This window comes from Oryzias latipes, chromosome 15 (genome assembly GCF_053564925.1).
Source record: "Oryzias latipes strain Hd-rR chromosome 15, Olatipes_Hd-rR_3.1".
NCBI classification, from domain to species: Eukaryota; Metazoa; Chordata; class Actinopteri; order Beloniformes; family Adrianichthyidae; genus Oryzias; species Oryzias latipes.
Window position 1 is genome coordinate 16,678,806 of NC_136251.1, and position 63,638 is coordinate 16,742,443.

General features: G+C 37.5%; 2 protein-coding genes across 4 annotated transcripts; both read right to left on the reverse strand.

Annotated features, from left to right (window-relative positions):
• Window positions 1–17,414: 17,414 nt before the first annotated feature.
• Window positions 17,415–53,831, reverse strand: LOC101173808 (kinesin-like protein KIF20B). 3 transcript variants are annotated; one of them, XM_011484255.4, is made up of 35 exons: window positions 53,697–53,831; window positions 53,055–53,166; window positions 50,854–50,943; window positions 50,390–50,515; window positions 50,123–50,261; window positions 48,777–48,961; window positions 48,281–48,329; window positions 47,885–48,091; window positions 47,380–47,491; window positions 46,805–46,876; window positions 46,532–46,678; window positions 46,058–46,220; window positions 45,417–45,566; window positions 45,225–45,329; window positions 44,746–44,885; window positions 44,383–44,503; window positions 44,080–44,251; window positions 43,322–43,488; window positions 42,676–43,152; window positions 41,415–42,529; window positions 41,094–41,232; window positions 40,790–40,912; window positions 40,610–40,667; window positions 39,836–39,961; window positions 39,418–39,548; window positions 39,099–39,254; window positions 38,718–38,885; window positions 36,087–36,200; window positions 34,771–34,869; window positions 32,590–32,799; window positions 26,387–26,428; window positions 22,195–22,269; window positions 21,676–21,793; window positions 19,550–19,695; window positions 17,415–18,576 (listed from the first exon to the last, which is right to left on the reverse strand). In XM_011484255.4, the coding sequence occupies exons 2-35, from the start codon at window positions 53,157–53,159 to the stop codon at window positions 18,496–18,498; spliced, it is 5,628 nt and encodes a 1,875-aa protein (XP_011482557.1). In that variant the 5' UTR covers window positions 53,160–53,166; window positions 53,697–53,831; the 3' UTR covers window positions 17,415–18,495. The 3 variants fall into 3 exon arrangements, with proteins under 3 accessions (XP_011482557.1, XP_020565070.1, XP_078788537.1); XM_020709411.3 differs by lacking the exon at window positions 26,387–26,428; XM_078932411.1 differs by lacking the exon at window positions 26,387–26,428 and having other exon boundaries at window positions 53,556–53,706.
• A 495-nt stretch (window positions 53,832–54,326) lies between these two features.
• On the reverse strand, window positions 54,327–60,710 carry ankrd1a (ankyrin repeat domain 1a (cardiac muscle)). Its single transcript, XM_004077274.5, has 9 exons — window positions 60,471–60,710; window positions 59,250–59,414; window positions 58,105–58,233; window positions 57,864–57,971; window positions 57,504–57,602; window positions 57,336–57,434; window positions 57,057–57,155; window positions 56,874–56,972; window positions 54,327–55,492 (listed from the first exon to the last, which is right to left on the reverse strand). Exons 1-9 carry the CDS (start codon window positions 60,495–60,497, stop codon window positions 55,394–55,396), a joined length of 924 nt encoding a protein of 307 aa, XP_004077322.1. The 5' UTR covers window positions 60,498–60,710; the 3' UTR covers window positions 54,327–55,393.
• Between the last annotated feature and the right edge of the window lie 2,928 nt (window positions 60,711–63,638).

Here is a 63,638-nt window from a genome sequence, read left to right on the forward strand (position 1 = left end):
ATTATTGGATTTCTGTTTTTGTTAAACACCAAAATGTATCTGCTTTGTAACTATGAGACTGAATGTCTGAACTAAGGAAAACAAAAACGCCTCTTTTTGTTTTCATTTTTTTTAATTAATTGTACGAGTCACTGATGATCTGCTGAAAGCTGGATCGTACAGAACCTTAAAGAACATGTTTCCCTTATCTGAGAGAAAGTGAAACTTCACATTTTGAACAGCTGTTTCATGATAAAAGCTCATCTTTCAAGCATTTTCAACAGTGTGCAGGTCTAACTCATTTGACTTCACAAAGATGAGAACTATAGGCTATTATGTTTTTGTATGCAATTAAATTTCAGTTTACTTTGAAAGCATCAATTCATTATGAATGTTGCCTCTGGGTGTTGTAGAGAACAATGTCTAAATAATTGCGGTCCACCACAACCCCACTACATCAAAGAATTAAGAGAAAATTCAGAAAGATGCCTTACTAACAGTAAAAAGTTAAAGTTCCACTCCAGTCATATTTTGATCTATTTCAAAACCATTCCCAGTGGTCTTTCAATCATGAAAATGTTGTTTTAGGCAAAATTTAAAAAACTGTTGTTTTCTGGAACACAGTTTGTGCAGAGCTGCAGGAGTTCATCAGAAATTTTCCTCTGAGTTGTGGCCGACTGTTGGCATGGAAGTAAGACTCCACTGATATCCCATCATGCCTTTGTGTACACTCTTTCCCGCTGGCTTACAGCAAACTAGCATTAGCTGCACAATAAAAATGGCGAACAAAATCTGAGCAGTCCAGCAGTACAGTTTTAAGTCAGATGCTGGGTCAGATGAGGAAAATTGAGACATAGATGGATCTGTTTGTCTGCAAGTGGATGCATCAGAATGGAGTGGAGCAGCCTTTTCACTTGTTGCATCACAATTGAGAGGTTTTTCAAACTCAATTTTTTCATCTGCTCCTTAATCCTCCTAATTTGAATAAATAACTACTCTGAAATGCAGTTTCAATCTAAATTTCCACCATCATGAGAAAAATACTACATGAGCATGTGAAAAACACCAAAAACACCATTTTTTATTGAAGATGGTCTTAAACAGTTGTACAAGTATTGAGTCAAACCTAATTTAAAGCCTCAAAATATGAGGATCTTTGGACTGCTGAAGCAGAAACCGAAACAAAGTTCCTTCACACTCTTGTTTCAAAAGATCCATACTAACAAATGAGCCTGAACGTCACCTCATTTGCACTCTCTTTGGCGGGACTAATGAGACGACTGGAAACAGGTGAGAAAAAGCATTTCGAACCACAAAATGTATAGATGGATGCATTGTGTTTGTCATTACCCAGTACTGTTTCTCCCAGTGCCATGGGTATAAAGATCGGAACTGAAGCCAATTAACATGGAAGTAATATGGTAAAGCAACAGTGCAGTCAAAACTATTCTTGACTTTTTTCAACCTCAGAGGTCAGAGGGAGTCACTGCATATTCGTTCAAATGCCAGGCAGATCTGATACGTGAATGGAAAGAGTTTTTATGAGAAGTCATCTGAACTACGACTCTTGTGAACTAATAACAAAAACATTGTTCTTCGTAAGAAAGCCTATTTCTGTTTTGCAGGATATCTTCTGAACAATCTATTAGAGAAACGTAGACTCGCAGCTCTTCAAAAGCTTTGTTTTTAACAAAGTTTTGTCTGCTTTTTGTGTAGTCCATGTAACATGAAAGTAGCTGCAGGAGGAGCATCATTAAGATTCCGATTCCCTTGGTTTGGTTCTTTGGTTCAGACAAAAGTTACCTTCTTGACAAGGTCAAAATGAAAATGCTAAACTTCTGGAGTCAGATGTCTGTGGTGTCCGCATTTGCAGGAACCAGATAAGACGCAGGTTGCTTGGATGATGATGAGCCAGACATTCAGATCACAGCATTACAAATACAAAGATATTGTTGTACTTAAACTTTTAACACAGAGTCAACTGCAAATGTTTTCCTTTGAGACAAATTCCAAAAAATTTAGAATAAAAATAATTATCTGTACAATCAGATTTCCATTTTATCAAAGTGAGATGTCCTCTGTAGAGGACAAACTCGTGTGCAGCCAGCTGTTGGATGACTGCACAGGGAGCATCTACAAAGTGCATAGGCGGAAGGAGCAGCATCTCTGCCATATCTCATGTTTAATAAAGCAGGAATCACTGGAGTTAATTTTACATCAGATGTATATTGAATGAAGTCAAGTATCTGGTTTCTGTGGAAAGCTTTCATCAAAATACTTCATGATACATCTTAGAGAAATGTGTTAGTTCAATCTTTATGGCGATGATGTGAATTGAGAAGAGGAGCAGCTGCCTATGTCATGGTGCCTCTGTCAGTTCTCCTCCCCCTCCCCTCTCTGCTCTGCTCCTGACTCTACTAGCTGTGACTAGTCTGGTCTTTGGACTCATGTCTGGTTCCTATGTTTTGGTTCCTCACTGATTTTGTTCTCCTGCCTCAGGACTTCAAGCCACGAGTGTCACCTGAGTCAGATGTTCCCACGAGCAGCCGCTACGTTCCTGAAACTCCTGAGAAAACTAAATCCACGTCAAGATCTCCAGCCACGCCGTGCATCCTGAAAACAGCTGAACTCCAGTCACGCCACGAATCCTGAACTCGTCAAGATCTCCAGCTACGCCTAGAATCCAAACAACGCCAGAGCCTCCAGCCACGCCACGACTCCTTACCACGACAGGTCAAAATAAATCGTATTACTTACCCACTCACTTACCTGTGTCTTCCTTCCGGGTTCCAGCATCTGGGTCTGCCACGTCCACTAGTCATGACAGCCTACAAACATAACCGAGCACCAAATACATGAGAATCGGAGGTGCTTTAAGGAGTCGATCTTAGAGTCTTTTGAACATATTTTTGCAGCTCTCCACTACTTACAAATCAACAAGTTTTGCATCTTCTGAGCAATCCACTTACTTCAATGTATATTTTATTTTGCTCCATACCACAGAAGGGCAAATGAAGGTGCTTTCATATCCTCTCTTAAAGACCAACTCCCGAAAAAAAAATTTTTTTTTCATGTTTTTGTAGCATTTTTCTCGTTAAGGAAGACATGTATGAAGAAAATTAGTATTGAAACTGCATTTCTGGGTATTTCTTTATTCACTTTGTGAATCATGAGCTCACGAAAAAAATGCAGTTTCATGCAGTGACGCGGGTGCTATAGTCACCAGACCACAAGCTTCTTAGCTGCTCCGCATCATTCTGATGCATCCACTTTTAGAAAAATATATCCATCCATCCATCTTCATTTTCCTTATCTGAGCCGGCATCTGGTTAAAACTGTAGAGTTGGACAGCTCCAATATTGCTCGCCATTAATGTTGCACCGGCAATGCTAGATTGGAGTTGTCAGGGGCTGTAAATAGCAGAAGAAAGTGTAAACAAGGGAATTATGGAAGTGAAAAAAGGAGGACAGGTTTAGGCTGGGTGGGCCACAAGCTCCCTCCTTGAGGGTCTCAGCAAAGGGGGGTTGCACCACCCCAACAGTCCTCCCCACAACTCAGAGGTGAATTTCTGATGAACTACTGCTGCTCTGCAAAAACTATGTTCTAGAAAACAACACAGGCATTTTGATTTTTTTTTAAAACTGCATTATCATTATTAAAAGACAACTGGGAACAATTTTAAAATGGATCAAAAGAGGATTGGAGTGGGACTTTAAAGAGCAAATGCTCCAGCTGACTGGAGGAACAGCTCTTCCCCATCACAATTCAAGCTGCCCAAAGGATTCTGGGCCTCACCAAACGGCTGTATATGAAGACGAACAGTCTTATTACTGTCACAGAGTCCCAGCTCTGCCACAACTTGCCTACTGTTCTGAAGCAATGAAATCCATCTCCCCCTGAGGCAAAGCAAAACTATCAATCACCATCACCACTAAACACTTTGATCTGGCAGTTCCAAAACGGCTTTTGATTACACTGAAGATATTCCACTTTGGTGGGGACAGAAATAATGACTGTATGTCTGTGATTTCTGCTGTCATTGCAACTAATCCTGCTGTCAAACTCATATAAACTCACAAGCATGCACAATGTTCAAAGTGAAAAAGAAAGAAATTGTGTTTGACTGAAGTAAATAAAGCAGTAAGTCAGTTTAAGCAACTAAAACTGCCTCAGTTTTTTCTTTTACAGTTCACTGTAATTACTACAGTATAATTTAAAGTCCCACTCTGATCATGTGTTGATCTATTGTAAAAAACATTCCCAGTGGTCCTTTTATTATGATTAGGCCAGTTTTAGCCAAAATCTAAAAGTCTGTGTTGTTTTCTAGGACATAGTTTCTATAGGGCTGCAGTAGTTCATTATTAATTCACCTCTGAATTATGTGCTGGACCTTTGCGGTGGACCAACTCCACCCCCAATCTTGTTCCCCTCCCTGTTGCTGAGAGCTTGGAGCAGGGAGCTTGTGGCTCCACATCACAAATAAGCTCTTTTTTAAAAGGCTTTTTTTTTGCGTCTGCTTCTGATTCACTACAATTTGAATAAAGAAATACTCGGAAATTAAATTCTAAACTTAATATTCTACATATATCTTCTCCATCATCAGAAAAATGCCTCAAGAACAAGTTAAAAACATCAAAACACAATTATCACAGTAATAAAATAAAAACTAAATAAAATCTAACAATATGCAAAACTGGGAGAAAACAATGGAAGTCAGTGTTGCTATGGAAGAGGATTAGAGCCACGGAGAAAGAAAAATATATGGCATAGAAAATTCTGACTCTTCTTCTATATTTGGCAATTTGCTATCTGTTTTTTTTTTTTTGGCATCTTTTTTGCATTTTGGGCTCTTTATGACACACTATAAAATGTATCTTAAAGAAATTGAAAAATCTGTGTAAAATATGGAAAATTTAAACTATTAATTTAAATAAAAAATACAAATATTCAACATTATAGTGATGTTTTAAGGTGACAAATTAAACTTTGACATAAGGCACACTCAAAAACCTTGTTTGTTTTTTTTTAAATACCACAGTGCGCCTTATTATCCAGAGCATTTCTATTTTTACTTGTTGAACCGTTTTGAGAGGTAAACAACGCTCTGTCAAAATGTTTGGCTTGATGTTATTGTGAATCCTCTAACACGACTAACATGTAGCGGTCTCAGTCTGTGTTTTCTTTACGCATTACTGACAAGGTTGGGAGTTAGTGTAGTCACAGTAATATTCATTTTAGTGTTATCAGTTTTATCGTGTCGCCATCAAGGTTGGGAGTTACAGGTATTGTAAATATGCTAAGGCAGCAAACAAGGCTAACGTGCATAAAGTGTAACATGTTAAAAACAAATAAAATTAGTCTCAATTCAATTAATAAAGTCTGACTGACTGACAGACTTATCTCTGACTCTTTTGTCTCGCTAAATGCACCTTGTAGTTCAGTGCGCCTTATAACTTCAAAAATAGACCATTTATATTTGGTGCACTTTAAAATCTGCAAATGATATGGTAGGTTGGGGCTAAATACCAGGAAATGTTGATATTCATGCAATACTGTAAAAAAGGAATCAACCCAAACCTCAAATGTACATTTTTATATTATTAAGAGTAAACATTCCCTGCTAACTTTGAAAAAGGACACAACTTATCAAAAGCAAAGACTCAAGTTGTACTATTAGATAAAGTAGACTGCAATGCTCGCATTTTTTTGGAATAAAATAACGTTGAAAGCCACTTCCTCGTATTTATATGCACACACAGCGTGAGCAGGAAGGCAGAGCTGCTCAGACAGCACAAAAGGGCCAGCTGTGTGGGAAGAGACTGCTAAAATTGCATCATGGCAGCATTTCCATCATTCACAGAACACATGACTGCTCCTCTTTCCTCTCGTCTCCCTGAAAGACTTCCAGCACTGAACAAAAAAACTGCAGTTGCAAAAGAATATGCCCTTATCTGGGTTCTCACCTTTGATGCCACCCATGGTCACATGCTTTGAATGTGTAAATGTGATAACAGATAGCTCTGTAAGCTATCTGTCATCACATTTCTCCACCCTACTGCCTCCTTTTTTTTTAACCATTGTTCATATCAGCTGATTTCTCTCTCACATGGACAGCTTTGGTAGAAGTGGGTGGTCAAGGCTGCCCCCACCTATAGGAGAATTTTTCCTCCCTCTGGCATTTTGTAGTAAATCTGAGTTAGTTATTTTACAAAATGTCACCGCCTTTCAGAGTTCACACAATCACAACAAAAATGCATCATCACTGTATCAGCGTGCGCTCATGAGCTGCAGAGGGGTCCGGCCACAGCGTTCCGCCCTGTGGCTGTCGGCTCAAATCAACCTCTGCCCTGATGCCCAAACATTAAGGCAATACAAGGTCACACAAGGTGAGGCAAGCTGAGAAAAGCTAGTGTTTTCTCTACGTGCAGACCAAGCGTGGGCCGACAGCAGGGATACCTTGTGACTGTGACATACAGGAAAAGTCTAAGCTGTGATCAGAGTTGAATGGCCTTCACTCTCGCCAATGCTTGTAATCGCTCTTAGCCATGCCTCCTGGAGCAGGTGTTTGGCACCCCTGTAACAGAAGAAGCACTGAAAGGGTTGTGAAGCTGTCTATTTTTTCAAAATAATAAATAAAAAATTTCAACAAATGCAGCTTTTTCCATGCCAACATACATTTTCAGATTTTTTTTTAAAAGTAAAAAAGCCCTTTTAGTGTGTTGGCACAGATTTTCATCAGTATGTGGTTTTTGTCGCCAGCTTATGAAGTCCAAACCTTTTGAAGCTCAAGGGAGAGGATGGTTCATTGATTTATGCACCAAAGCTGTGGAGTCTTTCCCTCCATCTTCCCTCTCCATTAAAAACAAACATACAACATAAAACCCATTTTTACACTAAAGCCTTTGACCCATAAGATTGACCTGCTGTTGTTTATTGTTGGTTTTTAATTGTCCCTCTTGTAATTTTTTTCATGTTAATTTTTTAATACATGGCGTTGTGCTCAGTTGTGGTTGTGTTAATTGCATATTTGCTTAAATCTAACTAAAGACAACTAAAACTCTACTTTCAACACAGAGGCTGATGTGCCCATTTACGAAATTAATGTTTAAAAATGAGATTTCTATATAAGCTGCAATGGCCTGAGTGTAGCCTGCCTGGCATGCTTATTTTATCATCTTCTGTTTTTTTTAAACTATTCTTAAAGATATATTTTTTGTAAATTTTTAAAAACTAAGTTCATCATTTAAAAAAAAGAAGAAGAAAAGGTAAGATAGCCTATTTAACCCTGAAAGACTTGATCCTGAGGATTTGATTATGTTTATATTTGTTGTTTATTTGAGAGGGGACATTATCAGGCGTTCTAGAGAATCATTCATATATCGTGATAAAAATAAATCCGTTTTTTTTCCCCTGATCATTTTATGATTAGAAAATAAAATGAGCAGATGAGGTTTTAGGGATTCACCCTGAGGAACTTCCTTCACTTCCAACACTTAGCTTTTTGATGTTATCTTATTGCAACACACCTAAGATCTGCTGGAAAGCTCATTTTTACATACCAAACCTGATGTTCGCACATTTCAGGACATGATGATCGTCTGTTGGAGAATAGCCATCTAAAAAAATCTGTGTTTTCATGTGCATGATTAACCATTTCAAACATTTATTGTCTGTCACTACCCTTTATAAAATATTTTGAACTTCATGTTGTATCAAAGATTTTCATTTCAGCTCTTTACAAAGTAAAATGCGTTTCCTGACAGATTTGTTCAAATTTTGATGACATGTGTCTGAAAACAAATGAACTCGGATGACCTAAATTTGATTTTTTTGGGAAGTTGTCAGTGTTTGGGGTCCTCAGAGACAAAGTTCATTGTCAGGCTAACCTAACCAAACAAGCTCACACCCTGGCTCAGACTAGTTCGACCTGTTGCCCCCTGGGAGGCACTACAGAGGCATCAGAATTAAAACAAACAGACTCAAAAATAGCTTCTTTCCCAAGGCATTAACCATGTTCAACTCCAAAATGCTTAGATAAAATCTACCACGTCAAAGAAATGTTTCTATATGTGTATATGGATCTATGCATATGTATGTCTGCTTAGTAGTATTTATCCCGTGTAAACTCATCAACACTCCCCACCTCCATGCTGTTTTTGCACTTCTGACATGTTTATATCTGTACATATCCATCTTTATCCATCCATCCATCTGAGATTTGACTCACAGTAACCCTCCATGTACACATATTTTGACCAGAAACTAATACAATGAAACAAGTAAAATCTGCAAAATAACCAAACCTATTAAAAAGTAACCTCTAATTAATCATGAAGTGAAACCTTGCTTTCTTTAAGGTGAAGCTATTTTGTTTGCAACTTTATGTTCTACCTTTTAGATTGGGATGTCTCCCAGTCATTTGGACTATTTAGGTGTCAAATGGGGTAATATTAAAATGTTTTAAGCCAAGTACAAAAATATTATATTACTTTTCAGTCGTAGGTTGCATTACAAAAGCTTTAAAAAATGGTTATTATCATTCTATTTTTGTCCATTGTTTTTCTGTTATAACTGTGCTGAGCTACAAATGGAAACCTTTTAAAATAAATTAAAACTTAAACAGCAATAATCATTCATTTCTTTTTTAACAATGATTGGTTTTGAATACAAGATTGTGAAAATGTCAGGACTTTTTTATATTTTTCTTATGTGAATAGAATATGTTATTATGAATGTTATAATTCCACACAAAATTTCCTTAGGCTGATTTATTTACCATAAAACCAAAGTGACGTAATGAAAAAACAAACGAGTAAAAGCCCTACAGCGGACAAATTTTTGGTCCTCTGTGAATATTTCAATGTTCAATACATGACATTTTGTGCCACCCATTAACAGTACATGCAAACATCAATGTTGCTATAAGAGCTTAATTCTTCAAGTCCTGGAAAGACGTGTACTTTGAGCTGTGGAAGCGGTCCTTGTCTTGTCCTCAGCTATCTGGGGTTTTAATGAGGCCTCATTTGTTCTCTGGCTGCGTTTGACCTTCACAGAGCTATATTTAAATACCTTCTCCGCCGCCGCAGTTCAGGCGTCAGGTACATCAACAATAAAACAAGAGAAAGTAAATTGCTTAGTGTTTTTTTTCTTCTGTTTTGGAGATGATCAAATGTAGCTTTGCTCATGAAAAGAAACGCTTTTTCTTTTTTTACTTTTAGAAGAGGGTGAGGAATATCATCCAATGCAACACAATTACAGTTTCATGAATATTTATGAATCTTTGCAGTTCTACGTTAGCACGTGTGTGTGCATGTGGACCTTAAAAAAGGGATTCTTTTATAATCTCATTTAGCAGCACAGATTTGATATTCTAGGTGTGTGAGCTTGTTCCATAAGTGGAAATAGAGTTGATTTATGATCATCTTTATTGCAACCTTGTTTGGTTTGGTTACTCAGGGAGTTCCTGGAAAACTATCCAGCTCCTAATAAACAGGACATCTATACTTCTAATCGGTTGCCACAATCTTTTTTATCCTAATCCATCATGAACATCTGTCAGCTGTTGACCTCGTTTATTTTTAGGTAGGTGACTTTGCTTTCATGGACTTATGAAATATACATCAACACTATGATCGTCATCAGTGGATCTGTCAGTGTGCATTTGTATTGCCTGCTTGAAATTGATGTTCCCTTTAAAAGAAAAATCAGCAAATGACTTGAATCTTTCTTTTTTTTTTTGTGGAAAATTTCCTGCAATTCTCTAATAATGATCAACAATAAAGCGTTTACATCCTAATACATGGTTTAAGTTATTCTTGTAAAGGAATGTCATATTTCCCACCTTATAGACTTTCATGGTGATGCTCATCTTACTGCACTGTGGGAACGTAAAATATATCCAAGTATTTTTTTTTTTAAATTCCTTTATTTAACTATAATTGGAATGAGCAAATTTAAATAGAAGAAAAAAAAACAAACAGAAAAATTCCTGGAGTTTTCTGTAACCCTCTCACGTTTCTTCTATTTCTGTCTGTATGTAGACTTTGGTCCCACTTTTTGCACATCATCTTTTTTTTTTTTTGCATGTGTTAACATTGCTTTCCCCATTTTGATGAGCTAAACTTGTTTACTGACCTTTGACATGTTTCTTAAACTGGTCTAAAGTGTCTGCAAGCTTCCATCCTATCGAGGAAACTTAAGTGTCTGGATTTCTAAATTTGGATTGTGACTTTTGTTATCTCTTTGGCTCACTAAATACATTTTGAGCGTTATGAAGAAGAAGTTGCTAATTTAGAGATAAAAAAGTGTCTTTGGATTTTAATTTCAAGAAAGAATTTACTTTGGATCAGTACATTTTTACTGAAGATGTAATAATAAAAAAAAAAGATTGGAATCAAGGATTACTCTGAGTGACCAGCAGAATTTCTGGTGATGTTACAGACTTTTGGTGTCTGACTTAAAACTGGCATTGTTTTAAATCTTTTGGATGATCAGTAATGGGGTGCCATAGATGCTGTGCTGCACTCACAAGCGATAGTAAGGGATCAATATTGGACCCAACTTCACTGTTTCATCACACCAAAGCCTCCCAGCTGCAGTCTGAGCAAGAGATGTTCACCTTTCTGAGAGATTATATCAAAAGAATCCCGCATGCAGGGTGCTGTCAATGACTGATGCCAAGTCCAGCTAACTGTTAAGGTGCACCGTTTTTATTTTTAAAGTGAGTACTTAATTCCAAATTGTTATTATGAAATAAAAAGCTTATGGAAGATAGAGGAGAAGGTCTGTTCTGCCACAGTCTTGTTTCTCTTTGCAACAGTATTTTTGATCACAAGCACTCTATTTCTAAAGTTATCTCAGTCGTAGAAAACTCCACTGCACTTTTAAGCCATTTGTGTTCTACTGTACCTTGAATTAAAGAATCTTTGTAAACGCTGGCATTTACAGAAAATCTGTTCAAAAGTTTATCAGTGGATCACGTTATCCTAAAATCAGAATTCTAAGGATTCAGGGGAAAATTAAGGTATTTAATATTTTACCATTAAAGTCAAGTTTGTGCTAAAAACCATCTCTCTACTCAGGGAGACTTCAGTTAAAGTCTTTCAAGCCTTAGCTCAAGTCAAATTACCTTTATTTATGAGATTATTTCTATTTAAAAAGGTTTTACAGGAAAAAAAACAACTACGGTAACTAAAATATTTGACAAACTTAAAATATATATTTTTATTTAATTATTTGCAATTTTCTTCAAAGCCTGGGAGCCACATTGGAAGGATTAGAGTCTCATGTAGGTTTGGAGCACATGTGTCCAACTTCAAATTCAGTGTTAGTGCTGCTGCTTAGTTAAAAAATAGCCAACAAAGGCTCCAGGTGTTTTTTTTCTTCCTGTTCCTGTTTTGGAGTTGTCATTCTTTAGACTGGAAACAACCAACACATTTGTGGTGCCTTTCTCTGGCCTCTCAAAGGCTTGGAATCTGGTACCAATGAACCACACTCTTAAGTCTTAGTCACATGCACAAGTGTGGGAGTTGACCCGTACAGGTGATGCAGGGCTGCAGGTGCTGTTTTTGGGTTGTAGAGAGGAGTGGCTGCATCTTAAAGGGAGTGCAGGTGTGTCCCTTAAGGCTGGTGCAGCCCCCTTAAAGGACGTCATGAAAATGGTTAGCGCGGTAGGTGTAGTGTGAAGTGTTTGAAAGGATTATGACATACGAGTGATGCTGTGTCAGTCGTTAATAAGCTGTGCGTGCTTTACCTTTTACTGAGTGCGCGCAAATACTGCACGCATGAGGTGTGCCGGTAATTCATACGTCCCTGTAGAGGACTCCCTTAAGATGCCCACTCAAACTAGGCTTTGATTGCCTCATTTCTAATCGTCAGGTGCATCCAAAGAGGAAGCAAGAAGTGCTCACTTATTACATGAACAGTACTAACGGGCACCTTGCGAAGGATATGGCGGGATTCAAAAAAATTAAACATTCCTAAGATATTCCTGCAGCGGCCGTCTGGTGTTGAAAAATGGGTAAATCTGAGGAAATTTTAACAGCCCAGAAGGTGGAAATGTTCTTCAACCCCCCTGAACCTGGTGCACTGTGCAGGGAGCCCATCACTGCTGTTTAAGTTCAGGAACATTTTCGCTCTACAAGCTCACCGAGTGGTCTACAGCTTTGATATTTGCTGGGGGCCGCAATATCCACCCGTAAGAGCAGTTGTGACCTTGGCCTTAAATATCTCAAAAGAATGGCACAGAACACAACGGCATGTAGTGGAAATACAATAAACCAGAACAGTGTAGCACTTATTAGAATAGCTTTGCAGACTCACCAGTTACTAAGTAGACTAAATGAACTACAGCAAGTAAATAAACAATGGTTTTCGACAGGTAAAAAAATAAAAACAGTTTACAGATATCAAAATGGAGGAAGGATGAAGAAGAAGATGCCTTTGAAAGGTCTGTCTTTGATCAGTATGTCTATCTAATCGTAGCCCCTCTTCCTCCGTTGACAGAGCTCACCTCTCCTTTGCCATCACATTCACTGTACATCTCCATTTAGAAACTGGGATGTCAGCTGCTGCTGATCAAAGTCTCCTCTGCCTTGTCAGACCCTGACATCAGCTGTCTGCGGCCGCCGTGCCAAAACTATCAGTTTGCAGTTAAATTTGAAATGAGTGTACTTTAATGCGAGACTGTTGGCATAGAGCAGCTTGCTCTACAGTCCACGCATTAATTTCTGCTTGTATCTGCACACTTCTGATCTCCGACTTGGAATTTTGAAGAATTGCAGATTTTTTGTGTTGAAGGAAGCTTGAAGGAAAAAATTAGATTAAAATTAAAAGTTAATGCCACTTTTTTTTTCTTCCTTATTTATAACTCACAGAAACACAAATCTCAGCATTTCTATTGTTCTCTGTCCTCTAAGGAAGAGGGGAATAAAATGGCAAGAAAAAGGGAAGATAATTGTAAACCTGAGAGAGAGCAGAAGTAAGCACAATTTTTGACCCTGACCTAGTTGATGGATTTTGTGCTGCTTGTTTGTGAAACTGAATGAAAAAAAAAGAAGTCTCGTCTGGGAGCACACAACCACTTTTCCCACTGATAATCTGTTCCTCGCCATCTCACCGCCGCCTGGAAGTGTGTGAGTTTGCATCACTGTCTGTTTCTGGACAAACGGTCTGCACATCTCTGACGTCAGGCGGCCAACTTTTGGGGTGTTTGCGAGAGCAGCACCTCCTGTTGCTTTCAGCCTTTTCAGTTCCTACGCTCCAGCAGTTCGACTCCAAATGATTGATTCCGGCATCACTTTTCGCCGCCGTCGATCTAGAGCTGATCCTCTAAATCATTCCCAGAGCTGACAGGCACGAAGTCGAATGGTTGTCCAGTCTGCACACACTCAGTGGGAGTGAGAAGGGCAGCATCATTCAAGCAGTAATACATGTAATTAGCTAACTGTGAAGCTGCCCTCATTCTTTGAACTGTGTGAAAATTACAGCTCACTCTGAAAGCGGCTGCACAGCGAGGGGTGTTCAAAAGTGACCCCAGCCACCACACGCAGACAGGAGATGCTAATGTTCTGAGCCCATTCAAAGACCTGGAGCCTGAATAAAGCCTGAATATGACTGAACAAGCTCAGTGTCATTCTTAATTATTTCGGTTTGTGCCGAGGGCTTTTTTCCTGCATGTTGCTTTTCAGATTGAAGTTAAAGCTCCACTATGTGATAAAAAAAAAAAAAAAGTTTTTCTCACCACAAAATGGATGAAGAAGCAACATTATATCATTTTGGAAATCTACCTGTACTTTATTTTAAACAGAACTGCTAAATAAATGGTTGTTTTAAAAATAATTTATAATCGATATTTCAACAACAAAAAAAAGTGACTTGGATATAACTTCCTGAAATTCCAAATTAAAAAAAAAAGGTGTATATTCTGACTGAAAACAAATCTGGAACCTAAAAGTTCCCCTCCAATCATCTTTTGATATATAATTGAAGCATTTCTAGTAGTCTTTGAATTATGTTTATGCCGTTTTTAGTTGTTTTCCAGGACATCGTTTTTGCAGAGTGGCAGGAGTTCATTGGAAATTCACCTTTGAGTTGTGGATGAGACTGTTGGCGAGGGGTAAGGATACAGTCCCTGACAACCCCCACCTAACCTTACCGGTGCAACAAAAACGGCGAGCATTATTGGAGATATCCAACCGTCCAGTTTGGAGCCAGATTCCAGCTCAGACAAGGAAAACGAAGACGTAAATAAATCTGTTCTTCTACAAGTGGATGCATCAGCTTGGAGGGAGCTTGTGGCTTGCCATAGTAACTTATATACGCAGCAAGTTTTTCCAGTGGCATTGTCTCTTCTCCTCCCGATTCACAACTATATAAATACAATTTTAATCATAATTTTCTTTATATATATATATATATATATCCTTCATAATGAGAAAAATGCTACAGGAACATGTTACAAACACCAAAAACAAGATTTTCGTGAAAGATGGACTTTAAAGATGTTGTGAGAGCTCCAGTCTCCATGGTGACATTAATAATCCAGTACAGAATAAGATAGACTTTTTTTTAGGAAAAAAAATATTTTCAGTCACAGTGGCAGTTTGACCTGAAGTCTAAACATTAAGTCCGAATAGTAACAGAAAAAAGAAAAGAAAAAAAAAAACGATGTTAGCTTTGTTGTGGCTCATAGTGGTGTTGCAGTTTGTTTTCAAGGGCTTTGCCTTTAATCAAAGTGTCAGAGTGTGGAGGATTTAATGAATACAATTAAGATAAGTAAAGTAAAGAGTGGTCGTCTTTTGGCTGCTCTCTCTAGGGGTCTCCACAGCAGATTTCTGCCTACATCTAACCCTCTCCTCTGCATCCTCCTCACCCCACCCACCCTTGTGTCGTCCTCTCTCACATTCATGACCCTCCTCCGTGATCTTTCTCTGGGCTTCTTTAGCCAGCCCCACTATGGGATGCAGGTAGAATATAGTGCTTTAGGTTGTGTTTGGAGGTCATATCCCTCCAAGGCCTTAAAGAAACCATGCGACCAGATCAGTACCTCTAATGCTCTTCCTGACACTACAACGTGCATTTGGCAGAATTGGGAAAGATAACAGCAGGACATTGGTTTGTGCCCTGTCGAGGCTGCATTTGTTTTTTCTTTTTATGACTATTATTATCACTTTGTCTTTTTTTTGTTGTTTTTAAGAGGTTTTCTTTGTTTGTTAGTAATTTTAGTTCTTGATGATCTGTTCCTCTGATGTTTTCATTCCTGATTCAGCCATTCTGGTCACTCCCAAAGAGAACCTTGGCATCTTCAGCTCAGCCGCCCTTCTTTTTCTCAGAGCTGCCGCTCTCACCAGGCTGGTACATCTTTTTTACCTTCTTGTCACACTTGTGGAGTATGAGGGAGCTGCACCCGCGCTCCTCTCCTCTCCTTTTTTCAGCTCCGTCCTCTCACACAGGCATGTGCAGTTCCCAACACACACGCACACACAGGACGGAGCGGAAAAAAGGAGAGGAGAGGAGCGCGCGTGCAGCGACAGAGGGGGGTGTCAGAGCGGAGGGAGGAGTGTGTGTTCATATTGTGTGTGTTTAGAGGAAGGAGAACCGTAGTAAAGACAAAGTTTCTGGCAACACTGCTGCTAGCTTCTCTTGTAGCAATAACATGCTCCCTCCACAGCTCACTGTGACATTACTTTCTGTTAGGTAGTTAGCTGCTCAGCCCAGTAGAAATTTCAGAATAAAAGCACTTCAATTGCTGCTTTACTTCCGTTGTGAGTTAATGTGTTGTGAGGTAAGTTAATGTGTTGTGTTGTGACCCTTCTGGGCCATGAGTTAATGTGTTGTGTTGTGAGTTAATGTGTTGTGAGTTATTGTGTTGTGAGTTAATGTGTTGTGAGTTATTGTGTTGTGTTGAGTTATTGTGTTGTGAGTTATTGTGTTGTGAGCTATTGTGTTGTGTTGAGTTAATGTGTTGTGTGTAAAGTTAATGTGTTGTGTATAAAGTTAATGTGTTGTGTGTAAAGTTAATGTGTTGTGTATAAAGTTAATGTGTTGAGTGTAAAGTTAATGTGTTGTGTGTAAAGTTAGTGTGTTGTGTATAAAGTTAATGTGTTGTGACCCTTCTGGGCCACCGTAGAAACTTAGCGAATTAGTGAATACTTTCTGTCAGTACACCCAAAAAACAAAAAAGAAAACTCCAACAATATTTTTTTGTTGGCATTATCTATCAAAGACTGATACACAGACACACAAGTGCTGTGAAAAACATTTGAGATGGAGCAACTGCTTAAAAAAATAAAGGTATTTATTGTTATAGTTTTTATTTTTTTGCAGAAATGATTAAAATTGATATTTGAACACAATAAAAAGATTATAGTAGTATACTACTATAGTAGTACAGTAGATTATAGTAGAATAGTAGTATTTTTTTACAGGAAAACTACTTTTACATCCTTCCTTCACAGCAAGCTGAGTGTGTGTGCAGATCTTCAATTCACTCCATGGTTCATCTCTTTTTTTGATCTCCTTCCAAGTGCAGAAATATAAACCTTTCATCTGGCATACAAAATATTTAACATCTTACATAACACATAGACAGTCCAGCATCTGTCTATAAAAGGTGTACCGGTAGTTCTTTTATATGTCTTGCTGAAAATGTCAACATACAGACGTTTTAGGGAAAGTAAAAGATTTAAACAGAGTCGAAAGCAAAAATGTGATTTTTTTTATATTGAATATTTCTTTGAAGAGATGTAAAACAATGTATTTATTTATTTGCATAGCCCAAAATCACAACAACAAAATAAGGAAACGTCAGGACGCTAAAATTCTAAATGTAAAATTGACCCTAAACACAGATAGTTGAAGCAGTTTTACCCTCAGGGTTCAGAGGTGGTTTTCTTTTCCAAAATAAATGTTAAAAAAGCCTCACAAATGCTACTGTGATTCTGGAGCAAATAAAAGTACCATTAAATCTTTCTACATCTTTGAAAAACTAATTTCCAACACAATTTGCAAATCTGAATCAAAATTCAGAACATTTATTTCAACAATAAAAAAACATTGAAGGAAATGCAAACAGATTTTATCACCTTGCCTGCAATAAACACTCTTCCAATGTTTTCAGGCTCATTTCCCTCGCCTTTGTGCAGTCTTTTTATTCTGAAGTGTTTTAGCAGCAGAATCAAAATCCTGTTTTCATGCATTCACTGCATCCTGCAGTGGAGGCGTACACGCCTGGGGTCGTGTGATTGATGAACATCGTCCGTTTGTCACACAGAGAGCGAGGTGAAAGTAGAACAGAGGGTTTTGGAGACCTTACAGAAACAAAATGTTCCTGCTTTGAATAGAAGAATTCGAGGGAAAATTGGGAAAAGATAGAACTGCGGCAACTTCAAAGAATTTTGAAAAAAGAAATTTCAAATAAACACCAAGTGTCAGTATTTGCTATAAGGTGCATCTTTATTTGGCAATTGAACGTGCCAAAAAAAGTCAAAGAAATACAATAAGAAACATAAAAGAGCAAGAAATAAACCTTTTTTCTTACAAAAGGCTCAAAAGAACCATCCTTCATCTTGAACAGAACATGACATGAAAAGTACTGTGTTTGCTCAACATGTGCCAAAAAAAAAAAGAAAAGGAACCAAACGACTGAAACATAACAGAACTAGTAGAAATTCCATTCCGCTTCCTGTTTTTCTTAAATACATGGGGTTTCCCATCCCGCATCTGCGTTTAGGATGAGATAAAGTGCATGTGGAGTTGTGACATGCATGTTCAAGCAAAAAGCTTCATAAATTGCATCTGCGTCACTGGAAACATTTAGATTCTGATTTAAGAAACCTAGCAAACATATCAATAAAAGCTCCAATTATTAAACCGGAAAAAAAAAAACATCTGTGATAAGGAATCTGGGAATTTTTGCACTGTTCAGTCTTTGTGTCTTTCACAAACAAGTTTTAAATAGTTTGACACAAACACCAGGTTAAAAGGTGGAATGAAAGACACACAGAAGTGTTTACGACTTGCAGTCTGGAATGGAAATTATTTTTAAAGAACTTTGCAAAGTTTCTCAGAGGTTTGTTGAATTTACATTTAACGATGGGAATGTTTCCAGTAGGCCATAAGCAGCATGTTTAGGAAGTGTCAGTGAGAAGTATGTTGATCACATTATAAAGTATTTAATTATTTAGCAGTAGCAGTAATAAAAAAGACAAAAAAAAATGAGAGTAACTTTCATTAAATGTAAGAGACTGTTAAGTGAGTATGCTGATGACAAATGTAGGTTATATTAAGCAGGAGGAGGCGGCTTCTACGTGTTTATGAACCGTGACGATTCTCTCCATCACCACTTACAGTACAAATCAGCATAATACTCAAATATTACAAAAGTAATCTTTTTTTAACTAAATCAGATTTTACAGCAAAATATTACAATCTAAGATAAACTAGTGTTTTAAGTGAAGAACATTCTTAATACTTTATTTCTGTAGTAACTGAAATTAAAATTTGTGCAGAGTTTACTTATTTAGCCACTCTGGAGCGAAGGCGGCGCTTGATGATCTGATGGTCGCTCTCTTTGCTTTCCGGCTCTCTGCAGAGGATCTAAAACAGGAGAAGAAGAGGCTTTGAGCTCTGCAACAACTAAAGTGGTTGGGCAGAACTTTAACATACACTAACATTGTATATTTTTACAGTAATTAGATCCATTGTTTATTGAAAAAGAAATCTGCTGCACAGACAACTGTTGTGATTCATCTCCACTGATATAGAATGAGGCGTTTTCACTCCTCCAGAGAGCTGAGCGACTCTGTGGAGTCTGAACACAAAACCAATTTTCTTCTCAAGTCTCATATCGCCACTCCATAAGAGCTGATAAACTTACTGAACATCATGGGACTGAAACAGAAGACATGAATCTAAACAAATAAAACATCTCAAATTGTTTTTCTGAAGGATTTCTACTTGTTGGATCGGTTATAAGATGGATCAATTTAACAACACGAATGACACCAGATTAGAAAAGTGTTGTTTGATCAAACTGGGCTGCAGTAATACAGACTGAACAGAGTTGAATAAAGAGCCATCAGCAAGTGTGGAAATATCTATAAAAAAAGATCAAGTAGGCTTCTCACTACACCAATCCTCAGGTCAACTGTAAAGCACAGAGGTGGAGGATTAATAATTTGGGTTTTAGCCAAATGTCGGGTAGACACCGTAGACGAACTAAAAGACTGTTTTAATATTGCTCGTCTTTCCGGACATTAGAATAATTTTTTCTAAAGTTTTGGAATTGAACTTTTTCTGTCCTGATAGACTGTCAACGATAAATCAAAATTTGCCATCACAAAAAAAAAAAAAAAAAAATATATATATATATATATATATATCAATACAGCAAACTAGCTGAGTTTTGACTAGTCTTTTCAGTCAGAATTTGAGTCCTGAATATTTGCATTTTAAATCCAACTATCTAAACAAAAACATTTGCTCATTTTGTAATTTTTCTAATGGAATAAAAAAGTTTTGTCAACAGCACAGAAACTCTTCTTTTGAACAAAATGTGTGTGAAACTTACAGGGTGGGAAGGCATTTCCATGGGAGAGGAGATTTCAGGTCTGTAGAGTTTTTTTCGATTCTTTTTGGCTCTCAGAGCTAGTGAGGAAGAGGAGGCTGCTGAGTCTGCTTCAGTTCGACCGCTCACCAGACTCATCATTTTCTTGGCTGCAGAGAAAAGCAGGACTTCAGTGGAGGGTTGTAGATCACTTTAGAGATCCATAAAACACAAGTGCAGAGCTTTTCGGTACTTTTAGAACTCTTTTGATATATTTTGGTATAGTCACAACTGAAGAAAGCAGAATCCCACCAAAAGTTACTTTAGCCAGTTATTTACTGAAATGATCATTAAAACTCTTATGCAATGTAAAATTTAAAGCAGCAGTCATGCAGAAAATGTATTTTTGTATACAATGTAAGCAGTATGATAAAGTGAAAGAAACAAATGGTCATTGTTACAGAAACACAAGGTAAACTGCAACAGTCAGGTAGGCCGCACTCCTTACTGGAAACCCCGGACAAGCCCCCAACTTGTCCCCAAAGAATTTTTAAGCAAAACATCAAGTAATGTAGTTTCAGGGTGCGCCATGAATGAATGGAATATTTTCCAACGTGTATCATATATAAGACACACTAAATTTAAGACTCATTAAGCGAGACAAAGAGCAAGAGAGAAGTCCATAAGTTAGAATGTATTAACTGTGTTCACAGTAACTCTTGAACTTGTTTGTAACGCGCTACACTTTAGCCACATTAGAAGTGTTGTCTGCCTTAGTGTATTCCCAATACTTGGAACTCCCAACCTTGTCGGAAACACAGAACAAGTAAAAATAGGAAAGAAAAAAAACAACAGTCTGACACAGTGACACTTTAGCATATTCACAATAACACCCAACCCTATTTGCAGCCAAATTAATCATAAGGTGCTCTAGTTATAAGGTACGCCTTCATTGTTTGGAAGAAAAAAAATAGTTTTTAAGTGTGCCTTAGTTTACAAAATACTCTACTAGTTTTTGCAGTTCCTCAAAAGACCACTTGAGTTTGGGGTAATAATATCAATCAAATTAATAGTTGATGATGTCAGACTTAGGGCTGGCCCAGATTTTCTACAAGGCTGATCTGGGCACATGTCCACTGCAAAGGATGGAGCAGTAAAGGTAGGAAATAAAATGGGGGGGGGGGCACAACAAAGAACAAGAGACAGCCAGACAACAACATCTATGTTTGAGAACACTGACAAAATAATTACCTGAATAAATCAAACTGTTTTCAAGGATAAAACAGACTTTTTTAACTCTTGAAGGTCTGCAGTCCTAACTTTCCTCTCAGACATCATTAAATGCCCCACGCTTATTTCCTTTTCCCAATGATGTTGTTATGTTTACCTAACAGCTACAAATGAACTCTTTGGGTTGTCCTTGTATGTTCTAACTCTGTCACTGCAAGCTGCTCATCTGCTGTGAAATTTAAAGATCCCACAAGCCCATCAGGACTATTAGCCTCTTAGAGCTAAATGAGTGCAGCAGGGAGCTTTTAGTGTATTTACAACACTTCAAAGCGCTTGTAAATGTGTTTGTATGAAGCTTGAAAAGCTTCGCTTTTTCATTGATCTACAAAAACAAGAGTCAGATTCAGACATTTAAATGTGCTTTCATTTCCAACTAATCCACTATAAAAGAAGGACATTTAGCTGGGACTCGTGCTGCTGAGAGGCGGCTTTACAAGAGCACAACACATTTTGAGTAAAAATAAGGATTACGCCCACAAGAAGAGAAAAGTAGTAAAAATTTACAGATTGAGAATTGAAAAACCACCATTTAAATTCTAATAAACCTAATGTTTGTTGAGATGTGAAAGACTATGAAAAAAGTATTTTTTCATGATTATAATCCTTTAAACGTGTTTTATTCTCAGAGAAAGCTTTTGATGGCTCCAGAATCTTTTCTGCCAGCCCATCATTTTGGTGTAACCCACAAAGACCTGGAACATCTGGACACTGCTATTTGATTAAAATAGGTCAACTAGTTGTTCCTATTCTGAGGTAAAGGACCTACAGGACCCGGTCTTTACTTTTCTTATTGTTCAATTTCTCTTTAACAAACGGAGCAGATTTATCACTTTTATCTGTGTAAATTGTTCCACACTGACCTTTAGAGCCCAGCAGCGTTGGGGAGCTTTGCAAGAAGTCTCCAATCTTCTGCAGCGTGCCCTCCTTCCTGCTGCGGACGCTGCTCTGGGAGTCATGGCAACCTGCTGGGGAGGAGCTCTGACCACAGAGCAGTGAAGCATGGTCAGTCTTTAGGCGTTTGTTTTACACGCCAGCCAAACACAAGTTACCCAAAATCAGACTGGATTCAAACAATGGACAGAAGAAGCAGAACAAAGAAAAATGTGTTTTTGTTTGTTGCTTCTTGATCTTGAACTGTGTAAAACAAAATTAACTTTAAGCCTCGGGTGAGATGAACATAACTTTATTGGATGCCGATTGTTTTTGATTCTGATTTGGTTTATAACACCCAGAGTGGGACTTTAAGTTGTTTTGACTTGGGGTTAGTTTGAATGAAATATGGGTATCAGTCAAAATAGGCTAAAACCTAAAATGCATCTTTTGTTATTGTGTTAAGCATGTCTCTGAGAGGGTTGCCCCTGTGTGTTTTCGGTTGTTACCTCTTCTTTTTGTGGGGTCAGCTTTGGCGTCAGTTTGCTTCTTGTATTCCTCCTGTTCTCTGCCTCCACCTCTTCCTGTTAACAAGCACGCCGCCGAAGAAGACAAACACACACAGACATGACATGAGGGTTCACAAACACGGAGTCATCTCTACCAGAGGACTGGTGAAGGACCAACAAACAGGCAGTGACAACATCTACTAAATGTTTCATAACAGTCAGTGTTGGGATGGGATGGAGATGACGTTGTGTGGATTTCAGGTGAAAACACACATGTTGCACAGCAGCCAGAATACACAGTAACTAACACCCAGAAAGCTTAAATACCTTTTAGTGTAAGAACATAATTTCCAGTAAAGGGCTGTTTAGATTTAATCATGTTTGTTGACGAAAAAAAATGAAACAAGACAAGAAAATGATGGATGGATGGAAATTCACAAGACTTTTGTTAAAAAAAATACTAAACCCAAAAAGATAAATGCACATAAGTGTTTCTCAAGAGTAAAATGAAAACAAAATCACTAACCAAATCTGTGCATAGGTGAAATTAAAACCTTAAATATTGTTTTAAGTGAGACAAAAGGGAAATTACCCAAACATGGTTGACAAAAATATGGCAAAAAAGGCAGACCATGTGACAAATCATGTTCAATAATAAAAAGAAAAAAAATGTCAAGATGACACCTTTTAAATTCTAGCCTCTACATTCAATAATGCTTCACAGGTTATTTTTTTGATATGATTAAGAACCTTTCATGCAAAAATACTGCAGTTTCATATGTCTTCTTAACATAAATGATGAATACAAAAATAAAACCAAATGAATAATTTTCTTTTATTATCTAAAATTTTAAAGAATAAGAATGCCTCTTGAAATTTCTGAAAGAGTGTTTTGTAACACAGAAGATAAAATGTTTTTATTTTCTAAAGAAAATTAAAACAGTGTGAAACGTACATCAAGAATAAATAAAGTTCTTCCAACCTAAAGAAAATGTATCTAAAAAAAGTAGAACTATGGTTTACAATTATATTGCAAAATTTGAATACATTTAAAGAATGCTTAGGAGTTACTACAGATTGGAATATGGCTTTAATAACCGCCTTTTTTCCATTCAGAGAAAGATATTGAAAACAGCAAAGTGATTTTGCAAATTGGGTCAGTGTAGGGGGGGGGGGGCCATAACTGAGAAAAAAGCTCTGGTCAGGTCTTAAAATGGCAGAAAAAAGTGCAGCAGAACCATCAATATATATCATGCTCCTGTAACTTAGGCCCACAATAGCCATCCAGGATTAAGACTAAAAATGTTCTGCTTTTCCTAATAAAAGCTACAATAATCTGATGTGATTTGTAAGTGTATCCATGCACCAGTCTCAGTGCAACATACCCCTGAACATATTTTGGCACTTAAGCAAATGAACAGATTCTGACTCACAAAGAGTTTGACCTGAGAGGCAGCCTCTCCGGCAAGACAGAGGAGTGGGCGTGGCAGCGAAGTTGGAGTCATCAGTGACTCAGAGGACATTTTTAAAAATAAACAGGATGAGAAAAAAAAAAACAGGGAATAGAAATGTGAAGAAGCTGTGTGGGGAAGCAGGGAGCGTATTCATGCATTTATAGAGATGTATGGCAAAGATGGAACTTTTACATCACTAGATAGGACAAAATAAAAAAATAAAAAATAAAACAAGCGATGAAGGAATGGAATGCTAAAGGTTCAAGAAAGAACCAGGTTTAATGCACTTGCACGTCTTTGGGGATGCTGTGCAAATGTATAAATTTCAGGCTGCTGTATTATCTGTAATAAAAATTAAAAGCATGAAATTGAGCGTTTTATCTCTCACTTCATCATGCTCTGCTAACCTCACAGTTAGCTGATAAGATCTTGATTAAACACGAAGATACTACACAAAAAATCCACTTTATCCACAGAATTAATTCAGAGCAACCAGGTATACAATGTTCAGTTTTTTCTGTAAACAAACTGTGGAAACCAAGAAAACTGAATACATTGGTTACTAGGTGAGATTTTAAGAGACAATATGAACTTGGATTTCACTTTAACAGATATTGGAAACATTGCAAATATACAGTGCACTATATAGTGGGGTTTCCATTTTGTAGTAATGTGCAAATCTACAATTCCAAAATCAAGTGCTATAGAAATTTCCCAGAAGTCCCTGCGAAAAATCAGTGTACGTCGATTCTCACTATATTGGCAAATATAGACCACAATGCATTGATTTGGAACAATTTTTGCCCCCCAAAAAAATGTATCTAAATGTATTTTTTAAATACACCATCAACGTTTTATCTTCAGAAGACAGTGAACTCATAAATAATTATCGCAAAATGCTCAAATCAATTGGATTTTAACTTTTTAAAATCAATGTTATCATATCCTTAGTGTAAAAAAAAAAGTAGTGAGCATGGTGTCTGAATTGCTTTTAAAATTCAGAACACTACATAGTGCCGCACTATATGGTTTTTTTTAGTAGTTAGGGTGGGAATTGGGACAGACCCTAAAACTGCACATAATCAACTAATGATGGCACAAAATGTAAGGAACTGTGTGACTGTTTTCATTATTTGTTTTAAGATTAAGATAAACTTTATTAATCCCCATAAGGAAATTCAGTTGTTGTAGCAGCACCATAAAATAGGATGAATACGGAATATACAAAGAAAGGGAAGACAAACTTTTATTTACATGTACACATATGGCTACCAGATGAATTGTAGAGTCTGATGGCAGGAATGACTTCCTGTACAGTTCCTTAGCACAGCGGGGGTGAATGGGTCTAATGCTAAAACTGCTTCTAAGTTTGTCCACCACTTTGTAGAGGGGTCCATAGCAACAAATTGTGTAAAATATTTCCATTTTAAAAATGGTACCATATAAATATGAAAAAAGCAGAGCTCAGGCAAACTGCAATAAAAGCTGTTACTTTTCATTCTGGTACCACCTGGTGCTGTCAATCAGGCACTGATTAGCAGCACCTGTGTTTTCTCAAATAATCCTTTGAAATGTCTACCAAAAAAGGCGTACGATTGATCGGGATAGGGCAACTTCGAACCGTTTCCACAAGGTCAAGTAGGGGTTTGGTGGAAACCTTGCTTGGCTTGAGCTCAGGAACAATCTCCAAACTGAAGGCCAGGTCAAAAACGGGTCGCAAGCCTCTTTCACTCTTATTCATAACAAAAAGAAAAAGAAAAAATAAATGGTAGAATAGGCCGGCTTTTTTTTTTTTTTTTTTTAAAGGGCACAACCCAAATACTAAATACCAAAGCTCATTTCACAAGAAAATGTTCTTCATTAACGTGGCACCATTTGCAACGGTAATACCCAGGTGACAAAATAAAGTTCCATTAGGCTTTGATACAACAAAGAAATAATCTACAAAACACAAATGTCTTGCTTTTTGTTGTGTTTACTTAGTTATTTCAACCTGTAACTGTTTAAGAGCAGATCTGAAAAAATTGGTGTTTTTTTTGAGTGAATGTTTCCACCTACAGCTGTGGAGCAGAGTGGACCTGCAGTCATTCAAGAAACCTCATGAACAGGGGTTTATTCTCCAAACCAGTTATTTCTCCAAGTGTCCTTGAAAAAAAGATCTCAATCCTGAAAGTGAAAGCTTAACCTCAACTGTAACTTGACCTGTCTGTAGAAAGCAGAGATCTGCAGCAAAATTTCGCTCCTAAAAAAGATACCACTAGGAAGGAAAAACTTAACATGTAGAGAATTGCAAAGATATTTTTTCTGCTCTCATTTTTGCCGCTTATAACAAGAAAACTTTTGTATACGTTAATGATATCGCTTTAAAATGGATTGCAGCCCTCTTTCTGTTTGGGGGCATCAATGAGAATGGAGGTTCAGATCCAAACAAAGTCAGAATATGGCAATATGCCTAAATTTAACAATTTGATTTGATAACTTACCTTGACTATTTTTTTGACAAAACAACAACCTTGTTATAATGCAGACAGTTTAGCTGGGCTTAAGCCCTAAGTGTTCCACTTTAAAAGAATGGAAATTAGTCGTTTATAACTAAATGAAAAGTAATGCAAACATTTAGATGAGTTCTATGTTAATGATTTATGGCAATATGAGGAGTTTGATGGTGAATGTGGGTCTATGCTCCAATTAGAGCGGATGAAAAGATGGTTTTATTTAGTGAAAAAAGAAGAAGGTACCTCACGCGTTGCTTGTCGTTTACTCCTCCTAAAAATATAAGACTGACAAGAAAAATGTTGTCAAGAAAGCGCTTTAAATGTACAACTCACAGGGAAATGTAATTGGTATTCAAATGTCTGAGCAGTAAGTTATGTTCTGAACACATAACCCCCCAAATGGAACGACAGAAAAAGGAACACAAATTTGGTTTCCAAGAACAGCGTCTATTTAGAAAAAAACTATTTTTACATATACAAGTGTCATAATGTTAAATGGATGTTGTAAACTGCTTAAGTGTCTGCTGTGATAGTTTCCACAGTAGAGCAACAATGCGTTCAGCAACAAAAGTAGAGAGAAACAACAAATCAGTAACGGGGCCAAAATATGGAACTAAATACATGGAATGATTTCCCCAGGAAGACGACCAGCAAGCCCCATCTGCTGCACAACATGCAAGCTGTCACTGTAGTCAGAGATGGGACAAAACCAAACTAAAGTAAAAGTAAAGTTGGTTGAGGTGAACTGCTTTGCTTAACAACATAATACCAAGGGTTAGCCCAAAACTAAAGGCAAAGAAGTATAGGGTAATCTGATCAATTCCATTGTATGACTTATTGATAAAGCAAAACAGACCTCAGCCTTTTAACCCGACCAAGTCAGGATTGTTGCTATAGAAATGCTATGCTTTTTTTTTAGTTCAACTGTGAAGGATGCTCTTAAATATAACCTAAAACTAAAGACACATTTTTGTGATTTTTTTTTTAATGATAATTGGGGTGTAACAAATTCTTTTAGCAATTCAATTCTTATCATAACTTGTGGTTGCTGATCCGATTCAGAGTAAATGCTGGTTCATTTTGAAAAATTCCGATTCTCTGACCTTAAATCGATCCAGGACATCTTTAGCCAAAACATCAACCAGTGTGACTCTGAGATAGATGCCTGGGTACTCAACAGTACAGTGTAGTTTTCCAGATTCCTTGTGTTTCTTTCAAGATAATCAAGTGTAAATTAAATGTGTACAAAACAAGTTAACAAGAATTAATGGCAAATCCATTCACATTTTGTTATTTTATAGTTGAGACCACTGTTTTTGTTGTTCCACATCAAAATCACATTATTAGAACATTCTAGCACACTGTATGGTCACGTCTTTGCTAAATTCAAAGTGTTCCCATACATTGGTCTGGAATGATGGACTGATCAGTTTTTCCTGTCATGTGTATTTTACATCATAGTTTATTAAACCTACCATACCTCAACCCAAATGGTACTTTTCAATATTGACATAATACATTTTATTTTGAAATGATTTTTTTTAATGGTATAGGTCAAGCTGATGACCAATTTGCCCCAAATCAATCTGGTAGGAAGTATATAAGTCGCTTGTTATTCCCCTGATGGTAATCATCATCTCCAGAGCTGACTTTGTTTATATTGCCACTATATCCTATCATCCTATGGCTCCTTTTCTTTTGCTTTTCATGAAAATACAGGCTGAGACTTATTGCAGTATAAAATTGATTAAAAAATTATATAGTGCCAGAAAAATGTGACAATATACCTCATGAGACTGGTAATTTAACTATTTTACAGTTTCATTTTATGTTGAGCAAAAGCTGAAGGGTCCTTGAGCATTACAATTGCTCTTACAAGTAACTTTAAAAGCTAAGTGATATTCACCTATATGTTTTTAGTGTTTTCTCTCTATGGGCAACTCTTTCTTCTGAGGAGAAACTTTAATAATGACAGTTTTTACACTGGATAATAAAAGCCAGTAAAGAGTTGAAGTGCTCTGGAACAAAGAAAGATGGATTGTAGTTATTTACCTACTTTAAAAGACACAAAGCTCTCATTTAAATGTCTGCAGACCTTTGCAGTATTTCCATTTGTCTAGTCCCTCACTTTGATTCTCTCCATGACCTCAGAGTGGACCCGGTTTTGTCCCATTAATCAGTGGAGGACATGCTTTGTCTGCACTCCGGCTGATTCTCAACTGGATCAAGGATAGGCCAAGATCCTGCTGACTTTTTGATCATTTCTAGGCTGATTTTTAAACAAATGTTGCTCTTTGCACCTGACACACCGTTATCCTGTCAACAGCAGACTATTAGCCCATCAAATGCACAGTTGCAGCTCTACTTCCAGCTCCATCTGGTACCATTTGGGAAGCACTTTTCCATCATTACATGTACGTACATGAAAGGATGCTGACATCAGTGCAACGCCAAACTGTTTTCTACCCAATATTCTTTTCAAATGACTTCAGGGAATGCCTCATGGTACCATTTGAGAATTTGAGACATGCAAAGACTGTTTCAGTTAGACACCAGCAGACTCTAACCTCAATCACTGCAATACCTGCTGCTGGTCATTTCTACAAGTGTTCCGCATGTTCATTTTTACAAATGATTTTTAAACCTCAAGATTAACTTCAAAGTTGGGATGCTCTTATTTACTTGCTAGCATTTAAATAAAAGGCATCCATCAATCCATCTGTCTACACCAAATACAACTGGGGTAGTTGATAACACAATCTAGGACACAGTCCAAGTTACTTTACAACGAACTCTGCCATTTATTTTATGATTCAAATCCCCCCTTTTTTTTTTTACATTGATTTGAAGGTAAGCTGGAATTTATTGGCATCAGAGTTGTAACCAACCCTGGGGTTGGGGTTATAAAAATCTGTAGTGATATTGATTTTTTTTGTCAGACAAAAGCTGACTTCATGTAAGAAACTGCAATTTTATAAACAAGTTTCCTATTTGTTCACTTATACCACTTTAAATAAAATAAAAAAGAATCCACTTTTTCCCCAAATAAAATTGGTTTTGATGAGATTTGTAAACACTTATAAATTTGCAAGCGTGTAAATTAAAATTCAGTGTTTTTGGCAGTGATGCCAAACACAAACATGTACCGGTAGATAATTATATGGAAATTTAAATAGCTTTTGAATGGGCTTTCTGCCTCCCTACTTTAAACCAGACAATTATCAAAAATGACAATTTATCTCAAATGTCCACCCCCCACATGGATACCACTGCTGCTGACAAAAAGAAAAATGTGACATCAAAAGCAGAGTAACAAGAGCAACAAAACTTTTTAAAACATGTGACTCCACTTTTGAATCACTCCGTATCTTTTTAACTAAACCATCATTCTTAGTGTTCTAAAAGCACAGTAGTGATGACCATTTTTAGCTGGTCTTGTGCATTAGGTCATCTGACTATAGGAACAAGCAGGTGCTCCCATCGAAAGCCTTTCCCCCCCCTGATTGCCTGGGCATATTCCAAATTCTTAGATTCACTTGGCTCGGAGTGTATAGCAGCGATTCAGTGAGCGCGACATCCCATTTTCACACATGGATTTTTCATAAATCAATCCTGGAAGATGCAATAGAACACTTGCTCTGGCAGAACAAAAATATCTGATGAATGCTGAGTAAATGACAAATACTACAAAGTTTTATTAAGCTTTTTGTAGAAAATATATATCCATATGCTTTTCTTAATTAAGAAATTAAGAAAAACATATGGATATATATATTTTAATGTTACATAAATATTTCTGCTCAATCTTTACTCTTGTTTTTGCAACAGAAACCTTTGTTTTTGCTTTATGCAAAATCTGAAAAAAGACATTATTTAAAGAATTAAAGTCCAACAGAAAAGATTAAATCCTAATGACAACAAAGATGTTTTGTGTTTTTATTGTCACAATATTAAGAAAATAAATCCGTGACAAGGAGACTAACAAAAAACACTAAATGGAGGTAAAATGGAAAGAATAGACTATAAACCATCAATAACCTTAGCAGACAATGACAGAAAATAACCGGCGAGCAGTCTTTGACCTTGTGTAATACTGGAGAGCCTGTTTAATGTGCTCTCTGGGGGCATAATGTATGATTATGATGTGTGAACATGTGCACGTATTCAGAAACATAAGCAGGAGGTCTTGCTTGTGTTTTTGATTATTTGCAATTCAGATGGATTTTTTTTCCATTTAATTAAAAACATTGAGACGAAGCAAAAACCAGCTTCTAGCAGCATCAGATCTCAATATTTCAGCTTTAATGCAACGGCTCAGTTATTCAGAATCAAACCAACCAGGGAGCAATCATTTAAGGTGATGTTCGGCCAATAGTAGCCCGCTGTGTCTTTCAAAGCAACGGTCAAACAGCTGTAAATTCATTCTTGTTAAAGAACACGCTAAAACATTTAAAAATAAAATTCAATGTATTATTAGAATATTGCCAAATCTCTGCCATAAATAAATACAATTTAACCCACAATAAAGTAAAACAGAAATAAATGGAGCTAAATGCCCAATCGTTTCATTTGTTTGAAAGAAGTTAAAGTTGGAAAAAACTAATGCTTTGGGTGTAAATGTCATAGATGATCAAAATAGATTAGAATATAAAAATATGAAATGGGATAAAATGACTGTCGGTGAGGACAGCAAAGAACAATACACAGAAGAAAGAATGCATGCCAGTTCTTCAAAACACTTGAGCTCGTCTGTTTCACATTTGAGCTTTTGTTTTTTTGCTTTTAAAGAGAATTATGCTCCATAATAGCAGAATGCTGTCGTGTTGCAGCTGTGCAAGGATTTCTGTTTTATCTGATAAAGGTTCATTTATATGAGAAAAATATCCTTGAAAATTCCTTTTAACAAAAGGAACATGGATCATTTTTATGCCTAAATTCTCTTGATTTGCAAATCTGCCTTAAGCTTACCGGTAAGTTAAAGTGATAGTATGAGCTTGTATGAAAAAAAGAAAACGGTACATAGTAAAGGAATCCATGTATTTTCAAACTGGAAGTTTTGTTGATATGTAATCACATGAAAAATAGGAGGCATATTGCATGATTTTCCCTGTTTCTGCTGTCTGGAAATACACATCTGACACGAACAGATTCCTGTGTGTTTCAGTGGTCTTGGTATGTGTAGTTAACACATATGCTCCTAGCAGCACTCACGTGTCATATGCTTTTGGGAACCCAGAGTGCTGAGGGCATTAACCTCCTTTCCAAGCAAACAAATTACCATAAATGCAGCTCCTCAGTGGCATTAAATCACTTCCAGTGAGACGGTGACCTGAAAAAAAACAAAAACAATCCTGTCCCCTCGTCACCCTCCAGTGCCGCGTCACTTTCCTCTGCACGTCTCAAAGTCACGCGTGTTCCTTAAAAGCCCCTGCGGTCTGTTCCCGACTCGATTTCCAAGATAGTATTAGACGCTCTAGTGGAATCAAAGAACATCTGGCCCGTTTGAGGCCAAATGTTCTTCATTTCCAGATGTCTTTGGTGGGATTTGCTAGATGACCTGGTTAATTGTAAAAATAAAACGAAGGCTGCATTTTTGGAGCTTCTAAATATGCCATGAAAAAGAAGTTGGAATAAAAGAAATGCTCAAATCTGTTTTGACCCTGGACACACCTTGTCATACATTTGAATGAGAAGGTGTGTCCAAACATTTGGTCTGTAATGTATATTTTTGTCAAATGGTGTTTAACCTACACGTTTTTTGTTTTTTTTAATTTAAAACAAAAATACAAATGTTACTATTTAAGAAAATACTAAAAAAAAAAAAAAAAAAAAAAAAAAAAAACACGACATCTTGCATAACATTTTAACCAAGGCTACAATATCCTGCTGTTTATTGATACTTTATTGATCCCTCACTGGGTGATGTTAATTGCTCACCATTAATTTGGTAATTGCCCCCAGTACCATTCTTCATTCCCCTCCGGGAATCGAACCCTGGATTCCTGCATGGTAGCCTCTCACCTTACCAAAAGAGCTACCCAGCCGCCCAGTTATAGGTTATCATCAACTAAAATCTAGCTAAAGATGCTGAGGTTAGATTTTTGCCGTTTCTTTTCTTCAATTATTTACACCACAGCACAATTTATTATCATTGAAATCAAACTGAATATTACGCTTATACATTTATTCTAATGATCATTTCTTTCATTTTTGAATGATGTCAGCGGAGGGAAAAGCCTCAAAGATAAAGAAGAAAGTGAACCATCTTCCCTTGGAATCTCCTCCACTGCTCATCAGGGCATGGAGGTGATGTTCTGATGCAGGGGAAGCGTTTTAAAGGGCACCAAGTATTTGTTCCTTTTTTTTTATTACTTATGTAAGTTTTAGAGTTGCTTCCACACATGACAGAAGCGGGAAGAGGTTGCAGTCTCATCGACAGCTCTTACCTTTTCCATTTCTCCACTCTTCCTCTTACGTGCTGTACGGGTGATTTTGACAGTGACGGCGCTCTCCTCTCCCTGCCGCCGCAGAGCCATGCGGTTTGGCTGCAGGGGGCTGAAGGAGATCTCCAGCTCTGGCCGCGGGAAGCGGCTCGATCTCCCGTTTTCTGTGGAGATTTCAGAAGAGTCCAGGACTGATGGAAAGCCAGTGGAGCCCTGTGGGACCACACATGAAACCAAGGGTCAGCGGGTCACGTCAGTCATTCCCAGTCCATCTGTCACAGAAATGTGTCTGGGTCAGAGGTTACGGTCTAGCCTGTCCGTTGCTATAAAAGGATTCGCCTCAATTGCCAAAGCAGCTGCCTTGTTCACACCTGTGAGACGGTTGCTCAACAAGAAGATATCTGAAAATGTTCAAGCTGCCAAATGTCAGACGCACGTCTGGAACTAGCAGCAGACTTAAGATCTGCTTTTCAGTGCTTATGTGATGGTCAGCAAGTCAGTAAAAGCAAGTAAAAACGTGGTCCAAAAAGAAAAAAACTCTTAGAAATGTTCAAGTCTTTATCAAAATAAAAAAATTATCAAATGTGAAATAAGAAAAAGGCGAATATATGTACTTTCTTTGAGAAGGTTTATGGACTGTAAGGGGCGAACATGTCAAAACCTGATGTGGTAAAGGTGTCAGTGGCAAAGACCACACACCCTGTGTTTTCGGTGTATGAACGTGTATGAATGGGACTGAAAAGCTCTTTGGAGCTTAAAGAAGGTAAAAAAAAAAAAGGTGCTTTAAACATAATTTAACATTTAAACCCGCATAAAAGAGCAGGGCAAAAAAAGTAACGACGACAGGTTGCTGCAGCAAATGATAACAGTTGTTCTGCTTTACCAGAACATGACTAAAGAACTGATGGAGGAGAAATCCTACATCTTTAGTAGAAGACTCACTCCAGCCATCTTTGAGCAATGCTAAAAGCTCCTGGTGATCTTTTAATCCTGGTCTTTTTTATATTTTTTCCCTAAAAAAAAGCATTAGCTGCATTTCCATTCCACATATGCACAAAACTACTGTATATAGAAAATCTAGAAATGTATAAAAAAAAATTGCAATTACACCGTTTCCTTTAAATCGTAATTATGTGAATAAACACAAACCAAGGCGACGGATGTGAGCAATACTTTGATTTCTAGCAGATACATTTAAATTTCTGCCACAGCACTAGCGCTGATCATTTATCAAAGGAGACGTTGGCGTCTTAATAAGGTTACGGAGGGCGAGCTCCTTAAACATGGGAGCGGATACAGATGAAGCCATTTTGGAAAATGGTAGTTGGTGATTTTACAGAGGGGCTGTGGATCTAACAATTCTGCATGACACGCCAACTTTTGATGAGCTGTGAGATGCTGTGGGACCTCTTGTGGCGCCCACTGTGCCGTGCCCAAGGCAGCCAGGTCCTATCAAGAAGCGCATTGCCATCGCCATCTTAGTTATGCAACTTAAAAAGTGTTTCCATTGCAGATTTGCGAAATATGTCAGTTTCGATACTCACAACCAAAATCACCTCTTTCAAGTGCAAAACCTTTTTTTTTTTTTTCAAAATTGTTGTGTTGTCCCGTAGGCAAATTTGTTACCACAAATCCAATTTGGGTAATTTCATAGTCAATGGTAACACAGCTTGTGTTGTTTTCTAAGACAGTTTCTGGAGAGCAGCAGTAGTTCATAAGACATTTGCCTCTGAGTTGCGGGTAGGTCTGTCGGTGCGGAGTAACCCCGCCCCCCTTCCCCTTCCTGTCGCTAAGAGCTCAGAGCAGAGAGCTTGGAGCCTGTCCAGCGTATTTTCTGCATCACAAAAAAGCTCTTTTTCATACTGCTTTCTTGTCTGCTCTTGATTAACGACAATTTGAATCAAGAAATACTCAGAAATGCAATTTTTAACTTAATTGTCTTAATATGCCATCCATCATTAAAACAAAAATGTCCCCAAGAACTTGTTAAAAACACCACAAACACGAGTTTTGTCCGAGCTGGTCTTTAAAAAGTGACTTCAGCCAACAAAACAATCAGGAGTAAGATGTAAAACCTGTAGTTTGAGGTTTACCTGTCCAATCCCAAGCAACTACTAAAGCTCGGTAGATAGTCTGTTAGCACAGCTCGTTTATTTCACCATTAACTTTGTCTCACATACAAACCTGACTGCTGCCTGAAGCTCTGACATCCTCCTTTCCAGACATCGTGGTTTCACACTTGGGTTCCCTCGTCAGTGTGGCAGGGCCTTCATTGCTCTTGGACTGTTTGAGGGAAACATTGGGTAGAAAAAAGAAGCCATTTCTGAAAATATATCCAAGGAATTAAAAACAAAAAAAAACCAGCAGACACTGTACATATGGTTTAGTATATTTTAAAGCCACAGATTTGTTCATTATTATTTCATAACACTTGATGTTGAAAAAGTCTGTTCGTCAACTCTGATGGCAGAGCAAACTACAGAAAACATTTGATGTTTTTTTTTCCTGTCCCATTTTCGATACTGCTTGGTTAAAACAGTATTTTCTTCTTAAGCTGGCCTCTTTTTTCACATGGATAAATCCACGGTCATCAATGATAACAGTGGAAAGAGTAAGTTATTACAGTTCGACAGCTGCAATTTACTGATGTTAGGCAGTGCTGTTTTTCTCCATAATTGTTGCTCCCCTAGACCCAGCTTTCTTCAAAAACAGAAAAGGTTATGATTCCAAAACTGAATGTAATGCCATCTATACTAACATACATCAGACGAGAAAATGAGAACGTGTCATGCTGTGAGCAGAATACAAACTTTTTGTAGCGTTTTTTAAACTTTTTAACTATGTCACCGCAGTAAATGAATGCACTTGTTATTCTGGTTAAGTCACTTCTTTAGGGTGAATGAATGAAGGTCGGCTACGTTATTCAGAGGCAAAAAGACAAAATCCAGTCACATAGAGGGATCAAAAACAGTGTCTCCAGCACTGTGTTGCTTTGTCTGATCAATGTGGATTTGTTTAAGAAACACATAAATGAGACATGATGATCAAAATATGATTTCATCATCAGAAGTGTTTTTCTGTTGTAATAATGACCTTTAAAGTTAAGCGTGCTAGCATTGAGCAGTGAGGTGGGTCATGCTGCATTAAAAAATATTTTTATGAGACTCTTTTAAGACATTTTTGTGCCTTTTAGACAAGTGGGCCCCAACCCCAGGGATGTGGACCGCTTCCAATTCGTCAGTTATGGGTTAATGAACAATCTATTTCACATTTTAATGGTGCCTACACAAGATCTAGTGAACAAATAGAGTTTAAACCAGTTGCAGATATTTTACAGAAGATGATGATAAACTTTACCCAAAATGGTAATGGAAGCGAAGAATTTAAGAAAAACAAATGGGACACCTACTTCAGCCTCGTACAAACCACTGTGTGAAGATATTGTCTGACAGTATTTTAGACTGATTTAGACCACAGAAAGTGACTTTCTCAACACAGACCTGTGTGGCTCTGATCTCCTCCAGGTCTCTCCTCAGCTGCAGGACCTCAGCCTCTTTTTCAGTCACACATGCTTGCAGATTTGCCGTGTTGGAGCTGCTTTCAACACCTTGAACCTGAAAAAAAACACATTACACAAATACTGATTAAGGGAGCAGATCTACATCAAACAAATGCAGGAAAACTTGTATTTAGACGGGAAAACGGATGAACCTTGTAAAGAGACTTTAAATATTTGCACATAAAAAATCTGCTTTGCATGTTTTAAACCTGATTGTAGCAGACCCAAATCTTCTCATCTCTAACCGCCTAGAGTGCAAAAGGTTGATGCATGAAAAGATGCAACACTGACAGAGAGTGATGGACGGATGGATATTATAGCTGCTTAGATTGCACAGAAAATTAATCTGCATAATTGAATTTCAACATAATAATATTTCTTATAAGTATCTAACTGATTAGGTGAGGAGGAGAAGAAAAATCTGAATTATTAAAATACACAAAAAAATATATTTCTGATGATACCATGGGTTTAAAAAAAAGCTCAAATCATCTGCATAAATAACATAAAAATAAACATGTACAATTCTCTACTGGTAACCACATATTGCTTTCAACTCTGCCCAAGTCTTAGGGGTCCTATGTGTCAAAATCAGCATCAAATAGAAAATGAACTGCATTACATCCTAGTTTAGGTGACAGCACTTTTGCAGTAAGTTTTCAGTTTGATTTATAAAGTTGGTGAAGACTAACAAATCAAGAATTTATTTGTCGTTAAAAATTAAATTAAAAAAAAGATCAGTGCTGCATTCAGTTATCTTCACATAATTTGTCCTACAGCCTGGAGATTTCTCCTGAAGAGGAAGGTTTTACACGCCACCTGCATTATTCAGGGTTTTTCACACCACTCTGTGGCTTTCCCATACAAATTGCAGGATGTTTATGTAAGATCCCATGATTAAAGTTTTAAGTCAATACACCCAGAGAATAATTTGATTTAACGACTTAACTGATCTTGTTACAATGATAAATAATAAAGAAATTCAAGAAAAGATTTGCTAATCTTATTTTGACCCACTTCAATGAAAAGTGTGTTTCTGGTGCTTTTAACGTGTTCTTGTGGCATTTTTCTGATGATGGCAGCCATTTATAAATAATATTATGATTTAAGTTTGTATTTCAAAATATTTTTTTTATTTAAATCATTGTGAATCAGAAGTGGACAAAAAACTCTTGTTTGAAAAAAAAAAAAAAAGAAAAAGAAAAAAAGAGCGTATTAGCCAAATAGAAAATGCAGCGGGCGGGCCACAAGATCCCTGCTCCGCCTCTTTCTGATGCATCCACTTGTAGACGACTAGATTCATGTCCATCTTCCTCTGTCAAGCTGGCATCTGGCGCAAAATTGAAAGTCTGGATAGCTCCAATGAGAAAAAATGTCACACGTTTTTCTGCATGTTTTTCTCAACAAAAGGTTTCAGATGAAAATGTACATTCGTGAATAATCTGGATCTGATTTGTCACTCTCAGATAAGTGCTGTTATCGAATAAGTGGACCACGCATTATCCCGTCTGTCTGAGAGAGACACCAGAAGTATTAAAAACTCCCCAAAAAATCCATAATGACAGAATATTTGGCATCTATTGAAATTGACTCACCGCTTCAGAGGAACAAAAGCTGCATATCTGACATAAAACTTTCACAATGTACAGTTACATTGACGGAGTGTCACTTTTCTGCATCAAATACATAAGATAGATTTAGCATTTATTCAACAATAACTAAGCTAAAGTTCAAAAGCAGCGTGAGAGACTCGCACCTCCTTACTGCTTCAAAAGAAGTTAAGAGGCCATTTTATTTGATTCTGTGTTGAATGAAATGCACTCGAGTTGAAAATAAAATCTTTCTTGCTCTTGACTTAGCAGAAGTGAGCCGACACTGAGCTCTGCTACTCCACTTATCATAATCCTCCATTCAATCTCCCAGATACTTATTGATCCCACAAGGGAACCTTCTTCATCAGACTTCAGTGATGGAACTGAGCCCGTTGAAGTATTTGCACAAAAACATGAGAAGAAAGTTCAAAAGTGATGGATGAAAATATGTTAATGTCTAAATAATGACTTTGGTTCATGTCACTCAAATATGAATGCTTTTTGTGATTGCACAGAAAAGCTCCAGGTGTTTTGCTTGTTGCTCAGCTGACAGATGACTGTGTGGCGTGGGCTGCATGTTTATTTGCATACAGAAAGGATAACTAGGATCTGATGCATGTGTGGGCACATGTGAACACCAGGTGAGAACACACTTAATTCCAGCTGACTGCCTCTACTGGCAAAAAAAAACCCAAATCTAGAAGCCTTAAAAAGGTCATAATCAGAACAAAATATTTGTCTCTTTTCAGTGTTAGTAAATAATTAAAAACGGGTTTAGGGTGTTTGGTTATAGAAAATGTTTTCAGAGATACTTTAAAAACCCAACTCTGGAACTTAATCGACACATTTCTGAAATAATATATATAATTTTTTTGTGAAACGTTCATTTTCTATCATAATAAATTATTAATATGCCATTATATCAGTGGTCAGCCATTTTTGTGCGATTTATGCAGCGGGTTATGTTGTGTTACACTGACCTCTTGTGGTGGCTGTGTGTTTTGCTGGCGTAGCTGCTCAATCAGTCTGTCTTTTTCTGCTTGGCTGGAAAGAAGTTTCTGCAGCTGAACTTCCAAAGCTGCAACCAGAGTGTCCCTCTCCTTCCTCCAGTTCTCCATCGTCTTCTCCTTTTCCAGAAGCTGGGACTCCTGGACATGAACAGGCAGAGCATTGTGGGTAAAATGTTGATGTCTTAGTACTTTTTGCTCTTGGGGAGCATCAGGTTCAACATAAAACAAATGACAATACAAACAAATACAAATAGAGAAACTGTTTGTGAGTTAACTAACTTAATATGTCTGACTTCTTTGTGCTTTTAGATCCCAGCTGACGGCATTCTTTGTCTTAAAACCTCCTCTTACCAGCTGGCCTTGCTGTCGAGTGTAGCGTTCTCGGTCTTCTGCAAACTTCCTCATTTCTCGATTCCTCTTGTCCTCAGCCTCTTTGGCTTGGCCAATCAGAGACAGTTTTTCTTCCAGCCACTTCTTTCGTTCAGTCTGCTGTTTTTCTGTCATCATCTGCACACAAAATGAGTGCAATTGAGGAAAAAGATTTGAAAAATACCACAGATGGAAATTAAACGCTGCTTTAATGTCCTCTACTTGAAAGCCATACAAGCATAAGATTAGGTGTAAGTTCTGGTTTCAAAACCTGAATTAACTTTGTAAAGTCCAGACAGACCTTTAAGCTTTCTTGAACTTGAGAAGTTTCCTCCTTTGCCTGCCTGAGCTCCTCTGATGGTTTGTTGCCTTCTTTCTGTGCGATGCCGTCACTGCTTTGCTGCAGCAGCACGCTCTTCAACATGTCCACCTCTGCGTTTCCGTTCCAGAAACACACGTTAGTATCAAAATACAAAGAACAGCTGCTTTCCTTACAGAAAGTTCATTACAACACACAGGATACAGCTTATAACCTAATCCTGACTGTTTTTTTTAGTTTATAATAGAATCTTTGGAAAAGGATGCTTTAAATAGTTAAAGTTGAGCCCCAGAGCTAATCATTAAACACAAAAGTGTTTTAAAAACATAGTTTGTCAGGTGCCAGCATGTCATTTTCTCATTTTCTGTTCTTTGTTGTTGTTCTTCATCATGTTCTTCACCGTTGCAGAGTTCCTGGATGTGGGTAAGCTTCTCCTCTAGGACTTTTTCCATCTTCTCCTGCGTGTCGTCCTGCTCCACTAGAGCCAATCGCATTTCCTCCAACACACGCTCCTTTGCCTCCAGGTCTACAAATAAACAAAACCCAAACTGTTCAAAACAAGCAAGAGTACAGGTTTACAAGAGTCATTAAGACCACAATAAAAGGTACCGGCACATGTTTGTCCCTTAGGGAGGCATTTTCTGTTTCCATTCACCATTTAATCAAGTTCAGCTGCAGAGGAAAATCAGTGGTACTACTTGTCTAAAACATTTTTATTACATTTTGTTCACTGATTGTATTATACTTGTTTGCCAAATTGTAAAATAATAATTCAAGGACCAAGAACTGATAACCAACAGAGGTTTTCAATAAATACAGATCAGTCTACTTTATTTTTATGTGGATTAGCAAAGGAACAACTGAAGCATTTTTAAGGGCAAATACAAACTTAAAAGTTCAAGACTACAAAAAAAAATGTGAAAGTGGCCAGTGATGAGTGCAGAGGTTTGACACAAACTCTTTGCAGAAGTTCAGATATTAGAATTTTGAAACATTGCCACCCCAAACGTGATGCTGCCAGGCCGTCGCAGCTGATGCTCAGATAACGCCACAGAGCCTCTGTAGGTGTCTGTTCCTTGACTAACCCCTGCTGTGCAACTGACGTTTGGTGTGAACGCAGTTTATCCGTTTATTGTAAAACAGTTCTATTTAACACCAAAATCTAATGTTTTACCTTTACAGGCCTTACTGTAGAGCTGGTGGGTTTCATCACATTTTGTGTTGGATTGGTCCTGAAGACATGAGAGGGTAGGAGGATGACAATGGCACATAAATACACTTAATGACAGGAGCTGGATTTGAACCAACACACAACCAAAAACATGTGTTTTTGTGATCCAAAAACAAGCAGTACCAGTCTGAGCTGTTGGATGGTTCTGTCTCTGGTACTGAGGTCGCACTGAAGCTGCTTCTTGCTTTTCTCTATGTCAGCCAGCTTCTGCCTCAGGACCTTTTCCTCTTCTCTCATAGCAGCAATCTAAAACGAATAGAGAATAATTTTTAAAATTTGGAAAAAAATGGAGCCTGTGATGACTAGATCACAATAAAAATTACTAATAGATGGGCGCTTTTTCTCTGACATGTATTGATTAAGTTTTTCAAAAACCAAAATACTGCCTTTACAGTTTGTAAGTACGAGTGTGGGGCTAGTGTTTCACCTCCTTCTGGACCTGCTGCATTTGCTTCTTGTAGTCCGTCAGTTTTTCCTGGAGGTCTGAAGAGTCCTCTTCTTTCCTCTGAAGATCAAGACTGAGATTCTTCATTTTCTCTGAGTCCTGTTTTGCGATTTCCTTCAGTCTGTGAGTTACACATAGAAATTGTTAGCTGAATGTAACATAAAAGATTTACTTTGAATTGAGTCTTAGGGAGAATGACAAAATTCACAGAACACTTCTTTCCATTCTCTAGACAGAGACAGGTGTGCCCATCTGCGACATAACAGAGTCAGAAAGAAGGCTGTTTTGGATCACCACAGTTACCTGCTGATCTCCTCAGCTCTCTTCTCCAGCTCTGCATCCTTCTGCGCGATGGCCTCGTGTGCCACAGCTAGCAGCTCCTTGCGCCTCTCTACCTCCTTGCGTCTGGCCTCCCGCACTGCCTGACACTCCTCGTCCTCACGCTTTTCCTGTGCTGCCTGCAAACCCTTCTGCAAGGACGCGACTTCTGCCTCAGCTTCCAGCATTTTCTTCAGAAGCTCAGCCTCTCTGTCCTCGGATGATTTCTTCAGCTCTGCCAGCTTCTCCTCCATCTGCTTGTCCTTCTCTTTTAGCATTTGTTCTACATCAACAGAGGTCTCTTTTGCTTCCATGCTGGAAAGTTTTACTTTAAGAAATGCAACTTTGCTCTGGAGGTCTGAGTTCAATCTCCTCAGATCTTCTTCAGTCTTCAAGTTAGACACTTTCTGTTTGAGGTTGGCCTCCAGCAGCTCCAGGGCTTGATCCTTCTGGCTGAGCTTTTCTGTGAGATCATTCAGCTGTTTGCTGGAGGTTTCCCTTTCTTGGCTCAGTTTCTGTGTCCAGTCCTCATGCTGCTGTTTACATAACAGGTCTTGTTCTTGAAGCTTTTCATTCAGATGCCTTATTTGATTCTCCGAGGCCTCCGTCTGCTCCTGAAGTTTAGCTCTGAGCTGATCCACTTCCTCTTTAGAGACCTGTTGCTGACATTCAAACTGAGCTCGGAGCTCATCTGTTAGTTTGTGCAACATGCGTTCTTGTTCCTCTTTTGAGGATGCTTCTGTCTGATTCAGTTGATCTGAAATCTGCTCTGAAACCAGCTGGTTTTGGGCCAACTGCTCCCTACCTTGTGTTAGCTCACGCTCCAGCTCCTGCATGTGACTTTGGGCCTTCTCCTTTTGCTCCTTCTCCTCGGCCAGTTTTGTCTTAAGTTCCAACAGTTCCTCCTTAAGCTCTTCTCTGTCACCTTCTGATGAAAGGTGAGTGGCCTGGAGTTGCTCTTTTAGTGTCTGAAGCTTTTGGGTTAAGGTTTTTAACTGACAGCTTTTCTCCTGGACTTCACTGGATTCAGTTTCCAGTTGTGTTTGAAGACCTCCTAGCTGGCTAAGAGCTTGCTCTGCAACTTCAGTCTTGTTGGCCACCTGCAGCAATAATCACGTATAAATAAATCAATAGACACTTGCTTCAGTGTTCGAAACATCTTGAGTTTTATGAGAAAACATACAACTCAAGATGTTTTTGAGAAAATTCAAAGTTATAAAAAGATTAACATCAATCTGTGACCCACCTGCTGCTCTGCCGCCTCCAGTTTCTCAGTCAGCTGTTGAAGTTCAAGCTGCAAAGCATCAATCTTCTGCTGCATCTTTTCTCTCTCTTCAGCCAGCTCACCATTTTTCTTCCACTCAGACTCTAGAGCAGACTGGACCTCCTGTGTCTGCCTCCTCTCTGCACAAAGAGCAGCGTGAGCATCCTCCCTGCTTTGCTTCTCTTGTGAAAGTGCTAAAACCAAATCCTCGTTTGCTCTCTTCTCGGCTTCAAGATCAGCCGCAGCCTTTTCTCTGCTTCTTTTCTCTTGTTCAAGCAATTCCTGCATTTCATCTTTGAGTTTCCTGAGGTCCTTGAGAGAGGCAACAGCCTCCTCCCTTGCTTTCCTCTCCTCCTCTAAGAAAGTCAAAGCCTCTTCTTTTCCTAGAGTCTGGTACTCCAGAGCAGCAAAGGCATCTTCCTTTTCAGTTTTCGCCTTCTCAAGGGCAGCCAAGGCCTCCTGTGAGATTGAATTATTGATTAATTGCTCATCTAAAGCTGGAAAAATGACTGAAAGTTCATTAAATTCAGCTTGCACCTCTATGATTTCTAGTCTCATGACAGTGCAATTATCTGCTCTTCTAAACATTTCTTCTCCCCATCAGCTGGATTTCATATCAAATTCTCACCTCCAGCCGATTTGTCTTGTGGGGACTTCTCTGGTCAGGCTCCTCAGAGGGGGTGGCTGAGGCCTGATCCAGCAATTTCTGCAGGCCTTCAAGTCGTTCTGTTAGTTGAGCAACTTCTGCTGATTTCTCCTGGAGCTGAAGCACAAGCAGCCTCTTCTCCTCAACCGCTGATTTAAGCAGAAAAAAAATAACAGAATTTAGGGCTGTGATGGAATTCTTAGCTGTACATTCTGTATTTCAAATGATTATGTCATGGATAAAAATCAAATGAAAATTGTGTTTTTAACATATTTTGTAGCATTTTTCTCAACTTGACGACAAACTTGAGACAAATTTCTAAAGACCTCCTGCCGCTCTGCAGAAACTATGCCCATAAAAATGATGCAGGTTTGTTGATTTTAGCTAAAAACAGCATAATAATTAAAAGATCACTGGGAACTTCCCAGTACTGAGAGCAAATGATACACATTTGGTTTGTTAATTGTAATTACCGGTAAATACATTTCAGGGTACAGCGGGAAGTGCAGGTCTGTGAGAATGTTTTAGTTTGAAATCAGATTACAGTTTTTGTGGGGGATCCACAGACCACTCAGTAACCAGCCATCACTAAGGACAGGGTTGTGCTCAGACCAAACATTTAACAAGACCTTTAACTCAAGCTTCCAGATCCTGAATTCTCCTCTGAACCATAACAAAAAGAGGACCAGCTAAGTTGTTTAATCAATTCTTTGTCTGCCGTGTTGCTGTTTTTTTTTTACCATCAGGCTCGTCAGCCAGTTGCTTCTGGTTTTTCTGCAGATCGCTGGACTCCAGCTTCATTCCAGCATCAGTTCTGCGTGTCTGAGGACCAGCTTGGCTTGAGCCTCGGCGGAGATGCGATACCTCTGCAGAATCTCTGTCTGGCAGTTCAGCAGAGTCTACAGATGTGTCCTGCCAAAAGGAAAGACAAGAAAAATTACAAACTAAGCAAACTCATGCCGTCAGCAAATCAAGTCCCCACGCATGAAAGATGAGACTGAAGAAGTGAACTGTGCAACGCCAGATCCACAGATCCAAGTTACCATGTCCTGTGCATCTTGACTAGAGCCAGAAGTGTACATTTTGTTGATGAGGTTCCTGCAAATCTGCATCCTTTTTTCAGCTCGCTCTTCCAAGATCTCCTTTTCCCGTGCCAGACGTTCACTAACAAACAAAATGATTCATCAATCATTAAATATGATTTTGTCAAATTTTTATGTTTTCCTTACTAGGAAGGAGTGTGTTCTTTAAGCTAAGATTTGGACGTTTTCTGATCAGATAACTTCCATTTCTGCTCCTATGGGAATTCATGTACATTTTCAGAAAAAAGGGGGAGAAAATAGACATAATGATAGTAAGAACAACCTCCCTAAAAAAGGCGCGTGGGACAATAAAAAGTGTCTCACGTGAAGTCATTCTGCATCTCGTGGAAGAGCTGGGAGAACTCTTGACTGGTTTCTTCCCTGATCCGAGCCTCCAGGAGCATGCTCTCTGCTCGTTCCTTCTTCAGCTGAACCTGCAGCTGCTTCAACTCGGCCGTCATCCTCTGAGGAACAAGACAACACAACGTGAACAGTGGAGGAAAAAAAACTTAACTGTGATTAAAATCATTTTTTAAATATTGACTTCTATCAGTCACCAGCAGTTTACATGGAAGAGTTTTCACTATAAGCATATGGAGCTAGCAATGAGCAACGATGGAGACATAAACTGTGCTTTAATTACATCCCAGCAAAAGGAAACAGCATTAAAACATGGAAGAGTCTGCAGACAAATGGCACAATTGGATCCTTTCTCTTGGAGATCAAAGAACCTGACAGAATTTCTTTTTTTTTCGATAAATCTGTGTTAAGTAAAAAATTATAATAAAAAAAACACAACTCACCTGCAGCTTTCCTTTACTGATGAGCATTTTCTCATCACAGTCATCGACAGAGTAATCTGCAGTGTCGTCCATGACGCTCAAGTCTTCTTCGTAGTTTTCATCTTCCTGAGCAAAGACCGCAGGAGCAGATTCGGTCAACAGACGTATGGAAGAAGGTGGAGGCAGAGAAAACGGAGGTTTCATTCATCCCACCTGCACATCATCAAGGCTACTTTCCCATCCAATCAGGGAGCTTCTGTCAGTGCTGTAAAGAGCCTTTCTCTCAGCACTCTGGGTTAAGGCCACGTCACTAGTGGATGTCGGTGGCATGACGACAAGGGGTCTTGAAAACAAAACTACAACCTAAAAGCAAAAAAGGGTTTTTATTATAAACCTGCAGAACTTCAGCTTTTTTTTTTTTAAATGCTGGATGATAATTTAGACCAGAGCTTTTCAACCGGTGTGCCGAGGCACACTAGTGTGCCGTGGGAAATTACCCATTAACTGATCTAAAAACATTTTCCATCTCCAGGATATCAGCCCTGTGTTCATCCAAACAGGCCCCGATAAAACACTGAGTAGTTAGGAATATGAAAGATCATAAAATACTTTTATCTTTGTCTTAATTTGATTCTATTAACGACATTTTGATAAGAATGACGGTGCCGCGATTTTGCCGCAGCTTCAGCTCTATTTTCGGAAAAGTGTGCCTTGGCTCAAAAAAGGTTGAAAAACACTGGGTTAGACCACAATAGCTTATTGTTCATAGCTTATGATAAGATGACATTTGAGTAATAAATTCAAAACAAAAAGGGGTGCTCAGTCAAAAATAAAGAAAGAAACTGCTTGTAAACCTTCTGTGCCACAGCAGAGAATTTGAGGACACTCAGAGTCTCGTCGAACATGGAGGCACACTGGTTGATGTTGACGATCATGCAGGTTTTACCGCGACCACAGAAAAAACCCTGCAGGTAGTGCGTCAGCTTGCTTTCCCTGAAGGGAACGTGCTGCAACAGCCTGAGGGAATGGAGACACACAAGCACAGCTGGAACACTTGCAGCAGGAATAGGGAAAAACAGACTTTGGATTTTGTTACTTCCTCCTCCTCATTTTGGTAGTAAAGTCTTTTTTTAGACATTTTTTTCAAAAGATTTTATCTTGAAACTCTTTAACCTGTAAATTTCTGACATGCAACCGAGAACTTTCTCAAACCAATAGAAAGAAGTTGACAAAATTAAACTGTGTTAACTTGCTGTAAATGTTGAGTAATACCGTAAAGAGTCCACAAAAAGAAATAATCAATAAAAGAGATTGAAGCATAAACTCACTTTGTCTGTTGTTTGTGGCGCAGCGCATTGATGCATTTCCCCAGGATAAGAAGTGACGTGTTGATGTTGCCAGCTTCCTTCAGTCTCTCTCCTTTATTCTGCGTCTTCGCACAGCGCTCAGAGCCGGCGAGGTCACACAGACACAGCCTAGTGGACGGTTAACAGTACATTTAACATTTAACTCTATTTTTAACAGACAATATTGTACATTTTCCTGCTGTAACAATTGCACAGCTCTACAGTTACAGGCATAAAAAGCCGATCTTTACTCACTCGCTGACTGTGCTGACTCGGGGCATTTCAGCATCTTCAATCCTCAAAATTCGAATGGAGAAAATACTGTGGCTAAATAAAGAAAACGAGAATTTATAATACTATTATAACTAATTTAAGTAATTAAACAACAAAATAAAAAGTATTTATGTAAATATAATAATAACATTAAAGTTCCATGGGAATTTTTCAGCAGGTGTGTTACATTAAAGGCTTAATTAGTGCCACAGTGATGATTTTGAGCCATAAACAGATTTATTTGAACACTTCATGGTCCAGCTTCCTTCTTCAGGTCATTTATTTAAATGACTTAATTAAATGAACTTCATTAAATCACTCATTTTAACTGTTAGAAATAAAAATCTAGTCATGTGAAATGGCGTTATGGCAACCATTCACTCAAAACATGTATGCCAGAGTGACATAGATCAGTTTAGATTGTTAGGTAACATGACTGAAAATCAATTAACAAAAAGTGTTTTTATTTCCCAATCTGTTTCTTTTCCACCAATAATGTTTAAGTAAAAAACACTGAAAGTAACTTGATCTTTCTCAGTGTTTACTGGACTCCTCACCTCCTGCTGGAGAGATTATTCAGCCGAGTGGAGCAGAAACTCTGATTCTTCTTTCCCAGCTTTACTACTTTGTAGGCCTCCTCTGCAGTGTCCACCTGAACCCAACGGAGATCTGAGTAGAAATGACAAAAACATTCTTTTTCTTCTTTAAAATTCAATATTTGGTAAAGACGGAAAAGCAAATGTGTTTCAAGATCCCATGTAAAAAAAACAAATCTATCTATCTATCTATCTATCTATCTATCTATCTATCTGTGTGTGTGTGTGTGTGTGTGTGTGTGTGTGTGTGTGTGTGTGTGTGTGTATATATATATATATATATATATATATATATATATATATATATATATATATATATATATATATATATATATATATATATATATATATATATATATATATATATATATACATACACACACACACATATATACACACACACACACACACATTTAACCATTTTAAATTTCAGGCACTAAGACACTGAAAGGTTTCACTGCTAAACCTTTGATGAAGGCGTTCCCCTTGATGTCCTGCGACAGGCGCAGCGCTGTCCTCCTCGGCGCCCCGCTGGGCGTCACCTCCAGGAGGTCGTGGATGTTCTCATTGTAGATTTCACAGAAAGAAACCCAAACGGAGAATTTCGTGTTTGCTTCAACCTTCAGCTTGAAACCGTCTTCGGCTGCTGCAGCTGTCTTCTCAATGAAGGAGTCTACAAAACATTTACATTTGAACAAGATCAATGTTGTTAATATTCTAATGAAATCTGTCAACGGGGTGATTTCAAATAGAGGTTAATGAAAAAGTGTGACAATAGATTTGCCGAAAACAAGAAATAAAAAGATATGAAGTAAGTAATGAAAATAAAGATGAGAACTAAGGAGACAAATGTAAGTCTTACCTGCTGTTTCGCTGCTCAAATTGGATAAGCTGCTTTTGCTCTTGTCGTTCTAAAAGGGACGAAAATAAAAACCAACAGTTAACTTAACTTGAGAAAATGTAATACAAAGGCATAAAAAACTAAATGTTAAAAGTGCTACATCAACTTCAAGCAGGTTGAAGATCTGAACCTGTTGAAAATACTATTAGAAGCTGAATTTTCTTTTTTGTTGTTTCAAAACCACGAAATTCTCCTTTGCAGCGTCACCGTTGGAAAGTTTGAATCTTTAAAAAAAAATTCATTTCTAAGTCTTCAACATAAAAATGTTGTCGTGTTTCATGCAGACAATACACAAAATATTAACTTTATATGCTTTTCTTTGTGCACCATTTAAACAACTATTTTTTGTTGCATATTTCAGTTATTTTTAGCATAAAACATACTTCCCTCAAGTCCAGGACAAAGAAACCCATGATTTGTTTTAAAGTGCCAACTGAGGCTGCATTGAAGACATTACCTCAACATTTTGTCTGAAGAGGTTCCTCTTGAACAATTCTTCCTCTGCCTGCTGCTCCCTGCTGAGTCTTGTGAACTCCCTGCAGCGATGAGGCTTAATGCTCATACCGCAGAGGACCTGCCCCTCCATACTGTTGAAGATGACATCTAGAGACCGAGGCAGGATGCCAGCATGAGCATCTGGACCTGAAGTGGCAGAAAAAGAGGGAAATCACATAAGAGACATCTAGAACAACAAGCCTTTTTGTAAACATAATGCAAACAAATAAAAAATAAAAAGACAAGAGAAACTACAAATAAACTCATGTGTATAATCTACCTTAAATCCTTTTCAAACTCATCTTCTTCCCTAATGCAGATTGTATAAACTCAGACACAACCTTTGTGTCTGAATTCCTTTTCTACTCACTATAAAGTGCTTTCTACAATTCCAAAATCAAGTGGTCTGGAAATTTCCCAGAAGCATCTGCGAAAAACCAGAGTGCATCGATGTTCACTAGATCAGTGGATATAGACCACAATGCATTGCGTTGGAACCATTTTTGCCCAAAAATGTATTTAAATGCATTTTTTGAACAAACCATCAAAATAAAAACCAACGTTTTTATCTTCAGAAGACAGTAGACTCATAAATAATCGTCGCAAAACGCTCAAATCACTTAGATTTTAACTTTGTGAAATCTATGACATCAGATCCGCTGTTAAAAACAAAAAAAAGCAGTGAGCATGGTTTCCGAATGTCTTTTAGAATTCAGGGCACTACATAGTGCCGCACTATTTCGTTTTTTAGTAGTTAGGGTGGAAATTCGGACATAGCCAGAGACGTGTTTCTACAGGATCTGCAGAAACTATTTTCTACATCAGACATACAATAATAATAATAATAATAATAATAGTGAAGGTCAAATAAATTTGATGAGCCTGAGGAAATACTCATTTTGTCAGGCTTAATGGATACATAAAGGGGATTTGAGGGCAGTTCCTGACACACAACACAAACACTTTTTCTCCCCCTATAGCGAATTTATTCCAAAATCCCTTTTGTTTGCTTTAACTTAGAACCAGCTTTTATCAAGTGAGTCTCTTTCAACTGTTTTCACTATCAAAAGGATAAAACTGATGGAAATATTTCCTCAGAATGAACAGTTTGTTCAAATGTAGAGGTTTTACATACTTTACATGGAAGGGATTTAGTTAGACAAAAAAAAGGTGTTTTTCAACTGAACCCAAAATTCTGCGATGGTGCGCTTTTATCAATAAAAGAATAGATTCAGTAATACCAAAGAATACTGATCTAGTAAAAGTCACAGTTCCAGTTTTGCTAGTCTGTGAGAAAGTGCGCTGTACCTAAGAAGGTGAAGGTCTTCCCAGCGTTTGTGACTCCATATGTAAAAACCAGAGTGCTCGTCCCTTCAAGGGCATCTTTCACCAGGTCTTTCACTGTGCCGTCAAACAGTTCTCTCTGCGTCGTCTCCGGACCATACACCTGGGAAGAGAAAGACGTATTCACACAAAAAAGAATATTGTTTTAGAAATAATAAAACTTTTCAATCCTCCTGAAAGAAAGTCCTCTTCAGAAATGTAATGCATCCAGTTCCACCCGAAAACACCAACCTTGGAGAAGCGGAAGCGCTGTCCAGCCTGTGGAAGAGCTCTGTCTGTGCTGAATCTGGCTGAGACGGCGGGGCTGCTGGGAGGCCTCAGCAGGACTGTGTCTAAACCCTCAATAGTGACGCAATCCTGAAACCCCAAAACAGGAAGAACTGATGCATATTTCTCCCTTTCATATAGTCTGCCATGTACCATTAAGGATTCACGGTTCCAATAAATATGTTAACATTATGAAAATGTGTCCTTTTATCAACTCGATCAAGACATGGTGTATCAGAATCCAGGCCTCAAGGGCCGGTGTCCTGCATGTTTTCCAGCCATCCTGCCATTGATTCTTCTTATTGGCTAAACACACCTGATCCAGGTAATCAGAAGCAGATCAGACAGCATTTCTGGAAAACTAACAGGGGGCCGACTCTCGAGGCCTGGATTGGACACATTTGGACTAGAGTATAGATTCTTTGTACCTGCGATTCTCCACTCTTGATCTCCTCTGAGGTGAAAGGTCGGATTCTGAGGTACACCTGAAGGTGCTGCTTTTCCCCCAAGCAGGAATGCTGCAAAGAAAAATGCACTTTATTTTAGTAAAGACAGAAATCAAAACAATTCTTAATCAGTAAACTCACTTTGTGATTAAAAAAAATCTGCTCCTGTCCAATTATGCGCATTCCAGGATTCAAAATCATTGTGACATCATTTTTATTTTTGGCATAAAAAGTGCTTCTGAAAAAAAGTATACATTCTTTACTTGTTGCAGAATCCTTACAGTTTCTTCTTGAATCTTATCTTTCTATCTGAATATCAAACATGTTCCTGACCTTTTCATTTTTAAGAATGATTCAGTTTATCTCCACCATCATAGCGGGTAGACCAAACAGACCAGTAAGAACTGGGGCGGAAAAAAAAGTGTTTCTGATTGTAGTTTTTAACTAGGCCTGCACAATAACTCGCAAATTTATCATCATCGCAAAATCAAGCTGTGCAATATGCATATTGCAAAAATTGCAATAAATGGTTACCTTAAATGCGCTTAAACAATCTTATGGCAGCTTGAATTATTTAACGAATCAAATAAATCCATTTATGCATTTGACCAATTGGAAGGAGCCATTTTATTTTACATGCTTGACTCCTATGATTTGGAGTATAGTTTAGTTATGTTGACTCTTTTTTTTTTTTTTAAATTAAACTGTTAGAGTGAAATGGTAATAATGCTTATGGTTGTTTTGCTATTTGTTCATGTATCGCAAGTTATATCGTCATCACAATGTTGATCACTAATAAAGCAAATTGCAAGTTTTACTCATATCATACGGCCACATTTTTAATACAAAGTAATTGCAATCATTTCCCTACTTTGTGCACAGCCATAATCGAGCAGCACAGTTGCCAAAAGTGCCAGATCACCCAAAATACATAAACAACCAGTAGCAGTCTGATATTATTACTTTTTCGTAGCTTTTGTCACATGCAAAAATCAGTATGTCCACTTGACTATTTTTAAAACTTTTTCTGCTATGAATGGATGATAAAAAAGGCCAAAATGCAGCTGCTAGCATTCAAACACAGCTGACACAGTAGCACCACTGCCTGTCTAGAGCTTTGAAGTGCTTCGTAGTCTGTCAGTTGCATCTTTATGTATGCAGTTTATTTCTGATGTTTAAGCAATGGATTTGCTGCTGAAAATTGCCATAGTAGAGAAAAATAGTTAGAAAGAAGCCTAATTGAGATGTCAGTGAAGGCATCGTGCACACAAACCATTAAGTTGAACAAAGTGAGTTAAATTTGCAGCTAAATAAAAGTTTCCATTTGCTTTTCTGCAAAAATTCTCATTCATTTCATTCACCACTCCAGGGACTCCGTTTCAAACCAACGTGTCAGTAATAATGATTCACAGCTAATCCAACCTCTGTAGTTCTGTTTGCCTCATTTGTCTTGAACTCTTACAAAATCACAGCAGAAACATCTGACTTTTTGCTTTACTTCTGGCAATAAGGATGACTTTCTGACAACAAAGCTTGCTGTGTTGTGACTTATATCCAGCTGTCAGAATGCTCCATTGTTCTCAGTGAATGTGTTTGCATCAGCCAGGAGTATGCACTTATGAGTCACAAAAATTCTATAAATATATGTTTTATTATCCAAGAATAACTCAAAGGAAACCTGGAAAAATCTGACAGAAAAAAAAATAGTTTAGGGATATTTTTTAAAATACTAAATAAGTTATCCTAAAACCACAAACTCAGGAGATGATAGAGTAAAATAGTCATAAAATGTGTTACAAAAAAACAACTGAACAATAAATCCCACCATTAAAACAAACAAACAAAAAGAACTATTTCATGGTCAGTTACCAATAGAGATGTAGGGTGATGAGATGACAGTTCAACTGTCAAAATACAATTAAAAACAACAGAAAAAAGTGAAAACCCATATGACCAGGAAGAATCCTGCGCTTGCTTGCCTTAAAATTGAATAATTATTATTATGAAGTTTACTTTAACCTGCTTTGTTTTAGCATGACGAGTTTCTGAAATGGCCTGCTGGTCTAAATGTGAATCCTACAGGATTTTTGGATTGAGTAGTCAGTGGCATTGAATCTGGTAAACATTGTTCAAATTCCGCAAACGTCTCAGTCAGTCAGTGAAGATTAACCCCCCGGGTTTACCTGAGAGTCCGGTAGAAAGCTACATTCCGAAGTGAATTCACTTTTCAAATCTTCCACTTGTGTTTGTTCCAATCGGTCAGTCTTGTTGCTCAGGCTCGAGTCCATGATTCTCCTGCGGCGAGTACAAAAAATTATAACTAATAAATTATATTCTACAAGAAGAAGAACACGCAGTCGCAAGACAAAGTGTTTAAAAGTAAAATAGCATTGTGTAGTAACGTCTCTAGGCCCTGCGAATAATTGCACGTATTTTTTTTTCTTCTTTACCACAATGAATCTGATTACAGCCTTTTTTTTATTTATTTAGTGTTTTCCGTTTATAAAACCTTCCCAAAACGACTAAACTTCGCTTAAATCAAACAAAACTTTTGGAAATAAATATCAAACTCTCCCTCGGTTTTTTTCTTTGTGTACTGCCAAAAATAAACTAAAGAATCGAGTCTCTGCACTTAACCTGTAACAGGTCAGAATGACAAACAAGCTAGCTGCAGGTTAGCCCACCTGTTAAATACGAAAGGGACAGGTTTTACACGCCTACACTGTTGCACTAAATACATGCAAATCAATTATTTCAACTGTAGTCTACGAGAAAATATTTATATCAAATGTAAATATTGGTCAATTAGGTTAAACAACACAAACCTTTCCCTTTATGCGCTGATGTGCGTTGAGCTTAGCATAACAACGCAGACGCGGTCTTAGTTTGAAACCAGCCAATTAGATTGAAGCAGAAACTGCGCTTGCGTCTTAGCTGTGCTGCGTTCAAGACACCTCTCTCTGTTCGGAATTAAACGTTTCCTGAAGGAAGTGAGTAATTATGCCTGCATAATATTCGACACAAAGTGGAGCCAAGAGGCGTTGGTTGGATTCCTCATACATAAAACCCTTGTATATCAATACTGTATTTTATAGCTTGATTTTTTTGTTTTATTTTTTAAAAGTCCAGCCTTATGTTAATCATTTTCCTCCTTTGTCATCTCAGTTTCTGCTCGTGGGGTTGCCAAATCTTCAAGAAAAAAGTAAAGCAAGTGTTTTTAATTTTAAAGGCATTCTTTATTTTGTGGCAGTGGGTTGGTTGCATTACATTGAAACGAAAGTGGACTTTTAATTGGAATTTCAGTAACCTTATATTAATCGTAAAATTGAATTTGCATTTTTTTTCTCCAAATTTATCAATATGTTCCAGCATGATTTTTTTTCAGATTCTGTTTGATTCACTGCCTGTTCCGCAAAAAAAGATTACTTCGTTGCTTGTAATACAACAAAAAAAAACACTGCAAAAAGGTTTTATTTCAAAACTCTTACCATGACTTTTTGTTGTCATCAATACATACAAATAAAAGTTAATAAATATTTTAAAAACGTTTGCAACAAGTGCTTGTCAGACTTCCTCTGAACCATCATCAATACATAAACAAACTTTTCTCTTTACTTGTATTGCATGTTTTTCCCCCTTTTAAATTGAGAACTGAGCATCGCTTCCTAAAAGAAGAATAAATGATCACCCAGCATAGTTTAATTTATAATAGCCTATTTGATCATTCTAAAATTTACAACAAATTTGCTCTTTAAAAATATAACAGAAGAGCTTCTTCTCAAAACAACACAAAACATACTTTTTCCCATCTCATTTCACAATCCAACAAACTATTGAATGCAACAATATGCAAAACGCTTGAAACAAGACCAAGTTTGTCCTTAAGTCCTTAGAGTCCATTTTATACTTCATTCAAATGATTTCCAAAACTGTATCATATCAATACAATGTTTTTCTTCTGTCATAGCGATTCATAAAGCAGTCCAGGTTCTATTAAAATTAACTAAAATGACTGATATAAAAAAAAAAGTCTAAAAGTTTCAGTCAAACCTCATAAATCTGATAGTGATGTCATTAATCAATAAATAACTCATCTTTACGATGCATTCTTGCTGATTTGAACTCAGCTTCTTATAAAAAAAAAAGAAACTACAAAACATTCCCACAGTGTCTGCCGAGACATTGTCCAGCAATATAAGGCGATCAGTGACTCCACCAGAGAAAATTATCAGCATCCGGGTTTGATTTCACATTATTGATCAAACGTCCTTAACTAAAGTGTCGTAACCCCACACAAGGCTGAGCTGGATTCAATACATCACAATAATGCAAGTGCATCAGGTCAAAGCATCAGCCTGAGAGGTTGGCAGTTGAAATCCCTGAATCAACAAGAGTGTTTACAACAAATAGACTGTTGGTTCTTATTTAGGGTGTACTTGATAAAAGATGTATTCTTTAAACCAGCAATCCTTCTCTTTAATACATTCAACACTGATTTCTAAAGAAACTAAGTAACGGGGGTTTATTTTGATTGAGGGGACTTCTCCTCTCTGAAGTTGCACAAGAGGCTTTTTGCTCCACTCTGCCAAGAATACAAGGTTTCCAGAGGCGTTTTCCCGTCCTGAATGAGAGAAACAGACACACAAATACAAAACAAATAAAAGTGAAGCTTTTAAATATCTCTAAATTCTTTATGTTGTTACTTCATGTTCCATGCATCCCTCCCTGTACTGCTTTCTTTCAGGTCTTTGGTTCTGTAAAATAAGATGACCTTGCTACAGTTAAAGCAAAAACATGGGGATAAATGTGTGTTATCTGTCTATACTATTAAAGTATTAAAAAACACACATCAACTACTTTCACTTATTTCTAGATAATGTTTTTGTCACCTCTACATGTCTCAGAGGGATGACTTTTGGTGCACAATCATCTATCAGGCTCCATTACAGCAATGTCATCTTGTCGACCTACACTAGTGCTTCCAGACATTACATTACATCCGTATAATTACTGCCGACTGCTGCCACGAACTTGGCATTGAAAAGAGGCATTACCAAAATCATCAAAATAACTAAAAACCTAAACCAAAAAACCTATGTCAAGTTTAAAAACCACTTCGATAATCGTTTTATCTATTATAAAACCCAGTGGTCTTTTAACCCTAGAGCACTATCGCCAGGTGATTTTCACCCACGCAAAACTATTTACATGAATTTTAATATGCTTCTTGTCAAGGAAGGTGAGACTCTCCAGGGAAGTCTCACATGTCCCGGGAATGAGACCTAAGGGCAAATTTCTAGTATTATTTTATTATTTGTTAGGAATAATACATTTCTACCAAAGTAGAAAATAAAAGAAAACCAATCTAATTTTTTATGTATTGTCATGTTTTGGTCTATTTTTTATGAAAAGTATTGGGTATATAGCGATTACCCAGCAAAAGTGATGGTGTAACTTTTTATAGCGAAAGTGTTATAGAGTTAATTAAGATTATGCTGATTTTAGCCAAAGCAATCCCCCACTTCCCATCATCCATCTCTTTACAAGTTCCCCAGCTTACAGACCCTCATACCCCCATATTTACCCCCTCATACCAACCAATTTTAAGCTTATTTCTACATAATATTTGTCCTCCATCATCAGAAAAATGCCCAAGAAAAGGTTAAAACCACAATTTTCATCAGAGTGGGTCTTTAAATTTTTTAAGATATTCTAATTTTTATAAGATGTACCTGAAATCATTTTTGAAAATGTCCAAAAGTTCTTTACCTTTTAAAAGAGCATATGAGGGAAGAAAACTGAATTTTTTCTATAAACATGAAAATCTAACCTATCCCTAACTGTATATTAAAATAATCCCCTTCTAGCTGTTTCAATTAACCAATCAAAGCACATCACGTGTTTTATGTAAAATACAAATTGAGCTTCCCAAATAAAACTAAAACAGAACATATTTTTCTGACAAATAATTATGAAAATACGTACACTATTGCTGTACTTACAGAGTTTTTTGTATGAAGGCTGGCCCCGTACATCATCAACAGTTTAATCATCTTGAATCTGTTTATTCTCACTGCATCGTGCATTGGCGTGTCTCCATCCTGCAGTCAGACGTTAAACATTTTCATTTTATCCCAGAGGAAGGCTTGCTGTGGAGCTAGACTTAATTCTGATTGAGCTCTTACTCTATCTTTGGCATTGACATCTGCGCCACAGTGAATGAGATGTTCGGCACACTCACAATGCCCTGTCCTCACGGCCACATGAAGAGGAGTGCTATTCAGCTGAGCAGAAAGAAAGAGATTTCACATTTTAATTATGTTTTTGAAAAAGAAATTTATGAAAAAAAGGAAAAAAAAATGCTTTGCTCAAGAGTAATTCTGTCTACCATCTTCTCCTGCCACAAGATGGTGCAACACACACAAATTTTGGGAGAAGGAGTGTTGACTCTGGTGTGGACCCACCTTGTCTCTGGACATGAACTTGCCTCCGCGGTCAAGGAGCAGCTCTAAAGCGGGTAGGCTGCCACCCCTGCAGGCCCAGTGGACCGCCGTGGCCTCCAACTGCAACATGAGCACTGACCGTTGGACTCTGTTCACGCACACACATTGTGCTGGACATTAACCTTTTACCTTGTCTCTTTCCTCGATGGCAGCTCCGGCCTCCAGGAGCTTTGTCATTACTTCCAGGTTTCCTTTGAAAGAGGCTTTGTGCAGAGCCGTTCTCTGGAACTGGAAAGCAAAGTGTCCAACTAAATTTATTTAAATGTTCATTCAAATTTCAATAGACAAACTGTGGTTCTATTGTATTTTAAAAAATGTAATTTGGTTAAAAGATTATTAGTATTTGAGTTTAACCGTGTGTCAGTCTCTGTTTAATATAACACGTTTGTTTGTATAGTTATGAGAAAAACGGGCAAATTTGACCTCAAATCTGAAAATGGACATCCCACCTCTTCTTTAAATGATTATTTCTGATAATAATGCTCTTACATTATCGGCTACATTTGGATTGCCTCCATCTGACAGGTACTTCTCCACCACAGCCACTTTGTTCTCCATGGAAGCTGCTAGAAACAGCTGCTCATCCACAGACTCAGGCTAGACAGAGAATGGAGAACCATGTTTACTTTCCCTTTTTTTGTAATTAGCTTTTTCAGGATCAATGTCATCTATAAAATAGAAAAATGCTCATACTTTGCATGCACACACGTCACTAAATTAAACTCCTTACCACAATCTCAGGCTCCGGCTGTAGTTTTTTATGACTTGGAGTTTTCCTCTCCCTCCTCCTCTTCTTCAGTTGCAGGATGTTGAACAGGTCATCCACTGTTTCTAGCTTTAGTCTGCCGCTTTTATCAGTCTGATGGGGCACAAACACAACAGAGGTGTCAGCAGAATGACAACAACAATGAAGATATTTAGCAAAAAGCACAGCAGAGTTATGTTTTTTATTGTTTTAAAAATTAAAGTTTGTTTAAAATTTGTAAAAATGTTTTCATTTGAACATTTCTGAATGTGTACTGTTTTAAATGTGTTTATACGTTTTTTTAATTTTTTTAATTTTGTACTAAGGTATTTAGGTTTTGTTTTAGGAGAAAAAACATGTAACACTCCAAATAAAATTAAAAAAAATCAACTAAAACTTAGAATTCAAAGCAGGATGGAACATATAAAGTTTATTCCAAGTATTAATGTTGTCTAGATTTCAAAATACATAGATGTGAAAAAGAAAACAAAGAAATCAAATCCGAAAAACATCTTACTCCTAAAATATGATCATAAAATGTTCTAAAATTGTGTCAGTGCAGACAAATGTTCACTTATTATGCTGTTATTGTTAAATTATACTAATACCTTTAAAGTGATGGGGAAATATTTTTCCTTAAATTACAAAGTTTTAGGATTTTGCCCAACTCTTGTCAAAGTCTAAATATTTATGAAAACATGTCGAATATTCCAAGATAAAATGAGTTAATTGCCATAACCCCATTTCTGACTAATGTTTTCCTGCAGCAGCAATTATGAGGCTGTCCTTCATAAATAATATATTTTTTCTCACTTCTGTTATCTTTTGGATCTTTCCATAAGCACTAAACATGTTTTTGCAATAATGATTACTTATGTGTCAGATTATTATGCTTCCAGAAGATCGTCAATCTCCAGATGTTTTGATAAAGCATCCAAACAGGAAAAAAACAATAAAGGAACACTAAAGAATACATTTCTTTTTTAACAATTTGTGTTTGAAACTTGAGATGTACTGTTATTATCAATTGGAATATGAACATTTTACTGGTCTTCATGCAAATTGTTGTTGCTGTCTTAAAGGGTGTGCTGCTGCAGTGCAGTTCCCATCACTCTTTCTTTGGTTCTTACATTGAGAGCTGCCACGCTGACTTCCTCCTGCTCGCTGCCACTGTTGGCCTCCTCTGGCTCTCTGGGTGACCTGCGGTCGTCCTGCTTCTCTTGATTGACAGCTGCCTCGTACATTCCCCCTTGGAAGTCATCTGCCTCTACGCCCTCCGACCTCTTACCGGTCACCTAAAGGGCAGAAGCAGAGGGCTTGAGAGCACCCTGAATGCATCATACCACTGATGCAAACAAGGAAAGCTTTTCTGAGATTCAAATTTAATCCAGCCTACACCCATTTAAAAATGTAGATTACAAACTAGCACTGTTGGCAGTAAAATACATGCACAAAGTTGCTTTACATTGCTGTATTATTGTTGTGTGTACTGGAAATGAATAAAACAATGACATGCTGTAACAACCATTTATAAAAGTTGCATTGAAAAATCTTCTTTCTCTTTTGGCTTTTCCCATCAGGGGTCGCCACAGCGAACAAGTCGCATGGTAAACTTGGCAATGTTTTACGCCGGATGCCCTTCCTGACGCAACCCTCTCAAACCAGGCTTGGGACCGGCACAGAAGTAGAGAAGGGAACAGGGAGCAGCACGGATTCGAACCCTGGTTTCACGGACGGAAGGCGCCGCAAACCAGCACGAGCTAAACTGGCTCCTTGCATTGAAAAATAATAATGGTTAAAAACATCTGCCTGGATTGAGAAGTAACTTATAATTAAACACATTATCATCCTTTTTAACACCTCATTGAGTAGAAATTAGGTAAAGTCATGGCAACAGCTGTTGAATTAGTTTCACTTTAGGCTGCACTATTTAAACAGCTTCATTCATGCGTTTTCTGAGTATTCTCCAGTGCAACACAAAATTAGGTCTTTTTAATTATTTTCTAAAGAAACTATTTCCACTTGAAGCACATTTGAAGTACTTTCCTTTCCTTATTGTTAATGCTGCAATCCAGCACGTTTTTTTTAGAAAACCTGTTTCATACTGCTTATCCATGCAACTGGTCTGTAAATTTGAATAAAATCTTAATTGTATTATCACCATTTAAACAAAATAGTTTTCTATGATAATAAACCATCTTTCTTAGAAACGAAAAAAAATAATCTATCGTCTTAATATTTCTACAAAAAAGTGAAACAGAAATTATCTTTTTGGTAAACAGTTTCACATTTCCAGTGCAACTAAATCTCCCACATCCAATCATCAGTGACATTCTAGTGATAGAACTTACCAGTTCTTCAACACTGTGCAGCCCCATCCCTCTCCTAGTTTTTATTGGTGGCTGAAAGCAGATTTAGGTCTACCAGTCTCTTGCGGTGATGGTGGATGTCTGGTGTCTGTCCGTCTTCTGTCTGCCTCCTCAGCCTCAGACTTCTTATATATAGCTTTGGCACACCTCTACAGAAAAAAATATGGCTTTTGTCACTGAATTCAGATCACATTACAACGCTCATGTGCTCAAGTGGCATGCTCAGTGTCATCAGACTCACTCCCTCTTATTTCAGTCGCCAACCCCTCCCAACAACAGCCCTGCCCAGTTTGGGCTTCTGTGCGTGAGAAACAGACAAGGCAAAAGAGGTGCCACTCTGCTGGGATTCAAAATCAGTGTTTTTCTTTTTTGAAATAGCAAAAAGAAAAAATAGACCAGGCAGCATTGCTTAAAGACACGATGCAAGGGGCAAAAAAATCCATTGTTAAGCTGTCTCACTTTGAACAGGATGTCTTTTTTGGACAAATTCTCAATTATCCAGTTGCATGTTGAGTGTGAGGAATTACTCCAGGTTCAGTTAGAATCTGTTGGGTACTTATGTGGAGTATTATTAGAAAAGATCAAGAAAAGTGCCTTAAAACATTTTTAAAGTGAACTAACATTAGTGGGGTTCATTATACATAACATTAATTTGCTTTAGGTTGACATTTCCTTACATGAAAAGACTGTAAGACATCTTTGGTTTACATTTGGTTGCATTGAATACTATACGTTCTTATGTATAGTAATACAGTTAAAAGTTCATACTTATGTATGACGAAATAAAGATTCAGAGTTTAAGATCTAAATTTCTTCCTTTTTTATTTTTATAATCCAACTGATAAAAACGTTGGTAATATCACATGGCAATTTAACCCTGACTGAGATCAGAAAATGAAATAATTTTATTATTTAAATTAAAATTTTATATTAGGAAGAAAAATATACCCTTTTCACAGTTGTGTTTTAATACTTAGATAGATAAAAACATATATACTCTGTTTCAGTGTACATCTTGTAGATATATTTTTGCTAAATGCCTTTAAATTATATTATTATACATTATTTATATAAATCATACATTAAACTTTTCACTATATGTAGGTTTACTGGGAAAAAGTGATAAAGAATGATCTCTTTTTTTACATACTTATTCAAACGCAGAGTGATGCCTCTTCCAGAAACAAGCAATCTTTGTCAGAATAGGCTTGTAGTCAATCGGTGATGCCAGTCTAAGGAGACAGTTTCTGTGGGTTGAGGAATTAATAGCTGCACTTGGAATCAGCCTCTGAATGCATATGGACGTCATTCAATGTCTTTGGCTTGCTGACAGACTGACTGTCAGTCAGCAAGCCAAAGACATTGAATGATGAACCCCTTTTGGGCTGCTGGTATATCTGGTCAGTGTGCACATTACACATCACACAGCAATGTCAAGAAGGGTCTTCAATCTGATGTTGTTGACACATGCCACATGACATCACCATTAACCAATCACAAGGCAGGGTGGGAAGGATATTAGAATAGACAAAAATACGTGAATCAGTGGTAGTCTGTCATTGCATCATAAAAACAAAATAAAAAAAATATTTAGTATATATTGTTGACCCTTGAGTCTAGAGATCTTTTAACAGTCTTTTGTATAACATTTACAGATGTAATCTTAAATTATATGTATGTTTTTCACAGTTTTTTGCTCGTTTTTTTAATTTATTTTATTTATTTGCTTTATTAGCAGCTCTGTTTTTATGCCATCATTGCTTAAGTGGGATCTTGTAAAAAAATAGTTTTAAAAACGTGCCATTAGATTAAGTTGATTTGAATAGAAAAAAAGGATCAAAAATGGAACAAAAAAGTTTAACAGTTTGTCGACAAGACAACAGCTTTCTAGTAATGTTTGAGCTACTTTGAGAAGTAGATCACATTTTGTTGTCAAACTGAGCCATGATCCATGTATTTACACCACGCTACTGCCTTTCAATCCTCCTGTTCATCTGAAACTGGAATCCAAAGCTGGAGGTTATTTTTGTACTTGACCTTGCTATTGACATAGTGTCAATGGTAAAAGCGGTCCACAGTTTAGAAGACCTTCATGGCCATTGTACAACACTTATAGGCCACACAGGATAGCGGATAGGTATGTCTCCATTCGGTTTCCAGGGTGCACTACAGCTGGGATAGGCTCCAGCCAGCTAGCAATCTTAGACGGGAAAATGGGGACATTTCATTGGTAGATTAACTTGAAGATCAATCTCAGCTGATATACATAAATCTATAGAAATATAGGAGTTTTCTTATTATCAAATCTCAAATTCAACTTCCAATCTGGCTTCCAAGCTCATGGCAATGAAGACAACTGGAAATACAAGCAAAAATCAGTCTTAACCGTCTAAAACACTTCAAATTTGTGAAAAAGATACAGAACACAAAGTTTACTATGTGAACATCAAACTTTAAAAGGGGTATTTTTATTTGATGTGGCAATTAATTCATACTCAGAGTTGTGTTTTTCTAAAAACTAACATTTCATGAAAAGTCAAAGAAAGTGGCAACAGGTATAGAAATCAGTGAAAACAAAGAAACTAAACAACAAACATCTCCAACATTTTAGTCCAGTTCTGACACTTGGCCTTTTAAAATATTCACAATCTTCAAGTATTTTTTTATTTTTAATAACCTTTTTATTAGAAATTGGGCCATCCTATTTAATGTAAACCCTGGGTTCTCCATTACGTTAGTTTATTTTTTCATCAGTAGCAGCAGGAAGCAGCAGCAAGAGCGATGAAAACAACAGCCTTTCATAAACTTTTTTTTATTCTGTGATGATGTGTGCGATTACGGAGCTGACAGCTTCACAGCGCGGTCAAGATCCCAAATAACTTTGCTATCAACAAAACAAAAAAGAAAGGAGTCCCGTGAGCCTTTTTCTGCTGCTGCTGCTCCTCTCAGAGGCTCAATTCATTGCTTTGTCCTGTATTGATCACCATTCTGAAAGAGAATGTGAGGATACATCTTTGTACTTTTTGCAGCTTGGTCAGTAATTTGCCAGTAGCAAGATTTGGCATTAAACCCTGGAGGATTTATCGCTGGATTTTATAAATAGCCCCCAGTGAAATTCCTTCCCTGTAAATATATATACTTCGCTCATTA

Excerpts from the sequence above, each read along its gene's own strand:
- ankrd1a (XM_004077274.5), bottom strand. The coding sequence starts at position 60,497 with ATGGGGCTGCACAGTGTTGAAGAACTG. Across the intron at positions 59,415-60,470 it reads TGCACAGTGTTGAAGAACTG|GTGACCGGTAAGAGGTCGGA; the intron begins GTAAGTTCTATC and ends TCTGCCCTTTAG. Across the intron at positions 55,493-56,873 it reads GCCTTCATACAAAAAACTCT|GACGGGAAAACGCCTCTGGA; the intron begins GTAAGTACAGCA and ends TCTCTCATTCAG.
- LOC101173808 (XM_078932411.1), bottom strand. The coding sequence starts at position 53,611 with ATGTATTTAGTGCAACAGTGTAGGCGTGTAAAACCTGTCCCTTTCGTA. Across the intron at positions 47,492-47,884 it reads GGGGAACGCCTTCATCAAAG|ATCTCCGTTGGGTTCAGGTG; the intron begins GTTTAGCAGTGA and ends ATTTCTACTCAG. Across the intron at positions 40,913-41,093 it reads TGCAGCAGGTCCAGAAGGAG|ATTGCTGCTATGAGAGAAGA; the intron begins GTGAAACACTAG and ends TATTCGTTTTAG.